This window comes from Podarcis bocagei (genome assembly GCF_964188305.1).
Source record: "Podarcis bocagei genome assembly, chromosome: 13".
Classification (NCBI taxonomy): domain Eukaryota; kingdom Metazoa; phylum Chordata; class Lepidosauria; order Squamata; family Lacertidae; genus Podarcis; species Podarcis bocagei.
The window spans coordinates 6,027,991-6,093,500 of NC_138138.1; the positions used below are offsets into that span (position 1 = coordinate 6,027,991).

A 65,510-nucleotide genomic window follows, 5' to 3' on the forward strand; every position below is an offset into this window, starting at 1 on the left:
CACAGCCGATGATTAAACTCTAGACTTCAAATTTCCTTTTTATCTTCTCTACATCTTGTCGAAAAGTTTCAGCAGTGACGTAATTGCTAGAAGCAATCTGTGAGTACGGATGTCTGTTTCATTTTCCAGTATCAATTATCTGCCCATAGCATACTTGTTATGATACAATATGCTCACAAAAAATGAGATAAAGTAAAATTTTGTTTTCCATTTGCCAATTCATTGTCATGTTGAAAAATACTATTAATAAATCTTATGCACTGTTTAACGATTACTAAGATAGTTGCGGTGAAACTAACTTCCAGGCAAGGTTGAGTGATGCTTCCATCCTCACATTTTCAGACTTCCTAAAGTGGGGACAGTTGCTATTTTCAAGGGAATTGACACACAGTTTGAGTCTGCTGGCTATGATGTTCAGTTTTCCATTACAACGTGGAAAGATGTTGGGCTTTATTAGTCACTAAACTGAGGCATCAGGCATAAGCCTGCATTTTATTAATGTTTGATCAGGACTTGTATATTAAAGAGGGCTTAGATTTTCAAAAGTAGATTTTCAAATGTTTCATGCCAGGCAAGAAGGCTAGCTGCTTAAGAAAACACTGGTAATGTTTTCCTAGACAAAGGGGCCCCTTTTGATTGATAGCAGAAAGCAATTCTCAAAGTCGTAAAAGCTGAAATTACAGACTGAGTAAGAACACTGACCCTACATGTTATAGAAGATAAAAAAGGCAGAGATAAACATAATTAGGAATGGGCAAATAGTAAAATGATACCATGGGCCTCTCTTAAACCTTGAGCTGTATTTTCTAAGGCCAGAGGCAAATGGGGAGAAGCATCTAGCTGACAGAGAAAGAAAGCATTTTTTTGGGAAGTCTTTTTAAAGCTGTATCTTTCTTAAACTGAGAGAGTTTGAGGAAGAGCTAATGGGAAAAGCAGCTGGCTGGAGAAGGGGGGGATGTAAACTGAAGAGGTTTCTTCTGAAACTGTTTTAAACTGAGTTCTTTAAACTGAGTTCTTTTTTTTCTTTCTCTCTCTACTTTAAAAAGGCCTTATTCTTTTAAAAGGTTACCTATGATAATGTATGAAATATATTAGCTTAAATATATTGGCTTAAATGTAATTATGCAAAGGATTTAACAAATGCTAGAAGAGTTGTATTTATCCTGGAATTAAGTCAGCCAGCAGTTTAGCCCCCCTGCCAGACAGGAAGACGCCATCAAATGCTGTCCGGATATATTAGCTGTCAGACATTTGTTTAGAAACCTTCAAATGAAGGATATCTTTCAATGTTGATGTGAAACTCAAGATCCTTGACATATGTTTAAGATAAAAATTTAAGATTAACCATTTGTTTTAGAAGGCAATAGGGCAGGGAGGGCAAGAGGTGAGCTGGTAATTAAGATTCCTTGTTGAGACACATGTAAGATATATTACTACTTATTTGTCATTTATAGATGTAACAATATATAGCTCTTTGTCCTCCATATAAGGACAGGAGGATGTGGGTGTATCTTTTAGGATTGGTTCTAGCAATCAGCCAATAGGAAATCCAACTAGGCTGATTGGACAGAGGCAGCCACAGGAGGAGCAAAGGGGGCTGGATTAAGGGAATATAAGGGCTGGCCATAATGGCAGGAGCCAGGCCAGAGCTTGGTAACCATATACCACTGTGCCTCTCATTTATTTGTCTGACAAATAAATAATTATTTTAATTTCTCTATTGCTGCGTTGAATATTTCATTCCAGCTAAGCGTTAACCACAAGCAGGGTGCTACAAAACAACTTACACAGGATTGGGCTGTTAGGTAGAAACATGGTACAAAACCCCCAGACAAGTAAACAAGACTTGCTTCTGAGTAAATGAGTTTATAAGTGGGCTGTGAAATATCTCTTCAGTAAGTGCACCCCCCCCCCCAGCATTCCCAACCTACTGACTTCAGAGAATTCCCCTTAGTCACGGAGGCAACTCTAACACAAGTAGTTCCAAAGGGAAAAAATATATAGCCAGGCTAGGAAAATACTGTTCTGGGTACCTTCCAAGATCTGCTGAAGGAAAAAAGAAAGAAAGAATGTTTTTGCTGCCCACTTACAGAGCTGACTGGGACTGTTGTCGCAAACAGGAGCAAGGTTTATTTTCCTTTCAGTCTTCAGCATGAAATATCGTCTAGTCTTGTTTCCTCAGTCAGATGCAGCATCCAAATCTCTCAGAATAGATCTGATGCCTTTTAGCAAAGCATCATCTCCACCCTGGAACTAGAACATTTCCAGTTAAAAGGTCAGGATATGTGGATGACAGCATGGCCTTGTCGGTATCTAAAAATGAACACTGACATTTTTTGTTAAAACCCTAAGCCCGTCCTAGAATGTATGTAGTGCAGTTTATCTGGGTGTTATTCTGAAAGTTAGTGCAGCAGAGCACCCAAGAGTGCCCAAACTATGAACCAGGAAGCCCCGGATTCAAATATTGCCTCTGTCACATCCTCCCTTTCTCTGTCCCAACATATGGACATTGTGGCAATTTGCAGACAAATCTAAAAATCCATATTCTAGTGAGTTAACATGTGGCTACAAAGCCACACAGGGACGCAGGTGGCGCTGTGGGTTAAACCACAGAGCCTAGGACTTGCCAATCAGAAGGTCGGCGGTTCGAATCCCCCTGACGGGGTGAGCTCCTATTGCTCGGTCCCTGCTCCTGCCCACCTAGCAGTTCGAAAGCACGTCAAAGTGCAAGTAGATAAATAGGTACCACTCTGGCAGGAAGGTAAACGGCATTTCCGTGCGCTGCTCTGGTTTTGCCAGAAGTAGCTCAGTCATGCTGGCCACATGACCCAGAAGCTGTACGCCGGCTCCCTCGGCCAGTAAAGCGAGATGAGCGCCGCAACCCCAGAGTCAGACATGACTGGACCATATGGTCAGTGGTCCCTTTACCTTTCCCTTTTACATAGCCACACTGCTGTTAAGTAGACTCAGACTATAGAAATGCAATTGGTAAAGAAAGCTCTGTGTGGTGTCATTTCCCCTCCTCTCGGTTGGGGAGAAGCAGCGAAGCTTTTCCTGTTCCTCCCTCCCCCTTTCTCTTCATCCAGTGATAGGAGCAGACATCTACTGTGGTACCTTGGGTTAAGTACTTAATTCGTTCCGGAGGTCCGTACTTAACCTGAAACTGTTCTTAACCTGAAGCACCACTTTATCTAATGGGGCCTCCCGCTGCCGCCGCGCTGCTGCCACACGATTTCTGTTCTCATCCTGAAGCAAAGTTCTTAACCCAAGGTACTGCTTCTGGGTTAGCAGAGTCTGTAACCTGAAGCGTCTGTAACCTGAAGCATCTGTAACCCGAGGTACCACTGTATACAATTTCTTCAGCTTCAGGCTGAAAAAAACCATTGAGAAAGGGAAAATGGTGCCTGGGAGAAAACAAGCAAGACTTTCAGCCAACATGTTAATAATTGGCCAAATGTAGTCAAATTTAAGTCTGCATAGATGAATTAAAGGCTCAGTGCTCATGCTTTGTGCTTCTTACTTCACAATCTGTTCATGGAATCATAGAGGTGGAAGGGACCCAAGAGAAGAAGAAGAAGAGTTTGGATTTGATATCCTACTTTATCACTACCTAAGGAGTCTCAAAGGGGCTCACAATCTCCTTTCCCTTCCTCCCCCACAACAAACACTCTGGGAGGTGAGTGGGGCTGAGAAGAAGTGTGAGTAGCCCAAGGTCACCCAGCAGCTGCATGTGGAGGAGCGGGGAATCAAACCCGGTTCACCAGATTATGAGTCCACCACTCTTAACCACTACACCACACTGGCTCTCTAGAGTCATCTATTCCAACCCCTTGCAATGCAGGAATCACAGCTAAAGCTTCCATGACAGATGGCCATCCAACTTCTGCTAAAAAACTTCCAAGGAAGGAGAGTGCACCACCTCTTGTGGGAGTCTGTTCCACTGCCGAACAGCTCTTGCTGTCAGAAAGTTTTTCCGCATGTTTAGTTAGAAGGTAACTTGAAGCCATTGGTTCGAGTCCTGCTCCCCAGTTGCTACATAAACATTGACTTTTGCATTCAATAGCTCTCTCCTATCAAGCCTTAATTTTGAGGTGCAATTGTTTTTGTAAAAGCCCCCAAACAGCATGCCACCACCAATCCCTGAATGGTGTGAAATTCCAGGGGTTCCAGAAGCTCATCCAGAAGCTTTTGGAAATGAGACACATCGGAGACTGTGGTGTCTTTATGATATATGGTTTATTTACACATATATGCAACCTGAGCCTGCGAAGGAGGGGCCTCAGCACCCCAAAAGGCTCTTGCTTCTTCCATAGCCACAGCCTTGGATTCAAACAGACACAAAACATCATGTTCTGCCTCTCTGGCATTTCAGCTTCCTCCACAATGACATCATTCCTAAACTCTAAACTCTGGCTTTATCTATTTAGGGAGGGAGACCTACCCATTTGCCGCCCCACAGCAAGCCTCTTTGACAGTGGCGTAGCGTGGGTTGTCAGCACCCGGGGCAAGGCAAGTAATTTGCACCCCCTAACCCATGGATTTGCACCCCCTAACCCTAACCCCCAGATGTTGCGCCCGGTGCGGCCGGCCCCCCCTGCACCCCCCATCACCCAGTGCTTGTCACCTCAAGAGGAAGCTAGCCTGGCTTAATTAGCTGTTGGAATTTGTTAAATCCAGGGATTAGAGTAGTCTAGCACTCAGTTTAACACCCTGAGCCTTTATTAAATTCTAACACGTACTGGTTCCAGTAATTTAGAAGTGCCTAGCACCCACAAACTCCTAACAATATCCACTTAAAATCTTATTTAGCGGGGGTCGTTTATTTATTTTAAAGAGCTAAATCATTTCTGCAGCATTGCTGCCAAATTTCACAGCTGTTAATATGGCTGGAATCAATTAAAAAAATGCATGCTGATTTTGCACCTTTGACATTTAATTCCGAAGTTCAGCAAATAGAGTAATCTTAAAAGTGTGAGTCGGGGGGCAGGAGATGAGGTAGTAGAGAAAATAAGTTTATAGTAAACAGCATAAAAGAGACACTGAATAGTAAATAATTGAGCTGCAGTTTTGGCAGGCCTTTAGGGACACTGATCAAGGTGTTTGCAATGCTGTTAGTACTTCTTTTGTGCTTTTTAAAACAAGTCGTTAGAAATAGAAAGCTTATTGGGAAATATAATTGCACCGGTTCAGCTTATGTAAGGTGAAATGCTATTAAACATTTGTTAATTTTCCATATGTTTTTTATATGCACTGATACAAATGTCTTTTTTGGGGGGGGGATGCTGCTCCTGTCCCCCCTCCTGTAACTTTGTGTTTGGATGTAACGCTGAACTACAGCTTAATTTTATGTGAACAAATCTTAATGAATGCATTCCATATCCACCTCTTCTTCACCTCCCCCAGCACAGATGCAAGGTTGGATGCTTTTGTTTTTAATAATTTTTATGAAATATTTTCTTGGGCGCTTTTGTTTTCACTTAGATTTTGAAGTAACCAGACAAGCAATGTTTAGAATTACAGTCATACCTCGGGTTACAGATGCTTCAGGTTGCGTCTTTTTGGGTTATGGACCTCCGAAACCCGGAAGTACCGGAATGGGTTACTTCTGGGTTTTGGCGCTCGCACATGCGCAGAAGCGCTAAATCACGCTTTGCACATGCGCAGAAGTGCTGATAGATAGATAGTTTATTACGGCCATAGGCCCATATTCAATACATCATACAGCAACACAGGTATAACAAGATAAAATTAATCAATTAAATTACGTTTAAATCAAGTACATCTCAGACCGTAAGTTTCTAAATTCCATTAAAATAAGAACAATATGACACTTAAAATATCAAATTATCAGTATAAATCAATATTATTTAGGCAAAATCAATAATCATAGAGTAATCCATTTTTCCTTTTATAGGCTAATACTGTTATCAGAAATCTGGCAACAGAAAGGGACCTACTCGGATCAGAATCTTGCAATAAATGAATTAGCTGTGTTTCCAAGGAGTCACCTGAGATTTCCAATAATAAAGGGGACAAAAATCTGATCCGAGAAACTGAATGTAGTGAACAACAGAATAGTATATGTTGTAAAGATTCTATAGATCTATTATCGCATACACACACCGCTGAGATTCAACCATTGGAAAATCTATTATTCAAGACATTGGAAGGAAAGGCATTAAATCTTGCCTTAATAAAGGCATATCTGTGGGCCGCTACAGACAAAGAGGTCAAATAAGATGGTATCTGCTGTTCGCAGAAGTGCTGAATCGCAACCCGAGCGTGCGCAGACGTGCCGCTGCAGGTTGCGAATTCTACGGGTTGCAAATGTGCATCCCGCACGGATCACGTTCGCAACCCGAGCATCCACTGTAGCTATAGTTTATTGAAATGAGATTACTTCAAACCATGGTTTATGAAGTTTGCATGATTGAATGAATCACAGTTCATGTTAACCACAGTTTGGGGTTCAGGTGCAATGTTAAACTGCAGTTAATTGAAAACAGAAGTAAAAGACTTTGCTTTCCTCTCCACAGCTGTGCTGGAGTGGGGTGGGTCTCAGGCCCAGGCACATAATGCTATGCCATAGTTTAGTGTCACATCCAAGCACTAGTGCCTGTTAAACTATAATATTTCATCAAGACAGTATTATAGTAGCATCATGCTGCAGGGAATACTCTGCCATCCTACTGATAATTTTATTTATTTTTCTTTTGTCCAGCAGGATATAAAGGGAATCTTCCTCCCCAACAGCTTCTGGTAAATATTGTTCAAAATTCTCACAACTTTATCAAGAGATGAAAGCCACAATTAATTAAGTCTTGATGCTATTCCAAAGTCTTTTGGCAATGGGAACATCAATGGTTCTTTGTCTGTGTTTCACAGACAAACACTTTGCAGATAAACACAGACAAAAACACTTTCATTTAATCCCAATAATATTCCTCCGAAATAAGCATCCTGAGGTTGTGACTCATAACCTACGGCTGCTTACTTCAGAGAAATACTACTGGAATCAAATAAGAGTGCTTTTGGAATCATGAGTTTGAGGAATGTAGCCATAACCTACATACTACCGTCTTACAAAATTCTCCCAATAATAGAGTCTGAAGTGGTTCCCATCACAGATGACTTCAAGGGGCTAGTAGCAGGGGCCCTACTTTGGTCTTTCAAATTTCAGTGGTGCCCTGTGCAAGGCCAAAATTTGTTGTGCCCCTGCCTCTGTGGGTGCTGCCCCTAACATTGCTCACGACCCCATTTCCTTCCACAGCTTTCAGTCACAGTATATTAAGACCTGCCACCCCTTGGTTCTCCCATAATAGGGTTTTTTTTTTTAATGGAGTTTCTCCTAATACCCATTCATAATTTTCTTTCCAGCATACCCAGGAAATGTATTATGGGCTGAGGTAACCCATGCTTTCTGGCAAATACAGTGCTCATTTCAGTTCCGAATATGCTTTTCTATTTATTTTTTTTAAAGTATTTCTGTAGGCAGGTAAGAATATGTGCTTTTGTAAAAATCCAAAACAGTGAAATGTTTTTCAGAAATATAATGCCTTTTGTTGCTTTCTTCCTTGTCATCTCCATGCTGAAAATTTAATTTTTCTGTGCAAACGTTTTGATGCAATTTTTACATTTTAATCCTTTGCCCTTGAGGCCCCGAGAAGAAAGTCAGTAACTGCTTGCCAGTCCTGTGAGAAAGGTAGATTGGGCACCTGCTTCACTCTCTTTCTTGTTTAGGCCACAGAGAGTGAGGGAAATAAGATAAGGTTCTGATAAGTCATTTCTTGATTTAAACCAAATATAGAAATCTCACTTTGTGGCTCAAGGTAACAGAACTGGCTTTTCATTTAAGATTTGCTTTCCTTTGTGGAAATAAATTGCATAGTTGCCAGATTCAGAGATGGTGCCTATGCTTTTAAATGTACTAAGCCTCTTGTTTTTCAAGGAGTAGGCGGGGATTCATATCAGGAGAGCTGACTTGGCTAGAAAAGCATTTGTGGAGCTGCCTTTGAGATGTCCAGAATACATCTGAGAGGGTGCTCATTGTAGGATCAGTTCTCTTCCCGCATGCACATTTTTCGCAGCATCTTTGGCATCAAGATGACAGCCCATATTTTCCCTCCATTTTATTTGAATTTTCCCTTTACAGGGAAAACCTGTTGCCAATGACCCATTAGCAATACCTCAATATCTTTTGCAATATTAAGCCATCCTTTTTGGAAGCTCCCACTGTCTGCTATATGGGACTGAAGCATTTTATACTGTGCTTTGCCATCTCCATGGGCTTCTGTCTCCGTTCAAAGTGTTGGTTTTGTTTTTTAGGGTTGCGGACAGGGCCTTCTCTTTCTTTTTAACCTCCTCCTCTTCCCCTTCCTTCCTTCCTTCCTTCCTTCCTTCCTTCCTTCCTTTCTGGGATACTATAGCAGCAGATTTCCTGCTATATTACCTTTGAGGTACCCTCCACGCTTCTATCTTTGTTTTCCCATCCTAAAGTCTTAAGAATCTGTGGACTCATGGATCTCATGTGGTAGGGATGTGAGTTACCTCAGGGTGACACCTTGGATAGTTGATGTCAAGCAGAGTTGACCATGTGTGACAAGATGTCCCCCATATGTTTTGGACTAAATCTCCCATCAGCCCCTGCAAGCTTGGCTAATGGCGAGCAATGACTGAAGTTGTAATCCACAACATCCAAATGGCACCGCTTTGGCTATTCCCTGGAATATTCAGTACTGGCCAAACAGAACAACAGTTTGATAAGGCAACACCATAGGTTCAATCAATTGGGGGTTGTCCCGCCCAATCCCCCATTAAAATGAATGCAAGAGACCTCAGTAATGACTGGGGGAAGAGAGAAAATGAAAGCTGAACTTTGCTTGGCTTCAGTCAACACAATAGATTCTGAAGGTAACAATGGGTTTGTTTCAGTAGGGGAAATTGTTCTCCACTGCCAGTTCACATCCTCCATGTGATCCTCAGTGTTACCGGAAAAATCCGAGGGCTCCCTTGGACAAAAACAAAGACACCAACCAGGATAACTTGGAGGAAAACAGCAGCCTGTAGGCTTGGCCTTTATTGAACTGTTGCAACAGGGTGTTCCCCTCACTTGCAAGAGAGAGGAAAAGACCCAGAAAGATGGTGTGCAGGACCTTATAAAAACTTTTGAAATTCCCATCCTCTAGGTCAAGCCCACCCCCAGAAACATCATGCATACATTACAGAAAGGAGGGGTTGAGGGAGGAGTTGTAGTGGTAACCTGAGTGTCCTGTCACCTGGCTGGTTCCTCCTTTCCCCCTCCCCATGAGTCACTTCCAGGTGACAAAGGGGAGTTTGCAGTTTCCTGCCCCCAGAGGGAAGATCTGATCATTGTCCTTTGTTTCAGTCCATGCTGAATCCACTCCCATATGCAAGTTCTTTGTGATCTTGATTGTCTTCTGTCTAGGACCATCAGGGTTGGCATAGCAACTGGGCAGGGCTCCTGTGGATGTGCTGGGATGGTGAAGGGATTATGGCTGACCAGAACCAAGCCACCCCCCTTTGATAGTCCCTGTCATATGGAGTAAAACAAAAATGGAACAGTGCAAATCTGATGTATGGTTGATTTTTCTATGGATTTATAACAGAAGTGTGGCATATGTAGTGTGTGAGTGTGTGAAGTTTGTACAAACTGAATGATAGGGGGGTGGGGGGTTCCTGCTACATCAGTCTCAGAGAGCTTCCAAGACACTCCTAGGCTGTTAAAATGTTCTACTTTGACCCATATAGGATACAGAAAAGGATGGCCTGGCTTTGTGGGTAAAAGATGGCTTAGCCAGCAGAGATTCAATCGCAGCCTGTTAGCACATTTAAAGCTCAGGAAGGAAGAAGGCTAGGCCCAGGACTCAACACAATAGCTGTCATTTGGAAACACGGGTCTTTCCAAACAAGCTGCTTCCAAGAGACAAAGGCCACATACCTAAGGGGAGAGACAGTATCTGATACCACTATCCAGGTGTTAAAAAATAAAAGTCCTGACCCAATGAGAGGCCAGCTGCAGCGCAAACCCGAGAAGGAAATGCGATTCAGGATATTATATCTGCCAGCAGTTAAAAACTACAGAGAGAACTCAAAGAGCTTTAATCGTAATGGTAATAAAAGCCCAGTTGGTCTAGTGTAGCTGGGGGACCTGAGCAGACAGGATGTTGGGGTGAGAGGGGAGAGAGATGAGAAGTGGAGACAGATTGGTGGAAAGACGCGCTCCTCTTCCTGTTTGATGAGACACCTCTGACATGGAAAAGCACAGGCAATGCGTCACCGCAGCATCCCTTTATTTGTTTCGTATGGCATTTATAACCAAAGATTCTCAAGGTGGCTTATGGCGTAAAATCAAACAGGTTAAAAATGTCAGTTACTGTTGTTGTTGTTGTTTAGTCGTGTCCAACTCTTCATGACCCCCTGGACCAGAGCACGCCAGGCCCTCCTGTCTTCCACTGCCTCCCGCAGTTTGGCCAAACTCATGCTGGTAGCTTCGAGAACACTGTCCAACCATCTCGTCCTCTGTCGTCCTGTTCTCCTTGTGCCCTCTATCTTTCCCAGCATCAGGGTCTTTCCCAGGGAGTCTTCTCTTCTCATGAGGTGGCCAAAGTCTTGGAGCCTCAGCTTCACGATCTGTCCTTCCAGTGAGCACTCAGGGCTGATTTCCTTCAGAATGGATAGGTTTGATCTTCTTGCAGTCCATGGGACTCTCAAGAGTCTCCTCCAGCACCAGAATTCAGTTACTATAACAAGGAAATAAAATATGATTTTTGAGAAGCACAGAATGAAAAGCGGAACAAACCACTGCCTAGGACTGTGGAGGCCATGACAACTTGGGGGAGATGTCTGAGCGATGGGCAGTAGTTGGCATTTAATGTTTACAAGGTGGCTGAAGGTTATTTCTTTATTAAAACATTTCATTGAAAGGCTTCAGCCTGCTTGTAACGGTGCAGGTCTCATCCTATAGATGCCAGGCATGGCCTCACTTCCACTTCCAGGGGATGTGAAGCTGTAAAATAATAATAATAATAATAATAATAATAATAATAATAATAATAATAAAATAAAGAAGGAAAAAGCACTTGCCTGCCTTTTAAATGTTGGTAAAGCCAGCCCCAAACCCCCTCCCCAGAAAATTTCCTAGGAGTTCTGCATCACCCCACTCCAAAGCAACAGAAATTTACCCCCACCCACCCATGCCAAAACACACACAAATCCTGGCTACTCCCAAGATTATGTTTAGCATGGAAAAGAGGAGAGTGGGAGGAGGCACAAAAACTATCTCCACCCTCATCATTCAGCGCGGACACTGGGGTCCAGCTCCAAGGGCCTTCTGGCGGTTCCTTCATTGCAAGAAGGTTACAGGTGTGGTAAGAATTTTAAAGTCTTAAATATGTAATAAATGTTCATAAATGTACCAAGCAAACACGTACATGAATATATAAACCACATGTCTGAAAACCCCACAGAAAAAAGTCCTGAACAAATTGACCCCAATTATTTCTCTGCAAGGTCAAGGTGGGAAACCTCCTCATTGTCTCTTTCCTTCACAAATCCTGTCTTAAGGGCGCAGTTAAGATATGAATAGGGTGTGGTCCTGTGACCTGGCTCAGGAACTAAGTATTTATCATTACAAAAGACTGGCCAGGCTCCCCAGGCAATCCAATCAAGTGACCATTAAATAGACAGGAGGTAAAGCACTCAGATTTCATCCCTTTCTGTGATGTAGGTATGATGTTTCTGGGGGTGGTCTTGAACTACAGGGTGGCAATTTCAAAAGTCTATATAAAGGCTCCAATACTTTAGCCACCTCATGAGAAGAGAAGACTCCCTGGGAAAGACCCTGATGTTGGGAAAGATTGAGGGTGCAAGGAGAAGGGGACGACAGAGGACGAGATGGTTGGACAGTGTTCTTGAAGCTACCAACATGAGTTTGACCAAACTGCGGGAGGCAGTGGAAGACAGGAGTGCCTGGCGTGCTCTGGTCCAGGGGGTCACAAAGAGTCGGACACGACTAAACGACTAAACAACAACATATAAGGGCTAGCACACCATTGTTCTGGGTTCCTCCTCCCTCCTGCGTGCAGTGAGTGAGGACCCTGTTGCAACAGATCAATAAAGATCAGGCTTACTAGCTGCTTTGCTTCTCAATATTCTCTGGTTGGCCTCTGTTATTTTCTCCTACCAAAAGGGAACCTATGTAAAGACTCTATATGGGCTCTTGGATACCCCATAAGGGAAAAAAGGGCACATTTTTGTTTACAACAGAGGGAACCAGGCAGAGGGCCTTCTCTTTTTTAAAAAAAATAAATCAGTTTTTATCATGGCGCTGTGGGTTAAACCACAGAGCCTAGGACTTGCCGATCGGAAGGTCGGCAGTTCGAATCCCCAGAACAGGGTGAGCTCCCGTTCCTCGGTCCCTGCTCCTGCCAACCTAGCAGGCCAGCAGGACTAAGCTACTTCTGGCGAACCAGAGTAGCACACGGAAACGCCGTTTACCTTCCCACCGGAGCGGTCCCTATTTATCTACTTGCACTTTGATGTGCTTTTGAACTGCTAGGTTGGCAGGAGTTGGGACGGAGCAACGGGAGCTCAGCCCGCCATGGGGATTCAAACTGCTGACCTTCTGATCGGCAAGCCCTAGGCTCTATGGTTTAGACCACAGCACCACCAGTGTCCCTATGACACTAGATAAGTGATTCTATATATTAAGAATGAGAGATGGTGAAACATGAAGTCCCATCACCAACACACATACTACAAGAAATATACTTCCTCAGCTGCCTCGGGGCCTGGTGGGAAGGAAGTGAGCAAAAACAACGATGTGTTGACAAAGTGTGCTAAAAATGCGAAGCTGCAGATGCTCAGAATATTTCCTTTTTATTTATCAACGCTGGCAAAGAAATACTGGTGGGTTTTTTTTGCTGAGAGATGTAAAGTACCACAGGCTGAGTATTTTTTGTAGTGCACAAAATCTTATTCCATGATAAACTTGTTAGTATTCAAGGGCTCATTTTGCAGTATCTTATTTTATGCATTCCTTTTGGCAAGAAGGAAGGGGACACTTTTGGGAACTGCACCGGGGGGCCCAACCACCTTAATCTGGTCAGCCTTGACAACACTAAGAAATAATTCCAGCTAATTTAAATAGGGCATGCTCCATACATAATGTATTTTTAATCTTTGTTGGAAGCCTCCTAGAGTGGCTGGGGAAACCCAGCCAGATGGGCAGGGTACAAATAATTTATTATTATTATTATTATTATTATTATTATTATTATTAGACATAGGATTGTTGCTGAATGGTCTGATCTTCTGCAAATTTACTTGTCAGTAAAGCCCACTTTGTTCAATGGGGTTTAATCCCAGGCAATTGTGCACAGAACTGCAACCTTGATAGCAAAATTATTCACATTTATTTATGCCTCAGCCCATTTAAATAAACAGGCTTAGCGATGCCTAGCTGTACATAGGATTAGGCCGCAATTCTACGCAGCCATGCATGTGAGGAAACCGTTAGGAATTTAGTAGGAATTTCTTTCAAGCAAACATATATATGACTCTGCTGTACATCTTTTTTTTTTAAGCCGAAACACCACACAGTTCCTTACTTACTCACCCAGTTCTCAGTCCAGACGTCCCCTTAAATCAGTCCGAAATCTATATACCATTCCCATTTCCGCAGACATCAGTTCACAAGATTCATTGTTTCTGTACATTCCACCTCCCTTTCGATGCAGTCGCCTGCTCAGCTGGACATTTGAGCTCTGCGCTTGATTTATATCGTTCATTTCATAAGCAGTTAAGGCCCCTGGCAGGAAGAAAGATTTGGTAGCACTGCTATAAAGCAACTGACATGCTGTCAACAAGCAATGACTGTTCAAATGAGAGAAACTTGGAGGATGCAAACTTTGCAACAAATACTTGGACTAGAGTTAAGCTAATGGTTAAGTTGGAGGGCTGGCAGTGGCTTACAGTAGTTCAATATTATTAATTTTTTAAATAAAATGTTAAAGAATAAGCACTTTTCAAATACAGTGGTACCTCGGGTTAAGAACTTAATTCGTTCTGGAGGTCCGTTCTTAACCTGAAACTGTTCTTAACCTGAAGCACCACTTTAGCTAATGGGGCCTCCCGCTGCCGCCACGCTGCTGCTGTGCGATTTCTGTTCTCACCCTGAAGCAAAGTTCTTAACCTGAGGTACTATTTCTGGGTTAGCGGAGTCTGTAACCTGAAGCATCTGTAACCTGAAGCGTCTGTATGGCAAAGACATGTCATAGTTGTTAAGAGGGGGGCAAGCTGGCAGTATCAGTTCAGAGCATGGCTTTCAGAATAAATCCACACAGAAGTCTAAATCAGATGTACAGGCTCAAATGGATGTCTACATTGTACTTCCTAAAATGCTCAGCAAAAGCAAAGTAGAAGCAGGGAATTTTAAAGTGGCAAAGTAGAGGAGGAGGAAAAGGACAAGTAACCTTTTCTTACATACATTTGAAGCAGGGGCGTCTTACCCATAGAGGCAAGTGGTGCGGGGCGCCAGGACACCAAGTTCTGGAGGGCACCAGGGAAAGAGGCAGAGGCTGGATGCAGTGCCTCCTGGCATCAGCTCACTGCTCTCACCTGCCTCCGCCATGCCACACTGAAGCAGCGCCGTGCCCGGAGCCTCCGTCTGCCATGGCCACCGTGGCACGAAGCGGCCAGCTGAGCCAGGAGGTGCCGCGTCCAGCCTCTGCTTCTTCCCCGCCAGAGAAGCTGCCCTCCAGCCGCTGCCCTCTTCCTCCAACCCCACTGGCAGCGCCGTCCTCCCTAAATAAAGGTGGACAACTCTGGGAAACCGGGGTGTGTGTGTGTGTGTGTGTGTGTGTGTGTGTGTGCCGGAGGGAGCTTTGTTTTTTTTAAAAAGATATTTATTAAGGTTTTCAAAGTATTACAAAATAGAAGGAGAAAAAAGAAAAATACAAAATAAGAATAGTTAAAAACAATTCAATCTTTCAATAACTTATCTTTCATTTGCTTATTTCCCGGACTTCCTCACGCCTCCCTTTTCTGTATTCCAGTTCAGTTTGTTGGTTCAGCAAATCCCTCCCCTCTTTGTTTATCCTGGTCTTCAATCTTAAAATATTTTAGCATTGGATTTTTACCTATTAATAGTTCATTTTCTCATACAGTGGTGCCCCGCAAGACGAATGCCTCGCAAGACGGAAAACCCGCTAGACGAAAGGGTTTTCAGTTTTTGAGCTGCTTCGCAAGACGATTTTCCCTATGGGCTTGCTTTGCAAGACGAAAACGTCTTGCAAGTGTTCCGATTTTTTTTCGCTCCCCCCCTTTTTTCTGCTGTTGTGGCATACATAAAGAAAGTTCTATCCTTCTTTGGCACCAACTGGCCGACAATGCCCAAGAGAAAGGCCTCTGGTTTCTTCCGGAAGGTATATTTAAATACCTTTTTCATTTCATTATAGATCATCTCCCAGAAAGCCTTAATCCTTGGGCATGTCCACCAAAGGTGAAAGAATGTACCTTCAGTTTCTTTACATTTCCAACATTTATTATCGGGCAAGTAATAGATTTTTGCAAGCTTGACTGGGGTCATGTACCACCTGTAAATCATTTTCATAATATTCTCTCCGGAGGGAGCTTTGCACCATGGCGCCGGATATGCTTAAGACGGCCCTGATTTGAAGCCCTCTCTAAGGGGGGAAGCCACTGAGACAATTTGGACCAGACAAAATGAGTCCTGCCCTCAGTTCCTGCTGCTTCTTTCTTCCGATTTCCTTCCCTGGCCTTTCGGAGAAGACTGTGCCCCTTTCAAAACCCAGTAACAACTTTTGCTACCGAAACACAAACTTCACAAAATGATATTGCTGCAGTAGGCATGCCAACCCAGAATCTAACCAAACCAACGTTGATGTTAAGTCCAACAGGCAAAGCATTAGAAGTGACTGAGTAATCCCAGCTGCCATTGGAGTCCAAAGTGATTACTCAGGCACTTACATTAGGCGACCCTGAGGTCACTATGAAAAGGGGACAGCCGAAAGGGATGAACGCTATCCAAAGTTACAAGCACTTAAGCTTCATTTCAACTAAAGAGGAGGACCAAGGGGTTAAGCCAAAGGCTCCACAAGAAACAGCTTTTGAAAGAGACGGAGGGAGATGGGGCTACTTGGCTGTTCTGGGACGTAACATATTTAGCCAATTTACAGTTAAATGTGCAACAGATTGAGTCATCACTTGTAAATATGACCTCAGTACCGGCTCTGTCAGTCCATCTCTGCTTCATTAGTTTTGGACAGAGCCGGTGCTAATCACTGTCTGTGGCCCAGTTTTGCCTTCCATTCCTAGTGCAATATAATTTTCTGCTAGTCCATTACGAATCTGCTCCCCTTTCTGTCCTTCCATCTCATTTCAAAGTCAAAATTTAATTGAAACGAGACAAGGCCGGCATTAGGAGATTCTATTAATAGTTTACAAAATGTCATTTTTATGGCAGAAGCGTGGCCCACTTCAAATACTCAAAGGGAGTGAAATGACTGTTTAAGGCATTTTTTCTTCTTCTTTCATGGTTATTTGTTTAAGACGGTGCCAGCAGATGACATTTTCTGGCTTGCTGCCTTACAGATTCATTTTACAATTAGTCTGATGCATTTACTGTGCCCAGAGAAATCATTTTATGGGGCGACTAATAAATATAAATAAATAAATGCCAATTTGAGTAATGCTTGAATCTGTTAATGCTTTTACTTCCTTTTCTTCAGCCATATGTTTGTAGAGTATTATTCAATATTTTCTGCAATCTTATTGCCAGTATTTCCTTTCCGTTGTATAAGAATGTCCTACACACACCCTTCTGAATGCTAAATTCTGTATTCAGGGTTATTTGAAGGGCTCATATTTTCTCAACAGGTTGTTATTTACCAGAAGTGTCCGCTGTTCTGAAGTATGCAGCTCATTTTACTGCCTCAGAACGTTACCATCTCATTTTGATGCACATGTAGACCAGACCTTAAAGACATTGATATGAAAGGACAGAGATTTGGCCAATACAATCCCAAATGGGCTCTAAGGAGACGAGGTTGCAATTGGTGTCAAAGGAAGATCAAGAAGACAATTGCATCCACTGGGCTTGCCGATAGGAAGGTCAGCGGTTTGAATCCCTGCAACAGGGTGAGCTCCCGTTGTTCGGTCCCTGCTGCTGCCGACCTAGCAGTTCAAAAGCATGTCAAAGTGTAAGTAGATAAATAGGTACCGCTCCGGTGGGAAGGTAAGCGGTGTTTCCGTGCGCTGCTCTGGTTCGCCAGAAGCAACTTAGTCATGCTGGCCACATGACCCGGAAGAACTGTCTGCGGACAAACATTGGCTCCCTCGGCCAGTAAAGTGAGATGAACGCCACAACCCCAGAGTCGTTCGCAACTGGACTTAACTGTCAGGGGTCCTTTACCTTTACGTTTTTACTGCTGAATTGGGATCTTTGTTTTTATCTTTCTCTCTTGCTATTTATAATTAGCATTTTGTATTGGTCATTTAGCACCATAAATGTGCATACTAATCTTTTTTTTTTTTTAAGTAACAACAAAAAGATAGATTCCTGCTTCACAGAAGCTTACAATCTAAAATTTGTTGCAGGGGACGCAATGGTAAAAAGAAGGGTAAACTGTGAAAGAACAGTAACGTGAGATGAGTGCCACAACCCCAGAGTTGTCCGCGACTGGACCTAACGGTCAGGGGTCCCTTTACCTTTACCTATTTCTGGCAATGGTGAATGCTACCAGGATAAATGTTGTTCAGCTTTAAGAGGCAAAGAAAAGGAAACCAGCAAACAGTTTTCTAAAGGGACCCTGAGGGATTTACGGATGCCAAGGCAACAGTTATGGGTAAGCAAGTATAAGATCTACTAATGAGGATGTCTTTAAATTAAACTTGAATAAGGAAAAGGTGGTTGTGAGTATAACTCTGTGTACAATGAATCATTGCTCATTGACCCCAGTACAGTATACAAACTAAAACCGTGAAGGAAAGGTATAGATCTTCTTGCTCCTTGAATACCATTAAGCCATTCTATGCTAACTGGCATTTCATTACAAATTGACAAAGCTGGTATTAATTCAGATTACAGTGCATTTTGCTTGTGTGACCATAGCAGCTGTTGGGACTCAGTTTCTGGCTGAGCGGGGCTGAGGGCGGGAGTTAAATCTTGGAGACATTTCAACAGCGCCCCTCCCAGGGACTGGTCCTTGAAGCTCAGGGGTGCTTTTTATCAGCTTTGGTGGATAAATGAGTGGCATGCCTTGCTCAAGGACTGGAGCTTTTCCATAGTGATGGATGCACCGGTGATTCTGGACGACTGCAATGCTCTCTGGATAGGACGCCTGGAGACAAACTCTGTGGTCTGGCTATTAAACAGAGCTGCAGAGATCACTTCGCTTTAGTGTGGGTTTAGCTGCCCTGCCTGCCAATTAACACCTGGCTGCACATTATGTGAAAAATAGCCGCTTGTAAGCCAAGCTCTGAATACTGAGAATTCTGAATCTCCCCTGGAAACAGGCAGAGAAAGCTGAATGAGATCTTGGACCCACTGCCTACATTTCTTTCTGCACTGTCTTTCCTTTGCCTCTCCTTAGCAGCTAAATAGTCCTTCTCCTCCCACATTGAAAACTGGTTAATGTTAGATAGCCTGACTCTGCTGATTGAAAGATGAAGGTGATAATAAATAAAGGTAAAGGTAAAGGGACCCCTGACCATTAGGTGCAGTCGTGACAGACTCTGGGATTGTGGCGCTCATCTCGCTTTATTGGCCGAGGGAGCCGGCGTACAGCTTCCGGGTCATGCGGCCAGCATGACAAAGCTGCTTCTGGCGAACCAGAGCAGTGCACGGAAACACCGTTTATCTTCCTGCCAGAGCGGTACCTATTTATCTACTTGCACTTTGACGTGCTTTTGAACTGCTAGGTTGGCAGGAGCTGGGACCGAGCAATGGGAGCTCACCCCATCACGGGGATTCGAACCGCCTACCTTCTGATCAGCCAGCCCAAGAGGCTCAGTGGTTTAGACCACAGCATCACCCATGTGGGCAATTAGTTATGCACAATGACCTGTGACCTCAGATGTTGATTTGCATCTCTAGTCACATTGAAAGATGCATCCAATAGGGTCAATAGGACAGGGGATTCGAACCACCGACCTTCTGATCGGCAAGTCCTAGGCTCTGTGGTTTAACCCACAGCGCCATAGTGGATGGCAAAAGGCTGCCAACAAATCCAGTTCTCTCCATCCTTTGCTGCATATCTATAAAGATCACTACTTTTCACACAATACTTTAACAGGATGAGCATAATGTGAAGCCAAAATCTCGGCTTCTGAGCCCAACTAGGAGTGCTGATCATTACTTTAAAGCTGTATTCAAATTAGGCCCTGAATATCAACACATCCCTCCATATATTTCCTCCCCAGGCTCTTAAATCCAGGGTTCGTACCCTGCTCCATTTGGAGATGATTTGGAGACACGCAGCCACGCTACACTATCTCAGTGGTGGCCCCTATGTTGCGCAGCGGTCTCCCAAAAGAGGCATACCCCTTTTCAGTCGAGTCATCTCTAAGCCCAACCTACCTTAAAAGATTAAAATGGCATCATGTCACCAAAATGCGCATTCCACTCCACCCCCGGCTTGAAGATACAAAATTTGTCAGCTTTACAGAGTTCATCTTTAATACAGTGGTACCTCGGGTTAAGTACTTAATTCGTTCCGGAGGTCTGTTCTTAACCTGAAACTGTTCTTAACCTGAAGCACCACTTTAGCTAATGGGGCCTCCTGCTGCCGCCGGAGCACGATTTCTGTTCTTATCCTGAAGCAAAGTTCTTAACCCGAGGTACTATTTCTGGGTTAGTGGAGTCTGTAACCTGAAGCGTATGTAACCCAAGGTACCACTGTATGAGGTGATCTTCAGGACCCCATATGTTCTTCTTCATCCTAGGTATTAATCCAAGCTGGAGAACAAGTGCCTGCCCCCCATATCCACCCACATGCCCATATCTGTGCTCCTTCGCCCACCCCCCTTTTTTGCTGTTTCAGCAGTGATAACCGGAGGGAAGCAGGAAGGTCTCCAACTCCCATCTGATGCCTGATCCACTGCTATGGCTGGATGCCAGGAGCCCTGGGAGATGTAACTTCCCAGCAGCAAGCATTTCTGCAGCACCTGGAAAACTACACTTCCTAGTAGTCCTGGTACCTGGCCTGCAGGCACCTGGAGAGAGGAGAGGACCTTCCTTCCTCCACTCTATCAGAATTACTTGGGAGATTATAATGCAGGCATAGGCAAACTCGGCCCTCCAGATGTTTTGGGACTACAACTCCCATCATCCCTAGCTAACAGGACCAGTGGTCAGGGGTGATGGGAGTTGTAGTCCCAAAACATCTAGAGGGCCAAGTTTGCCTATGCCTGGCCTAGATAGCTGTGAGTGCTGAACTGGTCTGCTCCCAGTAGGCTACACCACCATCAGGCCACATGGATAACACCTGCTTCAGATTGTGTAGGTTTACCAAGGTGTGGGTTTTCAGAAAAGCACCATTTGTTCTGGTTGATCAAAACGTCTCGAAGGCTGCTGAACACCAGTAGTGGCCTTGCTGCTACTCTTTCCTCTGTGTCCAGGAGAGCTGTTCAAAACAAAGAGCTGCTTGTTGTAGACTCTAGACTAACTCCCAATAGGTGGAGCCACCTGTTTCTGACTAATTCCAAGCCAAACAACCTACTTCCTGGAGCACTCCGTTTGGGGAAAGAGGAAGAATGTGACTCAGAACTTGGAGGGGAAACCACATGGTGAGAAGGAAGAGGCATGGCAAGCCTGCCTGCGTAACTAGCCCTGTGCTGGTTTTCTGAGTGGCTTTCCTGTCACAGGCGCTGCATGAGTTTTCCCCTTAGCTATCTGTCCACATATAGCCAAACATCTGAGAGACAGTTGAGAATGCGCCCCTGCCCATTCTCCCATAGAGTGTGCCAGCTGCCCAAAGCTGGCACATTTAAAGGATAATGTTGACAGAATAATTAAAAGTGCTTACTATTATTATTATTATTATTAGCTATATTATAGAAAAATGTGTGTAAATAAAAGATGAATCATTACTAAACAGGTGCACATCGTGAATGTCAGATTTGCTTGATCCGAGTGCTCATTCTGAATCCATCCTCCCTTATGCATTGCATTAGTTGCTCTTGGAAAATACCGAATTCTGTTTCTGCTCTTCTGCCAACTCTTTGCTGAGGAAGGTATCATCATCTGTATTATGCCCTAGTGTTTCACAGGTGCAATTCAAGGTGTTGTTTTTTAACCAATAAAGCCCACACCAGCCTAAGCCCAGCATAACTCAAGAGTTTGTTTTCTTTGTACTACACAATCATTGAGAACAACTGAAAAGACGTTCCTGAATGTACTGCTGAGGCACCAGATTCAAATAGCAAGGGCCCAAAGAGATGCGTTTGTGGTTAACTACCTGGAAGCTGTCTGCGGACAAACGTCGGCTCCCTTGGCCTATAGACTGAGATGAGCACCGCAACCCCAGAGTCGTTCACAACTGGACCTAATGGTCAGGGGGTACTGTATTTTTCGCTCTATAGGACGCACTCCCCCCCCCACCAAAAATGAAGGGGAAATGTGTGTGTGTCCTATGGAGCGAATGCAGGCTTCAGGCAGCTATCCACAAGCCTTCTGAGCGCGGCGGGAGTTCCCGCTGGGCTCCGAAGGCTTGCAGATAGCTGCCTGCAGCCTGAAGCCTGGGGAGCGCAGCGCCAACTCCCGCTGCGCTCCCTGGGTTTCAGGCAGCTATCCGCAAGCTTTCGGGCTCCGAAGGCTTGCGGATAGCAGCCTGTTCTGGGGTCGGGGGAAGCTCGGGCTTCCCCTGTCCCCAGGCCTTGCAAGCTCTGGGAGCGGCGGCGAGGTTGGGCACAATCTTGCCGCCGCTCCTGGACCTGTTCTGGGGGCTGGGGTGGGGAAAATAAAATTGTTTTTCTTTATTTCCCCCCTAAAAACTAGGTGCGCCCTATAGTCTGGTGCGCCCTATGGAGCGAAAAATATGGTACCGTTACCTTTTTACCCAAAGTTATGGAATTCTCTTCCTCTAGAAATCTGTCGCACTGCACAAGCTTGCATATTTTCTGAAAGAGCTGTTGAACTTCTATCGTTTGCTGGTATTCAGTGTCCAGGAAAAATGTAAGTTTATGGCAGTTTTATTTAACCAGATCTTCTCTGGGTGTGTTTTTGTCTGTGTGATTCTTAAATGTCACTATCGTCTCATAACTCTTGTAAAGCCTCTGACTCAAAAGTGAAGTTTCTATTTTCATAGACACGTCATAATTTGCATTATATCAAAAGCCTGGAATGGAATACGCATGTCTCTGCCCCCCTCTTTGTCTCTGCTTTGATATTTCATACCTCCTTTCTGTGATGATTTTGTTCTGTGGTTGATTTTGCGCTTTTATAAAAGCAAATAAAAGTAAAAGAAAGTGGAAGTTAACTCCCTAATAAGGGTCTGCTCCTTTAAATCAGATTTATGCAAGGTTGTTGCTAACTCTCCAAGAGATTTGGAGTGTTAAAAAGGGTTGGTCCAAAAGCAAAGAAAGGAAGTAACTTTTCGTTTGAGTACTGCAGTACTCTTTCTGATGCAGGGGGGGAAAGTGAAAGAAATTGCTAACGTACCCTCTTCGTATGGAACCGTATAATTTTCCAACCACAAGCCAGGCTGGCAGAACATAATTATACATCTGCTTTCGTTTACCAGCTTACTAGCAGAAAGACTTCGCAATTCTATACACATCTACTGAGAAGTAAGCCCCATTAAGTTCAATGCAGCTTACTCCTAAGTAACTGCATGTAAGATTGCTGCCTTAACATCCCCCAACCAATTGTATGTACACAGTACTTCTTTAGGTAGTTTTCCTATTTGCCAGTGCCTTCAGAGATATAAGACAGCAGCATATCTCATGAAAAATATAGGTCACGTCAAGACGCTTCAAGAGAAAAATGTAAGAAGCCAAAACTAACACCCAGAAATAAAAAAACCTTGGAAGAAAAGTACTGAATGTATAAAATGTGGAATATTGTAAGTGTGGCTCCAATACAATGATACATTGCTCAAATTGTTTACAAAGGAAATATAAGCATCAAGGTTAAATCAATAATTATAATTCATATTTTATTTTGAAGAACTTTGACCTATTATATACACACAGTGATTCCCAAGGCTTTGGCTTTTGTTTCCTCTTCTCAGGGAACCACAGTTGATGCTTTCCTTAGAGTGAGGTAACCCATAACAACATCAGAAGGAAGCATCCGAATGTAGGCAAACTCCTCAATGGTACTAAATCTCAGTTTGCTCTGTGGGTCAGTGTAGTTTGCCTAAAAGAAGAACACACACAAACATCTGAGCTGAAAATTGTGAAAACACACACACTTTTAAAACAGGTGAAAATATGCTGGTCACACCATAATGAATTAAAGCAAAGGTCCAACTAAACTAGCAGGCTAGCCCCAGCCACTTCTCCCTCTGAAATATACAATCAGGGCATTATGGAAATGGTTCTCCCCCGTTGTTTGCCCTAAAAAGGCGTATTGTCTCCTTAATAAAATGATGGTGATATTCTTGAATATATTTTTGCAACTTTAGCACAGCTTTTGAAATCATAATTATTTCAAGATCACAAAACACGATGTAAAGAGCAAAAGGAAATGACTGGTCACCATGGTGTTGCTCATCCAGATTCCTAGCAGTTAAATAGTTCTTTATGTGGTTTACTTGTGAAATGTTAATTTCCACCAACAGCTAAAGAAACAAACACTGTTAACAGTGAATCCAAATAACTGCATTTCTGTGATCTCCTCCCTTTAGAGAACCATGTCAATAAATAACATATAAACAGGCAAGATATTTAATTGTATTATGTAAGGCAGGTTACAACAACAAATGGATGGGAAGTGTCAGGGAGCTGACATCGGAGGGAGAGGTGAAGGGGAGGCTCCCAGATGATGCTGGCAAAGGACCCAGCACCAGGGGGAGAAACAGCTCAGTAGAGGGGGAAGCCAATCAGCGCAACACAGGGGATAAAGGGAGGCAGACGGGGGAAGTGGAGAGAGGGCTCCAGGACTCTTCACTGGACATCAGTGAGGAGAGCCCAGGTACTCCACTACCCACGCCTTCCCTGCGCAGAAGACTCCCGCGCAGTGAGAGGAGGAGGAGACTGGGTGTCAAACAACTTTTATGTTGGAAGAGGTTCAAGAAACGCCCACTGACGGATTCTGCCAGTGACTGAGGCAGCTGCGATGAGAAGGGGCTGTGAAGTCAGAAAGGTTTAACAAGGCAAATTAACCAAGAAAGGCACCAGCTTACGCACAAGTAACTCATACCTATTACAGGAAGTTAGAAGAACTAGGTCTGACAATGTACACCTACAAGCTTACTTTCTGAATGCTCATCAGCATTCCTTTCTCACAGCTAACCTGCAGAGCTAGATTTCTGAATAAACAGACTTCATGGGATTGTCTAACACAGGGGTAGGCAACCTAAGGCCCGGGGGCCTGATGAGGCCCAATCGCCTTCTCAATCCAGCCCGCAGAGGGTCCGGGAATCAGCATGTTTTTACATGAGTAGAATGTGTCCTTTTCTTTAAAATGCATCTCTGGGTTATTTGTGGGGCATAGGAATTTGTTCATTTTTTTTTTTTCAATATATAGTCCGGTCCACCACATGGTCTGAGGGACCCACGGCTGAAAAAGGTTGCTGACCCCTGGTCTAACAGCAACATTCAGCGAGTGCCAGCAAACTATCCTGGGTGGGTAAGCACTGGAGAACCACATGCAGGCTGCCTTGGGTTCCATGACGGAAGAAAGGTAGGGTTATAAATGTAAGAAAATAAAATAAAGATCGTTTGCCCAACAAGAACTGGCATTCAGAAGGTATAGTTCTTCTGAGTATGGAGGTTCCATTTAGCAGCCTGAAAACCTGACACAAGACTTTAAGCTTAGTTGTGGTCTATAAAATTCAATGAAATTGATTGGCTGTCGGATCCAGATAGACAAAATAAGTACTTCCTCAGATAGCATATAATTAACAATGGGATTTAGGCAGTTTTAAAAGGGGACTGGACAAATTCATGGAAGAAGATGGGTCTCTCAATGCCTATTATAGTCTTGTGTCGAGTTTTCCATCAGTGGTGTGAGAGGAGGCAAATGAACCCACAATATAACTTTGTGATTTGAGTGTTATGCCTGGTGGAGTTCCTGATTCTTCCTGGAGAAACATTTAGACACTGATGGATGCCTAGAGAGATATTCCAGCAGCAATATTTTCTATTTAAAACTATCTAGATAAATTTACAACAGCAATGCAAAAACTGTGTGGCCTTAACTTATCTTCAATTCATATTCTTCATCTTAGGAAATAAGACACTGAGACATTGCTGCATACCAGCAAAACTGCAATGGGGTTATATAAATTACATTGGAATATATAAATTTCACTCCCAAATTATACAATAAGTTAGATAAAAGTAACACTGTACTTTGATGAGAAAAAGTCTTACACTTCTGTAAGCTTAGGGTGAAGACCACAGACAGAGCTGAGCTATATATAATTATCTTTGTTGCTATAGCAACAGGGCTGTTTGTCTTTAAAAGGAGGCAGATGTTTGAGCACTTAATTCTCCCCACCTCCAGCGTTGAATGAAATTTCTGTTGCATTAATATGACCAGGGGCTCATCTTTTAAATTTCAAGAGAAATCTAAAAAGTGCAAATGCAGCCCCTAAATGAAACTCTTGTTTTAATATGATGGCTGCAGAATGACAATATTAAAAAATGATGACATGCTGAGGCAAAAGCTAATACTTTGCATGATCCACCCCTTTCGATTTAGGAAGCGCACTGAGCCTGCCCCAACCTCAGGGGTGGGCCCATTGCAATGGACGTTGCTTTTCTAGTGTAGCCCTGGAACACTATACATGGGGGCTCCCATCAGCTCCTCTACACGCCTCTGGCAGATGGGCTACTCCACATCCTTGTTGAGAACTGCCTGTGCCGTGAAGTTCTGGAAAGTAGCAGAGCTGATGGACACCTTTATGCAAGGAGCAAAAGTAACAGCTGGACATGCTGCAAACGAAGCTGCCTTAAACTGTGTCAGATGCAGGGCCGTCTTACCCATAGATGCTAGTGGTGCGGGGCGCCAAGTTTTGGAGGGCGCCGGCTGAGAGTCCGTGGAACACTGAACGAGTGCGCTGAGTGCACGTGTGCCGCTCCTGCCGAGCGTTGGCTCGGTTTCCCCCCTTTTAGCCTGTAGGCACTGAATTCTAAAGGCTAAAAACCGAGGCAACACTCGGCGGGAGCAGCGCACTAACCCTCGCTCACTTGGTGCAGACCCGCTTGGTCGGTGTGCTTGCTCACCCAGCAGGTTGAGGCGCAGGCACGCGCAGCACCCCTCCTGCTGGCCATTTTCGAGCCAGGCATCAGGCGCTACGGATCTCCACGGGGCCGGCTCCCCTGGCCCGCTTGCCGCCCTTGCCAACCTCCGCCATGCCACGCCAAAGCAGCGCCGCACCCGGAGCCTCTGCCTGCCGTGGCCATTGTGGCACAAAGCGGCCAGCTAAGCTGCATCCAGCCCCTGCCTCTTCCCCACTGGAGGAGCCGCCCTCCAGCTGCTGCCCACCTCCTCCAGCCTGCAAAGCTGGGCGCGTCAACAGCAGCACTGTCCCATCCCAAAAGGCTTCCTCCACTGCTGCTGGTGTTCCCTCCCTAAAAAAAGGTCGACATATGCTTAAGACGGTCCTGGTCAGATAGGCCACTGATCCCTCTAGCCCAGCCCTGTCTTCTCTGCCAGCTCGCCAACTTCTCAGGCTAGAGTCTTTCCCAGTTCTGCTCCTGGAGGGAGCAAACCAGAGATCCCCACATGCAGATCATGTGGCGGTGCAGGATCCCCTCCTCTGCAGGCCCCAACCGTTTCCAAATGCCGGTTTAAAAATTACAAACAGCATCTGGATGAAAATGTTCACTGCCTTCTCCATTTTAATGATCAAGACTCTTTACAGAATTATGCAACCACAGCTTTTCCGTGCACTGCTCTGGTTTCACCAGAAGCGGCTTAGTCATGCTGCCACATGACCCGGCAAAACTGTCTGTGGACAAACGTCGGTTCCCTCAGCCAATAAAGTGAGATGAGCGTCCCAGAGTCGTTCGCAACTGGACTTAACTGTCAAGGGTCCTTTACCTTTTTAACCCTTAGAAAGCACTCCATGAAAGTAACTCATATTGGTTCGTTTCTGGCAACTGTCCTTTTGAATTTCCCAGTTTCCAAACAGCCATAAAAAGGCATAAGGTGTGTTTACACCTGCGACAGTTTCCTTAGTGAAACAGGACTCATCCAATTCAAGGGAGGGGCTGAGCTGTTCTCCTAGGTAGGAATTTTGGCCTGAACCTACAAAGGCAGGTCTCAAAAGGCTACCAGAGGCCCCTTCCCGCTGTGTGACGTCAAAGGTGGGCAGAACCTGGTTCCTGTGGTCACCAGCTTTGCTCCTGGATATGAATGGGGGGGTGTTTAAGGGAGGGATTGATCTTTATCAAGGACAAGACTGCCAGAATCGCCACTGACATTGGCTGCAACTCTAAGAAATCTTGCTTGAGCTTCCTTTTTTCTCCACCTATGCAGTCCTTTCAGGGCTGTCTTAAGTATATCCAGCGCTGTGGTGCAAAGGTCCCTCCGGTGCCCCCCCCCAATTTCCCAGAGTTGCCGACCCTTTTACGGCGCTGCTGGCAGCAGCTGGAGGGCGGCTCCTCTGGGGGGGGGAAGAGGCGGAGGCTCCGGCCGCGGCGCTGCTGTGCCCAGCCTCTGCCTCTTCCCTGGCGCCCTCCAGAACTTGGCGCCCTGGTGCCCCACACCAGTTGCCTCTATGGGTAAGACGCCCCTGAGTCCTTTCTCTTCATCATATCTTTCAAAATTGTGAGTCTAAGGGCAGGAACTGTCTTAGAACTGATTTTTGTAAGCCATCATGAAAGCATAAAGGGCAGGATTTAAATGCTGAAAATAAATAAATATGAAACTAAATTATCCTGTATTTACATGAAACTAATTATCTTCTGTAAGCCACCTGGGGGAAGGGTTTTACTCTGAAAGGAACTACCGTATTTTTTGCTCTATAAGATGCACCAGACCATAAGACGCACCTAGTTTTTGGAGGAGGAAAACAAGGAAAAAAATATTCTGAATCTCAGAAGCCAGAACAACAAGAGGGATCGCTGCACAGCGAAAGCAGCAATCCCTCTTGCTGTTCTGGCTTCTGGGATAGCTACGCAGCCTGCATTAGCTCCATAAGACGCACACACATTTCCCCTTACTTTTTAGGAGGGAAAAAGTGAGTCTTATAGAGCAAAAAATACAGTAAATAGGAGTTAAATAACAGATCATAGGCCCTACTGTCTTGAGGCAAATTGTTAAATGTGTGTTTTATTGTACAGCCAGAGTAGTTTTTTTCTTTAAACTTTCCACCTGCAGAGAATGCAAGTGTGTTGTAGAGAGCACTGGGGCATGTTTTAGGGTAAATAATCAGTTCCTAAAAATACTAGGCAGACTGGCTGGACCTCACCATTGTTCTGGGTGAACTGACAGTGTGTGCCATACAGCCCAGCCAATGCTGTCCTTTGGTTATACTTTGAAGAAGATTTGCAGCGACAGGTTGGTTTTTCCAAGAGGCTTGTCTGCCTTTACAATTCTCCCAATTGAGGATAAGTGTCCAAAAGTACTACAGGGTTCCCCAGAACAGGGAGAACTTGTTACTGCTATTTACAACCATCCCTCTGTGCAGGAGTTTGAATAAGGACAGAGTAAGACCAAAGCCAATCAAAGAAATATGAAAAGAAAAATACTTACAGGAAGTCCTGAAATATCAGAGTATTTCTTGGCTGGTTTAAAGGAAGGAGGAGCATCTATGCTGAAATCTGGAGGTGTGCCAGAAAGAGAGAAAGAAGCATTCAATTCTTCGTTTAACCTCTTTTTGGAAAGCAGTTCTTAATTTACAAATTCTTGGGCCTGAGGCCTGACTAGAATCATTCCATCAATTTGACTTGAGTCCTGTTTCCAGTCCCTGAGAATCCACACCCTTAATCGAGAGAGAGGCTAGTGGCAGTGATGGCAGGACATTGTTCACATGCAGAGCACACTAGCTTTGTCAGCTTGAATGCATTTGCAGAAAGCATTAATCCCCACTAAGCCTTGGGCTTGCCGATCGGAAGGTTGGCGGTTCGAATCCCTGCGACGGGGTGAGCTCCCGGTGCTTGGTCCCAACTCCTGCCAACCTAGCAGTTTGAAAGCACACCAAAAAGTGTAAGTAGATAAATAGGTACTGCTCCAGCGGGAAGGTAAACGGTGTTTCCGTGCCCTGCTCTGGTTTGCCAGAACTGACCACATGACCCGGAAAAACTGTCTGCGGAAAACGCCGGCTCCCTCGGCCAGTAAAGCGAGATGAGCACTGCAACCCCAGAGTCGTTCGCAACTGGACTTAACTGTCAGGGGTCCTTTACCTTTTTTTAAGCATGGAAGTCAGGTTGCATTGCCTAGTGAAACAATGTGAAGCACACCACTAGCAAGTACTAAACCAAATTAAATGCTGACATTACTCAAATTATTGTCTTAAATAGTGGTTTCACCAATTTTGCTCCAGATGTGGCATCACAGACTACATGGTGCCTCTTTTAAAATCCCCACACAAACTTTCTCTTTCACTCCCACATCTAGCACATACTTATTTGCAGCTTCAAATACTTCATGGTGTTGCCTCTCAGCCTTATCTCTCCACCCACACAAACTGATTTATCGTTGCCCAGGACCCTTGCTCTCCAGCTCCATCCCCAGTCATCCAAAGTTCTTAGGATGCAATCTTATACCCGTTAACTTATAAATAAGCCTCACTCCATTCTATGAGACTTCTGAGTAGAAACATATAGGACTGATCACGCAATCTCTCAAATTACCACCTTTTCTCCCTTGCGCCTGGAACTCCCAATTACATTAAGTTACCTGTTTTTCTTCCTTCAAACCTCCATAAACCTCCTTTTCCATTAAGACTTTGGCTTATTCCCTTACTTCTCATCTACCTAAGTGTGTGTCACTGAACCGAACATATTCTTTCACTGTTTACCCTTCTTTTTAACATTGCATCCCCTGCATCAAATTTTAGATTGTAAGCTCCTGTGAAGCAGGAATCTGTTTTTTTGTTGTTACTTTAAAAATAAATAAATTAGTATGCACATTTATGGTGCTAAATGACTAATACAAAATGCTAATTATAAATAGCAAGAGAGAAAGATAAAAACAAAGATCCCAATTCAGCAGTAAAAAGGTAAAGGTAAAGGACCCCTGACAGTTAGGTTCAGTTGTGAACAACTCTGGGGTTGCGGCGCTCATCTCGCTTTACTGGTCGAGGGAGCCAACGTTTGTCCGCAGACAGTTTTTCCGGGTCATGTGGCCAGCATGACTAAGCCGCTTCTGCCGAAACCAGAGCAGCGCACGGAAACACTGTTTACCTTCCTGCCGGAGCGGTCCCTATTTATCTCCTTGCACTGCCATGCTTTTGAACTGCTAGGTTGGCAGGAGCTGGGACCGAGCAACGGGAGCTCAATCCATCGCGGGGATTTGAACCGCCTACCTTCTGATCAGCAAGCCCAAGAGTCTCAGTGGTTTAGACCACAGCGCCACCCATGTGGGCAATTAGTTATGCACAATGACCTGTGACCTCGGATGTTGATATGCATCTCTAGTCACATTGAAAGATGCATCCAATAGGACATTTGACACAGAAGGGAAATGTATGTGCCTTTGTACCAACTATTGGTGCAGATCTCTGGTGATAGATCAGAGGAACAGTTTAGTCTCCAGATCTGAAAGTGGAACCTAAATGTAGGCAACTGGCTGGGAGAAATTGCTGTTATATATTGCAAATACAGGGTGTTCAAAAAGTAACCATACACCTACTATATTACATTGTCCAAGGTGTATAGTTATTTTTTGAACACCCTGTAGCTTGCAGGTTCACCAGCATTATATATGCAAAACACAGCCTTTGGCATATGCCTCTCATATTATAAGACCACAAACATTGCTCAAGACTAATATAATCCAGGGTGCGTGGAGAGAGCATACACTAATCTTTTAAATCAGATAAATCTTTAAGCGTGTACCACTTTAAGCCTGGTCAATGACCTAGAAAATTGTGTGAATGCTTAAATGAGGAGTTGGAAATTCCTAGTCACTGGAGCTGCTTGGGGAGTAATAGCAAACACTGCCACAAGCAAACATTTCTACAGGCAAAGTGCTTTAAAATATCCTTAATTTCAGCATATATTCACCACAAAGCTATTTTCTGTCTTTGTAGCTCGCTTCCTCTCAGATGATTTCAGTACAGATTTTATGGCTGAAGCATTTCCAAGTTAGCAGATCAGCTTCTTTTAATCATTATGTATGGCATGAATATCTTCTGAAAAATACTCTCGAGCAGATGTTTTTACACCCTTCAACTGTTTGCTTTCTAACCACCTTTCTAATATATGCAAATTTATTTCTGAAACCAGAGAATGAAGTAGAAATAGCATCATCAGCAGGTTGCCAGCTACAAGGCACTAGGAACACACCAGGCTAAGGCCAGCATGCTGAAAAACACTTAGCGGCACATTTATTTCTGCGCAAAGAATTAAAGTCTAACAAAGTGTCAGCCTTCTACTGCCACTTTCCTTTAATCCTAATTAAGTGGCTGCAAAAAATATTAAAGGGGCTACGTTTTACACTGGGAGTTAATGGAGATGTTACTGTCCCTATGGGGAAGTGGCCACTCCCACAGGACTAATCCTCTCCGCTGCCACATCATTAGAGTAACTCACCGCATGAGTTGGGAGCATCATCATGTTGTGAGTTACTCTGCAGCCATAACATCCAGTCCAGCTATAAGTCTGAGTGTATCTGACAAAGAATAGGGTGTTATACATTTGTAAATAAAATAAATATAGTATTGCAGAGGTGTAGCATTACATCCAAAGTAAGACACTAGCTCAAATAACCTCCTGACCAAAGTTGTATCAGCACTGCTTGGTTTCCAGCTACAGTCCTTTTTGCTTTCTTAGCACATTTCTTAGCCCATGTTCTGAACATAGATCAAGGGAAGGTGCTTTATACCAAATCCAGTTAGTTCAAAACTGTCCACACTTACTTACAGCACTTCTCCGGGGTTTCAGCCAGGAAATATTTCCTATCTCTACTGGAAGGTGCCAAAGACTGAACCCAGAACCCTCTACATCTAAGTCAGATGGTCTACAATAGAGCAATGGCTCTACTATGAGAAACACACATTTTCTTTCTTTTCTTTTCTTATGTCTATACGTTTTAGGTTACACCAAGTTAATTGGGAAGTCTTGCAAGAAATCTTAGGATTGGGTTGGCTGTTACCACTCTAGTCCGGTGGTGTTTCTAGGAAGTCTGGGGGTCACTGACTGCTTATCAGGGATTTCTTGACCAGAGAAGATTGTCTGCCATCATCGGTCTTGTAAAATGTAGTTTTCTGAGAATACCAGCCACACCATGAAATGCACAGCCTCTAGGGAATATGAGAATGTGCTTCTGAGATTCCATAGGCTCAATAATCCCTAGGCAGGTCTCCTATGAATTGAGTGTGCACCCTAGAACACAAACCAGAATATTCTGTGATTCTTCAGAGTTCCTTGGTGGAAAATTAATTGTGGAAAGAGTTCCATGATGGCAAGAAGCCTGAAAGTCAGTGCCCTACATTGATTTTTTAAATGTTTGCACTATCAAGGTACTGCTGACAAGTATGGGCACCAGAACACTAGAGGCTTGCCAAAATGCTGCAACTGAAATGTGCACACCACCTCATTGTTAATTCAAAGAATCTCTTCACACAAAGTTGTTAGGCTGAAAACTCAAGGTGTATGGTTTGCAAAACTTAATTTCTTGAGAATATGCATTCTTAAATTAGATCAAGGTTACACAATTCCCATATTCTGTTTCCTACAGCAGCCAGCCAGTTGCCTGTGGAAGTTAACTACCGTATTTTTCGTCCCATAGGACGCTCCGCCCCATAGGACGCACCTAATTTTTTTGGGGGGGGATAAAGGAAAATTTTTCCCCTTTATTTCCCCCCAAAAAACAGGTCGGGGAAACCGAACCAGGTCGAGGAACAGCGGGATGGCGGCGCTGCGCCTCCCTGCTGTCCCCCGAGCTTGTGGGGCTGGCCCATGTCTGCCCGGCGCGAGGGGCGCTCTGCATCAGGGTGCCCTGCCCGCCGGGCGGCAGGCTGCTATCCGCAGCGTGGGGAGCTTTGCGGGGAACTCCTGCAAGGCTCCCCACACTGCGGATGTCTGCCGGGCACGGGGGCGCTCTGCTTCAGGGTGTCCCGCCCGCCGGGCGGCAGGCTGCTATCCGCAGCGTGGGGAGCTTTGCGGGGAACTCCTGCAAGGCTCCCCACGCTGCGGATGTCTGCCCGGCGCGGGGGGCGCTCTGCTTCAGGGCGCCCCTCGCGCTGGGCAGCAGGCTGCTATCCGCAGCGTGGGGAGCTTTGCGGGGAACTCCTGCAAGGCTCCCCACGCTGCGGATGTCTGCCAGGCGCGGGGGGCGCTCTGCTTCAGGGCGTCCCGCCCGCCGGGCGGCAGGCTGCTATCTGCAGTGTGGGGAGCCCTGCGGGGAACTCCTGCAAGGCTCCCCACGCTGCGGATGTCTGCCCGGCGCCGCTCTGCTTCAGGGCGCCCCTCGCGCCAGGCGGCAGGCTGCTATCCACAGCCTAGACATCCCTGCCGGACCTCCCACAGGGCTGCCTAGGCTGTGGATGTGTTCCTGAAGCCTGGAGGGCGAGAGGGGTCGGTGCTCTTGCTCTCCAAGCTTCAGCAAAAGCCTGCATTCGCCCCATAGGACGCACCCAGATTTCCCCTTCATTTTTGGAGGGGGAAAAGTGCGTTCTATAGGGCGAAAAATACGGTAGATAGCCATGACAATGATGTTATCTTGTTATCTGTCCTTAGTATTTTGCTATTACAGCTAGTAGAGAATGGATCTACTGACAACTATGAAAGACTGACTTTTTTTTTAAAGGTGCCAATTGTGTTATATGCAGACTGAATTCACACAGGAACTCAGTAGGACTTACTTCTGAGCAGACATGCACAGGATGGCACTGTAACACACACAGAGAAAGCAGTGGACAGTCCCAAGTGAAGCTGTGCTATTTGCATTCACATTTCTCACCCGTTGCAGGTAATTTATACCCCAGTTCCATGTCATTTCATTCATGTGCCTTTCCTTTTTATGGTGAAAAATGCCCACCTGATCTTTAATTGCATAGGGAAACTTGGTCACAATCTATCTCATGCAGAGAAAACAATTTAGGTGTATTTTCAAGAAAGCTGTTATTTATAAATACATGGAAAGCATCTAAGCAGCTTACAGCTTGGATCATTGAGTTGCCATGGCAATGCCCTTTCTGATGCAAGGATTTGTTTCAGATTCTTCCAGGTTCTGTTCTTCTTGCCAGCTGCAGCTCCACCAATGCCAGAGTGCTGGAATGGTTAAAAGTGGGTTTACAAACAAATGCACTATTAATACATTCAACGTAGCATTTCGTTGCTGGACTGAATTGCTACTAAAATTGTTCCATCCATTTATCTGAAGTTAGGCAGAAAATGAACAACATTTGTTAAGCAGCAACCAACAGGAGGACATTTTGACCTGTACCGAAACTAGTGTGCTTGGATAAAATGAATAAAATGGAGAAATAGACTTTTAATGAGAAAAGTTACCGTATTTTTCTCTCTATAACACGCAGATTTTTTCTCCTAAAAAGGAAGGGGAAATGTCTGTGCGTGTTATTGAGCGAATGTGTGGTCCCTGGAGCCGAAAAATCAGGCAAAAATCAAATCGCGCTTCACGGAGAAGGGAAACCTGAAAAGAGGAAGTTGCTGCTTTCCTGCATTCTGCCTCAGGGTCTTACTGCCCACCCTTTTCTGTTTCGTTGCTGTGTTTGCTCAAACAGAACAAAGAGCAGGAAAAGCCCCTCCCCTCCAGGCAAGCAGAGGGGAAAGCAGAGTGTCGTTCCTTCCTCTCTGTGCTCCGGTGCTGCTGAAAACATGCAGGTGGGAGAGAGAGAGAGATAGAGAGAGAGAGAGAGAGAGCGCTAGCTGGCTGGCTTGGGTGGCTGGGGGGGGACTTTTGCCTTCCTTTCCTCCCTCCCATTATACCCCACTCCTGCATTCTTAGCCAGCTGCTTCTCTGCACACCCCTCTCGTGCTCCTTGTCCCTCTGTGTTTTTCCTTCCCTCCCCACTTAAAATATGGTTAAAAAGCATGGATCCACATGGATCCTCAGGATTTTTGCACTGGGTCACCCCAAATTCACCACCAGAGAACATAGCATGTCCATGGCTACAGCCTGCCCCCCCCCCCAAATCACGCACCCACTGTTGTCTGGGGCTGCAATGGTGCAAAAATGTGGTTAAAAAGCATGGATCCACATGGATCCTCAGGATCTTTGCATTGGGTCACCCCCAAATTCACCACCAGAGAACATAGCATGTCCATGGCTACAGCCTGCCCCCCCCAACATCACGCACCCACTGTTGTCTGGGGCTGCAATGGTGCAAAAAGGTGGTTACAAAGCATGGATCCACATGGATCCTCAGGATCTTTGCATTGGGTCAGCCCAAATTCACCATCAGATCACATGTCTGTGGCCACAGCATGAAGCACAAAAATGATACATCCACTGTTTCATTCAGAATGTTTTTTCCCTTGTTTTCCTCCTCTAAAAACGATGTGCGTGTTATGGTCAGGTGCGTGTTATAGAGCGAAAAATACGGTATATGGAAACGTTATTTTTCTTCAAATAAAGGAAGCCTGAGTACAATCCCGTGGGTGGTATTCAATGCTAGTCCTACTAGATCCATTGAAGTTAACAGCCATGATGACTAACTGAGGTTCAGTAATTTTAATGGATCTGAGAAGGACTTAGTTGAATACTAACCAGTGTTGTTAATGCAGCAGTGTACTATTAGTAATAACAGTCTTGCATTTTCAGTTTTTAGACCTGGGACCTATTCCTAGGCACAACCTACAACATTGCCACCCCTTTTAATTTTTTTTACCATACATGTGCATCTAAAATTAATTAATGTAACTAGCAAAAACTGCAGAGTGTAGACATTGGGCTGCCTATTTCCACCACTCGCCAGGGAAGCCAGTGACTCAAGGTCAGGAATGGACATGGCCTAGGAAGCTAACTTTATTTCAGAGCAGTCCCAAGGAAATCAATGGACTTAAATTGGCCATGACCATTGATTTCAGTGGGTCTACTCTGAGTAAAGGTTAGTTGAATAAAACCCCATATGTTAATAAAAACAAGAAACCAGTGGTTTATATAGGCTCTTTTGGGCAGTGTTGCATTCTCCTTGAAGAATCAGGTTCACAGTTTGGAGTGCTCCTGGATCTGGGTATGAAAGTGTACCCACTTTTCCATAACTTGGGTTGGTGTACCCAACTCTGTCTATTCCTGGTGAAAGTGGTTCAAGCAGAGCTCACAGATGCCTTAGTTATATCAAGTCTGGATTACTGTAACAAACTCTTTGTGAACTCACCTTTGCAAAGTGTTTGGAATTTTCTCACCTGATGCAAAAGCCTGTTTTTCACGAGTCCATAATTGGACAGGTTTTGCTGGGTTCTGCTCTTTGAGAAGTCAATTCAAACTGCTAGTTATAACTTTTGAAGCCCCAAATGGATGGAACTTGGATACAGTCTACTCCCACATGACTCTGCCAACTCATTCAGGCTAGGTTGGTGCAGGGGTCAGCAAACTTTTTTTGGAGGGGGCCGGTTCACCGTCCCCCAGACCTTGCGGCAGGCTGGACTGTACACACACGGTGGAGGGAGCTTCTCCCATGGGCCAGATCCTGAGGGCAACTGGGCCTGATCCGGCCCACAGACCGTAGTCTGCCGACCCCTAGGTTGGTGGGTATGGTAGAAAAGGCCTTCTTTGTTGTGGCACCCAGCCTATTCAACTCCCTGCCTTGGAGATCCAGATAGCCCTGGTGGCATTCAGGTATCATCAGGTAAAAGCAGCTTGTTTCAGCATTTATTTGCTATGACCAGCTCTTGAATTTTAAAAACAAACAAACAAATAAATAAATGGAGGAAAGAAGAAAAACAGCAACCAAAAAAGGAGGAGAGAACAAGAAAAAGTAGTGTGGAAAGGGGAGGACGGGGGGGAGTACGTTGGGCGTATACATTTAAGTGGGCCCTACATTGCAGGTTTGGGCAAAATATACAGTATGCCTCATATTTGGAAAGTTTCAAGACTAGCATCATGGTGGATAAAATAGTAAGCGTGTATAACTATATACTTACGACGAAGCTTGGAGACTTAAAAGGCAATGGTTTTATAGATGTTTCTACTGGCCCTGTACTGGGATCTGTGGTCACAGTTTTGTTTTCAGTCACTGTCTCTGCACTGGTATTCTGGGGGGGGAAGAGATTTGTCAGGTTTGAGAAGGAAACACACAAGTGAGCAAAAATGTGACTTCACAGCTCCCCAGCCCACCACGCCCATTTACCTGCTGTAGGTTCTGCTCACAAGCCACTTACACTGGTCTGCTTGTTGTGACTAATATTGACCCAATTTATGTGCAGAAATACATAATTTGTGGACCATCAAATTTACAGAGACAATGCAAGTCAAGTGTTGGGGGGAAAGTGAGCACGGCTAGAGCGTTTCAAAATATGGAGTGAAATTCAGTGCTTTCATTCTAGAGCAATGGAGATGTCTACCAATGCAAGAGGAAGAGAGGCAATTTTCTCTTACTCCCTCTTGTCTCTGCAGCCCACACTATTCCCGAAGGTCCCCCAACCCTCTGGGACAGATTTGGGGAGGGTGGCTGCAATGGGAAAGGGGAATTGACATATCCATTTCCATTTCTCCTAGTGGATGCCTCTGCTGGAGCAAAAATAAATCCACAGACAGATTGGCCGCACTGAATTCTACCAATTGTGCTTCAGAGTTCTTGAGGCTAAGGCAGAAACAATCATGGTTAATTTTTAAAAAAATTAAAAGCCTTAAGAAATTCAGGAGATTCTACTGGAAAGAAAGCAGGTGGGGAGGGCAAACAACCTGCTGCTTCAGTAGAGGTTCTCAAAGGGTGTGACAGGAGACAATAGCAAGTGTGGCAGGAAGATTAAAGGACAACCACAGAAGGGTAGAGCTGGAAGCGACCCATAGGGTCATCTTTTTTTAAAAAAATAATATTTATTAATTTTCAACAATTTAAACACAACACTACAAAAAACCAAAAAAACCACACAATACAACAATACAATACCGTACAAAAAACACTACACAACACTAACACAAACAATTAACAAAACAAAACAAAAACCATTCAAAACACAATCCAATTTCAATATCTTATCTTTCATTCACTTATTTCCACGACCTCCTCACACCTCCCTTTTTGTCTTCCACTTCTATTAATTGTTTCAGCAATTCCTCTCCATCTTCCTCTATTTTCTATCCTATAATTATCTTAACACATTCTAACCTTATTTTTCCCTTTAATACCCTATTAATCTATCTATACCTAATTCCTTATAACGTTTCTACTAAAGCCATATAACTTCATTCCAACATTTTTCTAACATTCATTAATTTTACAGTATTTCTGTAAGTAGTCTTTAAACTTTTTCCAGTCTTCTTCCACCGATTCTTCTCCCTTGTCTCGGATTCTGTCAGTCATTTCCGCCAATTCCATGTAGTCCATCAACTTCATCTGCCATTCTTCCTGTGTGGGTAAATCTTGTGTCTTCCAATACTTCGCGATAAGTATTCTTGCTGCTGTTGTTGCATACATAAAAAAAGTTCTATCTTTCTTTAACACCAATTGGCCGACCATGCCCGGGAGAAAGGCCTCTGATTTCTTCAAAAAAGTATATTTAAATATCTTTTTCATTTCGTTATAAATCATCTCCCAGAATGTCTTAATCCTTGGGCATGTCCACCAAAGGTGGAAAAATGTACCTTCAGTCTCATTACATTTCCAACATTTATTGTCGGGCAAATGGTATATTTTTGCAAGCTTGACTGGTGTCATGTACCACCTATAAATCATTTTCATTAAGTTTTCTCTTAAGGCATTACATGCCGTAAATTTCATACCCGTGGTCCATAACTGTTCCCAGTCAGCCATCATTATGTTATGCCCAACATCTTGTGCCCATTTAATCATAGCTGATTTCACCATTTCATCCTGAGTGTTCCATTTCAGCAGCAAGTTATAAATTCTTGACAAATTCTTGATTTTTGGATCTAACAATTCTGTTTCCAATTTTGATTTTTCCACCTGGAAACCAACTTTTTTCTCCAAATTGTAAGCCTCCATTATTTGGTAATAATGGAGCCAATCTCTCACTTTGTTTTTCAATTTTTCAAAGCTCTGCAATTTTATTCTATCACCGTCATACTTCAAAATTTCCCAATATTTCGGCCATTTGGCCTCCATATTGAGTTTTTTCTGTGCCTTCGCTTCCATTGGTGGCAACCATCTTGGAGTTCTCTTTTCTAACAGATCCTTATATCTTATCCAAACGTTAAACAATGCTTTTCTAACAATATGATTTTTAAACGCTTTATGTACTTTTACCTTATCGTACCACAAATATGCATGCTAGCCAAATGCGTTATTAAAACCTTCTAAATCCAACACGTCTGTGTTTTCAAGAAGCAGCGGGACCCATAGGGTCATCTAGTCCAACCCCCACCAAGGCAGGAATCTCAGCTCAAGCATCCACGACAGATGACCATCCAACCTCTCCTTAAAAACCTCCACGGAAGGAGAGCCCAGAACCTCCTGAGGGAGACTGTTCCAGTGTTGAATAGCTCTTAATGTCAGAAAGTTTCGTTGGAATCTCCTTTCTTGTAACTTGAAGCCACTGGTTCGAGTCGCACCCGACAGAGCAGGAGAAAGCAAGCTTGCTCCGTCTTCTATGTGACAGCCAGACATGCCGGCCTTGCTCCCTCGTCCTCGGCTTCTCACAGATTGGCTGGAGAAGTCAGGCGCAAACAAGGCAACAATAAATCTTTGCTTGATCACAACTGGATGGTTTTGAGGCGCGGAATGCACTTGGCACCAGGTTAGTTTGAGAGGCTGGTTTACGTAGAAAAGTGGTGTCCAAACGTTTTTCAAAGAGGGCCAGATTTGATGAAGTGAAGGGCCACGAGAGCCGACCAAAGGGCCAACCCAAGTTGTTAACCTTTTTTAGGATTGAAGTTTTTATGGGTTTTTATGATTTTACCCCAAAGTTGTTGAGCTAGTTGAGCTTTTTTTAGGGTTGGAGTTGTTGATTTTTTTTTAGGATTGATGTTGTTGAGGTATTTTTAGGATTTTACCCCAGGAAATAAACTGCCACAGGGGTTGGATTAAACCGACCAGTGGACAGGATTAGGCCCCCAAAGCAGACTTTCGACATGCCTGACATAGAAGGATGCCTGAGAAGGGCTAGGATGTACAGGAAGATGGGGCTTCTCACAGACCTTTAATAACTGTACAGAATAAAAAATAATTGTCTGCCTTTCTGAGCCTTACATGACCAATAGCATGTCTTGTGTCTTTAATGCACCCAATATACAGAATTAAGCAGGCGAAGCTTTTCCTGGCACAGAGATAGTGCAAAACAACTAAAACCTAGATGAAAGTTCTATAATTTATTCAAAATATATGAATTTGTAAATCATTTTAAATGATGTGCCAAGTGCTTGCCAGCTATCCTTTGCCAGAACACTGGAAAGTGGAACAGGCTTACGCCTTATTAATCAGCTGGACAGAATACTACCTGCATGTTGCTTCCTTATAATTTACTTCTCTGGAAGTAAAATGGCTACTCATCCTTTTCATAATGAAACCTGAAAAGTGACAGAAGGGCTTGAAATCTTTCTATGGGGGCTAAGTCCCCACCCTTCTGTCTTCGGGTGACAACCCTAGTGAAGTCCAAGTACAGTTAGTTACTGAGAAAGACGTTTTATTAAAATCAGTTTAACATTGTTTTTTGAAGAAGCTTTCCAAAGAACAACAATCTAAGTCTCTGTTGCTGAAAGGGCTCTGCCATCTCAGGACCCATTTATACAATCCATAACTGAGCCAAGAACAGTCTAGCTTCACTTTGAATTTGGAATTCTGGAAAGCGACAAAGCACATTGTGTATATTCTTGTGTTAGTGGAACCAAAATTAAGAATTCCGGACTTCACAAAGCTTCTTTGAGTCTTGGTTTTAATTAGGGCTGTATTATATAACATGGAAATGAGGAAGTGCCCATTTATCAGCTCTAGGCTCCAGAGTACACACTGGCAACCTAAATTCTCTCTCTCTCTCTGAGTCTGCCACAGCACATGTGAAATTGCTGGTCTTCAAACAAAGATATGTCCCTCAGATCAGCCTTCATGTCTGAGGACTGGAAATGGCCAGTGTAACACTAATTTTTTAACAGGGATCCAGAGGAGGATCCTGAAAATTACAGGCCGGTTTGCTTAACATCTGTTCTAGGAAAACTGGTGGCAAGTATAAAGATAAAATAACGAAGCATGAAGAACAAGCCTTGGTGAAGCAGAGCCAGTATGGCTTCTGTAAAGGCAAGTCCTGTCACACAAACCTATTTGAATTCTGGTTACCCTAACAGACACTAGGATCTCTACAGCCATGTTACATTATGAAGCAGAATCCTGCTCAGTCTTTATTATGTTTCAGGCCTCAATAACCAAAACCTTGGCATATGTTGTTGTTGTTGTTTAGTCATTTAGTCGTGTCTGACTCTTCGTGACCCCCTGGACCAGAGCACACCAGGCACTCCTGTCTTCCACTGCCTCCCGCAGTTTGGTCAAACTCATGCTGGTAGCTTCGAGAACACTGTCCAACCATCTCGTCCTCTGTCGTCCCCTTCTCCTTGTGCCCTCCATCTTTCCCAACATCAGGGTCTTTTCCAGGGAGCCTTCTCTTCTCATGCAGTGGCCAAAGTATTGGAGCCTCAGCTTCACGATCTGTCCTTCCAGTGAGCACTCAGGGCTGATTTCCTTAAGAATGGATAGGTTTGATCTTCTTGCAGTCCATGGGACTCTCAAGAGTCTCCTCCAGCAACATAATTCAAAAGCATAAATTCTTCGGCGATCAGCCTTCTTTATGGTACAGCTCTCACTTCCACTACTGGGAAAACCATGGCTTTAACTATACAGACCTTTGTCGGCAAGGTGATGTCTCTGCTTTTTAAGATGCTGTCTAGGTTTGTCATTGCTTTTCTCTCAAGAAGCAGGTGTCTTTTAATTTCGTGACTGCTGTCACCATCTGCAGTGATCATGGAGCCCAAGAAAGTAAAATCTCTCACTGCCTCCATTTCTTTCCCTAAAACCTTGGCATAAACTCAGAAATAATGCCAGAATCCAAAGGGACCTACTCTCAACTTATTAAATGTGTATAAAACTGTTCACAAGGAACACAGCCTAAGTAATCAAATTATACCCTTTAGATCACATTTTCTGAATCACAAGCTTCATTTGAGAACTTCAGCTACAAAAAATGTTTTAGCAAGTACCCTTATCCTGAATTAATTTACTTGGAAATAAATCCATTGATCTCAATAGTATTTTGAAGAAAGCATGTTTAGGATCAAAGCTAAAATCATCTGTAAAAGTTTTTGTTTTTTCCTCTGTTGTATTACTTACTCGGAGCACGCTTGCAAGAGAATGGAGAAGTATCCTTGCCCAGCAATCACCATTTCCCTTTTTAATGGCAGGCAATCTAGCAAATCACAAAGCATGAGTGCTGTATGGTTTCACTCAAAATGTTTACAGGCCATTTAATGTACTGAAAGGTTTTATACGTAAGAGGCCTGTAATCCAGCCATTGTGATTATTTAGTTTGGCCCCCGGCAGCCCTACTAAATTTTAATCAAAGTATTAGAAGATTGTCCACTTTCACTCATAAAAAAGAAAAAAAATCAAGTTGTAAAAACTCCAGTATCACACACAAAATCAGACAGAGAAGTAAACATGTTAAAAGATGCTGCTGAGAGCAACATCCAAGATTTGGACACGAACCAGGACTTTTGGGGGTCCGTATTCTACATTTTTTACACATATATTATTTTTATAAAATTTACAAATTTTACATTTCAAATTAAACATTTTTTATTATACCATGCTGTCGGGGAACTGCCATTGGCTCAGGGGTGAGAGGGGAAAAGGCGGATGGATTACAGAGAGCCCCCAAAGATCGTGGGAAGCAGCACTTCCTCAGCGGAGGAAGGCAGCAACGCCTCTAGTGGAGAGGAGCTTCAGGGCTCGGAGGATGCAAGGCAGTGCCAGGACACCTTGCCTGGGCAAAGCGGGGAGGAGAGAGGTCCCCCGTTACCCACACCTTCCTTGCGCAGTGGGCTTCTGCGCAGAGAGGGGAGGCGCAGACTGGGCATCAAGAAACTACTCTGCTGGGGAAGGTTTAAGGACCGCCCACTCTCAGATTCTGCCAGTGAATGAGCAAGACATGGAATAGAGGCGCTCCGCATTCTAAAGGTTTTTATCAACAATAAGAAACCTTTAAAACAGACTATTGCAGCATATTGCCTGATTGCTCTTGAGCAACCAACCGCTACCTCTAACACATACATTCATTGACTTCCCTCCCTCCCCTTTCAGGGTTCATTTAATTATCCACCATTCCTGCATATTTTGATATATCCCTCTAATTCTATTTTCCTATCTTACATTACTTCAGTGTTTATTATACTGTTGAATTTAACTTTAATACTGCCAGCGTTTTCAACTGTGTAGAATTGTTTTCAATATACTTGACAAAAAATTTCCACTCCTCTTTAAATACCTGCTCTTCTGGCTCTCTTACTCTGCTTGTTAGGCCTGCTAACTACATATTCTATCATCTTGAGTTGCCAGTTTTCCTTGCTTGGGACCTCCCTCATTTTCAATTTTTGAGCTAGCAAAATCTGAGCCACTGTTGTTGAATACATAATTTTTTCTGACTCCTGGGAACCTCTGTCTGAACAATTCCTAACAGAAATGCTTCTGGTTATTTGGGGAAAGTTGTTCTGAACATTTTTTTCAATCTCATTAGATATCATTTCCCAATATTTTGAAACTTTTTTGCATGCCCACCACATATGAAAAGTTTCCTTCTTTACATTTCGAACACAAATCCGATTCCGAATTATACATCTTAGCCAATCTACTCGGAATTAAATACCATCTATGGATCATTTTCATATAGTTCTCTTTCAATATGTAGCATGCAGTAAATCTCAAATCATTCTTCCAAAGTTCCTCCCAGAAGTTTTGTTCTATATTGTACCCTATATCCATTGCCCAGTGGGTCATTGATGCTTTAACCAGCTCGTCTTTTGTTTCCCATTCCAATAATAATTTATACATTTTAGACAACAGTTTTCCCTTATTCAGCAATAGCTCTCTTTCAGATTGTGAGCTTTGGTCCCAGTCTTCCACATTTTTAAAAAGTGAGCGAGCGAGAACAACTCTGGTCTTCAGAGGTGGAAGCATGAGAAAGAAATCTCTGGATTATAGCTTTTGGATTTCTGAATTTATTTGCATCCAGCTTCCAGACTCCAATTCACATCTGACCCAGTCAGCATAGCTGGGAAGATGTACTTGCAGTGAAACATCTGGAGGGCCACAGGATTCCCTTTCCTCTCAAAACACTTCTTTTTCTTCAGTGTGACATCTTAGTGCACTTATAATCTTAACTGAATAACACAAAGGGGGGGGGCATTTTTCACTTGTTAAGAGTTACAGGCTTTTCTTCCAGACTCTGGGCTGTTTCAGAGCCCCCTCTTAGTGCTGCGAAGTCGTGCCTGAGCATATGTGCTCCATAATCAGAAAAACCTCACCTAAAACTGACCCCTTGCGAGGGGGACTGTTTGACAAAATATATTTCCAATCCCTTGACTGCTGTCTGGAGAAGAGCGCCCCCCGCAAGAACCGAGACAATGACCAGTTCTGGTATGTAGATGTTGATTTGCACATTCAAAATAACGCTTTAAAATACAGTCATACCTCGGGTTGAATGTGCTTCAGGTTGAGCGCTTTCGGGTTGCGCTCCACAGCAGCCTGGAAGTAACGCAGCGCGTTACTTCCGGGTTTCGCCGCTCGCGCATACGCTCAAAATGATGTCATACGCATGCGCATAAGCGGCAAAATGTGACCCGTGCACGCGCAGACATGTCTTACATTCTATTCAGGATGCGAATGGGGCTCCGGAACGGATCTCGTTCGCCTCCCGAGGTACCACTGTAATAGCAGTTCAAAATACAGTGGTACCTCGGGTTACATACGCTTCAGGTTACAGACTCCGCTAACCGAGAAATAGTACCTCAGGTTAAGAACTTTGCTTCAGGATGAGAACAGAAATCGCAAGGCGGCGGCACAGCGGCAGCAGGAGGCCCCATTAGCCAAAGTGGTGCTTCAGGTTAAGAACAGTTTCAGGTTAAGAACAGACCTCCAGAACAAATTAAGTTCTTAACCTGAGGTACCACTGTAGTTTGAAACTAGCTGGTTCAAGGACTGTTTACTATTTTATGCATCCAACTGGACCACTTCTGACAAAGTGATGGGTAGCTTTTCCATGTTCTCTGTAGTGCTTTCTGACAGCAAAGAATAACTTCATGGAGTCTTGATTAAAAAGCAATGCCCTCTAAGTAGTGATGTGAGATGAGAATATTCTTGGCTAGAAAATTCTCCAGAGAATATTCTCCACAAACTGTAAATTCTGTATTGTCTACACAGCTGCTTTAAATGCAGACACCTCATTACCAGTAATCAAGAATATTCTTGAGAATATTCTCCAAAAGATTATTCTCGAGATTTTAACATCACTGCCTCTTAGGTTGCATCACTAAATTACCTTCAAATGGTTATCTTTTTAAAGTTTGTGCTTTGAGAGCCAAAATACTGAAATATATGAAATATTAGTAGATTTAGTCACATCAGTGGTGAAATAAAGTTGTCTCAAGCAAGCTCTATAAACAGTGTGTGTGTGGGGTGTGTGTGTACTTGAGCGCAACATTTTGAATGGCTCAAGTGTACTAACAAAGATGGTAACCTTTCCATTAAACTCCTGGAGGAAACAGATGTGTCAATTTGTGACACAGGAAGCTTCACTGCACTGGCAGGGCTCTTCTTGGCCTCATCTTAAGTATATAGCTGGACTTTGGAAAACTTTTGTTTCATAGCACAACATTTGGCTGAACTTTATTTATTTATTTATTTATTTAAGTGATGTTCAGGGTCTTAGAAGGCTGCATCATTTTGAGCGTATGCGCGAGTGGTGAAACCCGGAAGTAACACGCTGCGTTACTTCCAGGCTGCTGTGGAGCGCAACCCGAAAGCGCTCAACCTGAAGCACATTCAACCCGAGGTATGACTGTATTTTAAAGCGTTATTTTGAATGTGCAAATCAACATCTACATACCAGAACTGGTCATTGTCTCGGTTCTTGCGGGGGGCGCTCTTCTCCAGACAGCAGTCAAGGGATTGGAAATATATTTTGTCAAACAGTCCCCCTCGCAAGGGGTCAGTTTTAGGTGAGGTTTTTCTGATTATGGAGCACATATGCTCAGGCACGACTTCGCAGCACTAAGAGGGGGCTCTGAAACAGCCCAGTCTGGAAGAAAAGCCTGTAACTCTTAACAAGTGAAAAATGCCCCCCCCCCTTTGTGTTATTCAGTTAAGATTATAAGTGCACTAAGATGTCACACTGAAGAAAAAGAAGTGTTTTGAGAGGAAAGGGAATCCTTTGGCCCTCCAGATGTTTCACTGCAAGTACCATCTTCCCAGCTATGCTGACTGGGTCAGATGTGAATTGGAGTCTGGAAGCTGGATGCAAATAAATTCAGAAATCCAAAAGCTATAATCCAGAGATTTCTTTCTCATGCTTCCACCTCTGAAGACCAGAGTTGTTCTCGCTCACTCACTTTTTTAAAATGTGGAAGACTGGGACCAAAGCTCACAACCTGAAAGAGAGCTATTGCTGAATAAGGGAAAACTGTTGTCTAAAATGTATAAATTATTATTGGAATGGGAAACAAAAGACGAGCTGGTTAAAGCATCAATGACCCACTGGGCAATGGATATAGGGTACAATATAGAACAAAACTTCTGGGAGGAACTTTGGAAGAATGATTTGAGATTTACTGCATGCTACATATTGAAAGAGAACTATATGAAAATGATCCATAGATGGTCAACTATCGCCCAGTCTCAAATCTTCCATTCTTGGGCAAGGTGATTGAGCGTGTGGTTGCTGAACAACTCCAGGCACGCCTGGAGGATGCGGACCATTTGGATCCCTTCCAGTCAGGGTTCAGGCCTCATCATGGGACTGAAACTGCCTTGGTCGCACTGGTTGATGATCTCCGGCGAGCTAGGGACAAAGGTGAGAGTTGTTTCCTAGTTCTGCTGGATCTCTCAGCGGCCTTTGATACAATCGACCATAACATCCTTCTGGACCGTCTAGAGGGGTTGGGAGCTGGGGGCACTGTTATACAGTGGTTTCGCTCCTTTCTCCTGGGCCGTGTTCAGAAAGTGGTGGTGGGGGATGAGTGTTCAGACCCTTGGGCCCTCACTTGTGGGGTGCCTCAGGGTTCCGTCCTCTCCCCCATGCTTTTTAACATCTATATGAAGCCGCTGGGAGAGATCATCAGGGGGTTTGGGCTGGGTGTCCATCAATATGCAGATGATACCCAGCTCTACCTTTCTTTCAAATCAGAACCAGTGAAGGCGGTGAAGGTCCTGTGTGAGTGCCTGGAGGCGGTTGGAGGATGGATGGCGGCTAATGGATTGAAGTTGAATCCTGACAAGACAGAAGTACTGTTTTTGGGGGACAGGGGGCGGGCTGGTGTGGAGAACTCCCTGGTCCTGAATGGGGTAACTGTGCCCCTGAAGGACCAGGTGCGTAGCCTGGGAGTCATTTTGGACTCACAGCTGTCCATGGAGGCGCAGGTCAATTCTGTATCCAAGGCAGCTGTCTACCAACTCCACCTGGTACGCAGGCTGAGACCCTACCTGCCCGCTGACTGTCTGGCCAGAGTGGTGCATGCTCTAGTTATCTCCCGCTTGGACTACTGCAATGCGCTCTACGTGGGGCTACCTTTGAAGGTGACTCGGAAACTACAACTAATCCAGAATGCGGCAGCTAGACTGGTGACTGGGGGCGGCCGCCGAGACCACATAACACCGGTCTTGAAAGACCTACATTGGCTCCCAGTACGTTTCCGAGCACAATTCAAAGTGTTGGTGTTGACCTTTAAAGCCCTAAACGGCTTCGGCCCAGTATACCTGAAGGAGCGTCTCCACCCCCATCGTTCTGCCCGGACACTGAGGTCCAGCGCCGAGGGCCTTCTGGCGGTTCCCTCATTGCGAGAAGCGAAGCTACAGGGAACCAGGCAGAGGGCCTTTTCGGTGGTGGCGCCCGCCCTGTGGAATGCCCTCCCATCGGATGTCAAGGTGATGGACAACTACCTGACATTCAGAAAACATCTTAAGGCGGCCCTATTCAGGGAAGCTTTTAATGTATGATATTTTAGTGTTTTTTGGTTTCTGTGGAAGCCGCCCAGAGTGGCTGGGGAAACCCAGCCAGATGGGCGGGGTACAAATAATAAATTATTATTATTATTATTATTATCTTAGGTCATGTTAAAGGCATACTGAAGAATATGTTTATTACAGCAAATTTTTTAACATCCACAACCTGGAAATTCCCAAACCTCCAGCACAGAAACAGTGGTTGCATAATTATGGAGTTTTAGCTATGCACTCAACCCTGACACTACCATTGTTCTAGTTCAGGCTTCCTCAAACTCAGCCCTCGATGTTTTGAGACTACAGTTCCCATCATCCCTGACCACTGGTCCTGCTAGCTAGGGATCATGGGAGTTGTAGGCCAAAAACATCTGGAGGGCCAAGTTTGAGGAAGCCTATTCTAGTTTGTCCGAAAGAAGCAAGTCTAGAATCTTGAGAATCTGAGGCTTTTTACACTTTGGGAAATAAAAATAAAGCCGTCCTCCCCCCCCTTTAAATCCCTAAAGCAACATAATGGGGAAAGTTCTATAATCTGTTCTTGATTGGTTCCAAGGCAGGGGTAATCCAAATGCAAAGTAAATAGGAACCAGTTATTTGCAATTTGCCAGGACAGCCTTTTTCAAACTGAATATGCAACAAATCCTCTTTGGGGTAGCACAAATCCTCTTGGGGGTAGAAGACTGTTCATTTTTAGATTGCATTCCTATTTATAAAGTTGTTGCTGCCTTCGTTGTTCAGAAATCTGTAACGTGCAACAACTCAATCCAGGAGCTGATAGGGAGACTACACACACATCTTTAACAGTTTCTACAAACAAGAATTGAAGCAGGTGGAGTTTATCCGATGAAATCTGGAAACAGGTGTCTGGAGGCAGTTTGGGGCTAGATGTTGGCAAACAAGCTGAAGCTTAATCCAGATAAACTGGATGTGTACTGGGTTGGGAAAACTGCTGGTATGAATGGATATTTGTCTCTATTCTCGGTGGGATTGTATTCTCCCTGAGGAGATGGGTACACAATCTGGGAAGCTTCCTGTCCATAGATGTGCAGGCCATATAGGTGGCCAGGAGCACTTTTTACCCATTCAGTTGCAGCTGGCAAGTTAGCCTATCTGCGGAAAACTTGTGAAATATGTTTGATTAAACCCAGACTAAATTATTTAAACTTCCTTCTTAGGCAAATACACATGGACCCATCATTGCCAGTCTTCAAGTGGTCCATGGACAATTTTATTTCAGTCTTCCTTTAGCTAATTGTAATACACTGTTGTTTTAAAAAATTATTGCTCCTGTTTTCAATTAGTTGGGTTGATGGGTTATTTTATTGTTTGCAACATTTTGTAAACTACCTGTGAGGACAGTGTCTTAAATCTTTTAAATAAAATATCATGCAAGTTCATTCTTTTGAAGAATTATTAAATGTACTGAAACCTTTCCACCTGGTAATCTTAAGAACAAAATATACCCTGTATAGAAGATCAGAGAGCCTATTTTGTGACACTTGAACACACACACAAACACACAATTTCATGAAGAAATATTTGTTTCTTGATAGGCTACTAAAAACAAAAGCCAAGGAACAACAATACAGCAGTTGTTTTGTCATGGGTAAACTAATTTGACTGAAGAGTTCTTGGTTCAGATTCTCACATCAGCCATGAAACTCACTTTGGGTCAGTCACTATCTCTTAGCTGAACATATCTAACATGAAGCTGCTAACTTTATTACCAGCCTTGGCTCCTATGCTTTCAACAAAGTAGCTTATTTTGTAGAAATTAGTAGGCTATAATACTTCGCTCCATGCTTCATCTGCTGATTTCTACAGATTCAGAATCTCTTGCATGGAATGGGCCAAGACTTTTTTCCCTGTTCAATAAGCAATGCTATCCATGGTATTGTGATTATAACATGGCATTATTCTTGAGATCCTTAGTGGAAGAGCTGGATATGGAAGACCGGTGGTACGGAATCTGAGGCTTGCCACACATTGATAATACTCTTAATGGTGAGGGATGATGGGAGTTACGAGTCCAGCAAAATCTGGAGGATAGCAGTCATTTTAAAATTGGTATTCCCTAATTGGGTGCCTGGTTTATTTGTTCAATCCCAAGGTACAGTCAAAAACCATTTTGCGTGGGGGTTCTGTTCCTGGCCCTCGCACGAGCCCCACGTTTTCGGGTCACTTCCAGGTTCAGTGCCATACGCACATGCACAACTGTGCATCATGCAGACACGGGTTAATTGGTTGTTGCCTGTACTTGCATGCAACACAGATATGCTTGCTTTTCCTCAGGGGTTGGTAGATACATATTCAATGCTTACACCCAAAGCCAACAAAACTGAGTAAATCTTACACATATTCACACACACAATACAACCCAAATCTCGCAAAAAACCACTTGCTGCTGTTGCCCTAATTTTTGAACTACAAACATTCCCATTTGCTGTTCAATGTCACAAGTTGGAAATATATCTGCATAAATATACACATAACTGTACAATAATAATAGTGATTATGCCATTTAAGAAGGATTAAAACAGTCAGATACGTATCTTCATAAATAAACTCAGAACTGTGTTGTAATAATAGTGAAAGATAATGCCACGCACAAGAAATAAAACAATTTGTTTCAGCCCAGCTATGGCAGCAATGTGTTGAATACAACACAAGGAGGATTTCGTGTACATTCCATCAAACTCTCCTTGAAACTTTCAGGAGCCTTTATCTCCACTTCCACACACACAGAAAACTTGCTACTATTTTTTCTTGAAATTATTGTTTTGCCTTTTTTAAAACTGCTTTGATTTTTTTTAAAAAAAATCAAGCAGTGTATAAATTTTACGAAATAGTAATAAAAAACTTCCGCTCCCAAATTTTATGCATACAGTATTTGTCCGGAAGAAAGATCCATTTCAATTCAACGGTGTTTTACCACCAAATAGGACTGCAGAACACATGAAAAGCTTGGAAATAATCGGAGAGGAAGCGCACTGTATCATTTGTGAAATATACGTATATATATATATATATATATATATATATATATATATATATATATATATGCTTTCGTAGATTTTCACGGGTACAGGAATGCAGGTTTTGGTGTTTTCGGGTATCTTCCCGTGTAAGAGTTGGGGTGTCTAGGCGACGTTTCGACGAGGTCTCACTCGTCATCTTCAGGCTGGTGCTTTCGGCTTCTTGTTACTAGAACAGAGCAGGATCTCAGTGTTTGAGTTCCTATAAATACTGTTGAGGGGGTGTGGTGTATAGCCTCCAACGTTCTGGGCAGAGAGGAAGTTCCCAGGTTATTGTGCCTTTTCTTCTTTTGTTCATTAATTACTTGAGGGATATCTTGAGTGATTTCTTGAGTGATATTCTGAGTACCACTTAGGAGGGTCATTAGGTGTGGATTAGTTGCTAAAGCTTTCGTGTCTTGACCTCTTGAGCTTGTGAAGAGTTTTTTTGAGTTTTTCTGAGAAGAGTTTTTCTGAGAAGATGGCTGTACTGCACTTAGTTGTGCTTTGGCTTGGCTTCGTGTATAGGGGCGAGCTGTGGTTTTGTGCCCTGTGCCAGCCAGATCTGTGTAGGGATTGCAGGGGGGTGCAGCATCCGGAGGTGCCACTATGGTTTGGCTACTGGATGGTATCTGTAATTTATCTGTGGAGAGGGTCTGGGTTTGGGTCTGGTGTGGTTGATTGGAGATGGCGTTCTGTGTGCCTCTGGTTCTGGTGTCGGTTTTTGTGGGGAGGGCTAATTTCCAGATGTCTGGCAGGCGGGACGTGTCGTCACGCTTGTTCATGTTGTGAGGGTGTTTCTCTATCTCGATGGCTTCCATGATTATTCTCTTGTGGTGATGTTCCATGTTAAAGAGCAATTTGGAATCTGCAAAATTAATTTCGTGTCCTGTTTCTTTCATGTGTTGGTAAAGAGAGGAAGTTTTTTCTTCTTTTTTGACGGCATTCTTGTGTTCTGCGATACGTGCATTTATTCGTCTGTTTGTTTGTCCAATGTACGTGGCTGGGCAGACTTTGCAGGGTATTTCATAGACCCCTTGGTTTTCTAACTGGATTTTATCTTTTGGGTTTCTGAGGATATTGGCTATTTTTTGGTTGGTGCAAAAGGCTGTTTTGATATTGTGTTTATGGAGGATTTTGCTAATTTTATCTGTGGTGCCCTTGATATAAGGAAGGAGGGCCATGCCATTGTTTTCTTCTGTGTCTTGGTTTTTGGGGGGTGTTTCTTTTTGGATTAGCTTCGTAACCCTGTTTTGCTGGTATCCGTTGGCGATTAACACATTTGAGAGATTCTGTAACTCAGTTGTCAAGTGGTCTTCGTCAGCCAGGCGTTTGGTTCTGGAGATGAGAGTCTTGGCTACGGAGTTTATTTGTGCAGGGTGGTGGTGTGATTGTGCATGTAAGTAGCGGTTGGTGTGTGTTTTTTTCCGGTAGATAGTGTGTCCTAGGGAGCCATCAGGTTTTTTGTAGATTAGGACGTCAAGGAAGGGAAGTTGGTTGTTGGCTTCTATTTCCATAGTGAATTGTATTTTGGGGTGTAGGCTGTTGAGATGTGTGAGGAAGCTATCTAGTTTTTCCTTCCCGTGTGGCCAAATTACAAAGGTGTCGTCAACATATCTGAGCCAAAGTTTGGGTTTGTGTTCTGACTTGTCTAAAGCATTGGTTTCAAAGTGTTCCATGTACAGATTTGCGATGACTGGTGAGAGGGGTGATCCCATAGGTGCTCCTTCTATTTGTTTGTATCTTTGTCCATTGTGGATGAAGTACGTGTTGGTTAGGCACAGGGCACAAAACCACAGCTCGCCCCTATACACGAAGCCAAGCCAAAGCACAACTAAGTGCAGTACAGCCATCTTCTCAGAAAAACTCTTCTCAGAAAAACTCAAAAAAACTCTTCACAAGCTCAAGAGGTCAAGACACGAAAGCTTTAGCAACTAATCCACACCTAATGACCCTCCTAAGTGGTACTCAGAATATCACTCAAGAAATCACTCAAGATATCCCTCAAGTAATTAATGAACAAAAGAAGAAAAGGCACAATAACCTGGGAACTTCCTCTCTGCCCAGAACGTTGGAGGCTATACACCACACCCCCTCAACAGTATTTATAGGAACTCAAACACTGAGATCCTGCTCTGTTCTAGTAACAAGAAGCCGAAAGCACCAGCCTGAAGATGACGAGTGAGACCTCGTCGAAACGTCGCCTAGACACCCCAACTCTTATACGGGAAGATACCCGAAAACACCAAAACCTGCATATATATATATATATATATATATATATATATATATATATATATATATATATATATATATATATACACCAATACACACACAAACATATACACACACACGCATGCATGCATACATATACATATACACACACACACACACACACACACACATATGCATGCAAACACACACACACACACACACACACAGACACACACACACACACATATACACACACACACACACACACACACACACACACACACATATTCATATACCGTATATATAGCTCTAATGCTATCGTTCCAAGAGGGGGGCGGGGAAAGAGGCGTGTCTTCTCCTCCTCCGCCCCTCCCTTTCGGGCGCAAACCCGCGCAGGCGCACTTCCGCGCCCGTCAGTACCTGAGGACAGCTCCCGCCTCCTCCGACGCCAACGGTCGCCAGTCGCTTTTTCTTCCCGGAGCTGCCGTTCCCCGGGCTGGAGGGGCGCTTCTTGCCGCGCGGGGCGGCGGCTCCTGCCCCTGGCCCAGGAGGGGCGGCCGGAGAGGGCGCAGGGGGCGTCGGGGCAGCCGGCGGGGAGGAAGCGGCAGCGGGCGCCGGAGCCGCCATTGCGGCGAGCGCCTCCTCAGGATGAGCTTCCTCTCTCTCCCCTCCCCCCTCCCGCGGTTCGCCGTTGGCGCATGCGCGCCGCGGCCGAGGGCGCCGCCTGGTTGGTTCGCCGTTGGGCGCGTGAAAGCGCGGCGGGATCAACGGAGAAAAGCGCCTTTCCTCACGGGAAGCGGCATTCAGAGAGGCTGCTCTGCCTCCGAAAGTAGTGGTCTTATTTTATTTATTTATTTGCTACATTTCTTCATCCGAGGATCGCAGGGTGGTTTGCAGCATAAACACACACACAGAAATATATATAAATATATATATATATACATATATATACACACACACATAAATATACACACACACACACACACACACACACACACACACACACACACACGTACGTGTATATACAGGGCCGGATTTAGGTTTGATGAGGCCCTCAGCTCCTGAAGGTAATGGGGCCCTTTATATGTCCAGCTGTCCTTTGTCCACAACAAATTGTCACTGTTTTTTTGTGTTGAATATGTGCTATATAGTAATTTGTGGACCTAATAGAGATCTCAAGCCATTTGCACGTAATAAAATATGTATTTTATCAAAGTAATTGTTCAACTGAAATACAATTAAGAAGAAGTATATTAATAGTCGAAACAAAAGAAAAAAATTCCTTCCAGTAGCATCTTAGAGATCGACTAAATTTGTTACTGGTATGAGTTTTTGTGTGCATGCACACTTCTTTGGATACCAAGGTGCTACTGGAAGGAGTTTATTATTTTGTTTTGACTACAGCAGACCAACACTGCTACCTACCTGCATCTATATTCATACAGTGGTAGCTCGGGTGAAGAGCTTAATTCGTTCCAGAGGTCCATTCTTAACCTGAAACTGTTCTTAACCTGAAGCACCACTTTAGCTAATGGGGCCTCCTCCTCCTGCTGCACTGCCAGAGCACTATTTCTGTTCTCATCCTGAAGCAAAGTTCTTAACCCGAGGTACTATTTCTGGGTTAGCGGAGTCTGTAACCTGAAGCGTATGTAACCTGAAGCATCTGTAACCCGAGGTACCAATGTAGTGAAATACAATTAAGAAGAAGTATATTAATAGTGAAATAATTATTAAGTTCTAACTTAAAGTGATTTTTTTATTCATAACTTAATAATGCGAACACATTGGCGTTTGCCAATAACAAAAGTTCCTTTAGAAACACAATTTACAAAGACTCATAATCTACTCTCTAGAAACTTGCTATAACATGAAATATATATACAGTGGTATCTCAGGTTACATACTGAATAATAAATAATAAAATGCTTACTATATTTTACAAGCGGACTTCAAAAATAGAAACACTAAGTTATCAGCTTTATGGGTCATCAAGCCAACTCCCTAGAGTCCTGCCATTTCGTGGCTTAATCCTCCCTCCACACGCATTGTACCAGTGCAATCCTGTGTCTACTCAGGAGCAAGCCCTATGCAGTAGAGTGCAGATGGTCTTACTACCAGGAAAGTGCGTGTAGGATTGCAGCCATAGACACTTCAGTTAGTTAGCAAAGCGCATAGACTCCTGTGATTTGCATTTATTCTCTGTATTGCTGCAAGCACTGAAGTACTTTGGTTCAAATAGGACAGTATCTTTAAAAACAAGTATTTGAAGTGGTTTTACAGAGTAAGTTACAGAAGACTAATAAAAATGCTTTTTAGTCTTACTAGAAAATTGACATCCGATCTCTCATTAAATGCAGTCTTTCAGCTGTTAGCTTTCAAAGTACCACCCTCTGGGCTGTTGGTATCAAAAAATAAAAAAGGATTACCTAGTAGAAACTGTGCTGTATTTTGACTGTATTTTTAACATTGCCAACACTATTAAAATTGTAAAATAAAGAGAATGGAGAGAAACCCCTAAACAGGCAGATACACCAGGCCTATACGCGGGTGGCGCTGTGGTCTAAACCACTGAGCTTTGGGCTTGCCAATCGGAAGGTCAGCGGTTCGAATCCCCACGACAGGGTGAGCTCCCGTTTCTTGGTCCCTGCTCCTGCCAACCTAGCAGTTTGAAAGCATGTCAAAGTGCAAGTAGATAAATAGGTACCGCTCCGGCGGGAAGGTATACGGCGTTTCCGCGCGCTGCTCTGATTTCGGTGTTCTGTTGCGACAGAAGTGGCTTAGTCATGCTGGCCACATGACCCGGGAAAACTGTCTGCGGACAAACGCCGGCTCCCTCTGCCAGTAAAGCAAGATGAGCGCCGCAACCCCAGAGTCGTTCGTGACTGGACTTAACTGTCAGGGGTCCTTTACCTTTTTACGCCAGGCCTATGGCCTATCTCCTGTGTAGTTTAAGTAGCATCCTAACTGTTCCTGCAGGATTGTGTGAGGCAGTGTAAGCTTTCATTTTCTTGACTTCTGTGGAATTAATTTAGTTATATTTGCATTTATGATGGTGTTAGTTGCACTAATCTCTGTAGGTGGGATAAGTGAATGATAGGAGTTAGGATTGGTTCACCTCATTCCCCACCTCAATATGCCCTTGGCATGCTTCTTTTTGTCGTTCACACTGGCTTTACTTCCACTGGCACAACCCCGTTGTTCCCAAATCCCACCCCACCCCCAGGACTACGCAAAAATTGCTGAGGGCCTTATTTGATCATTTAATGATTTTTCTGCCTACTGTAGCAATTGTAATGTGCTGTGCTATATGCTGTATGTTTTTAAATTGTGTTTTTATTGCTTTCCTTATTTATTGTATTTTACAGTAAGACAGTACAATAAAATACAATATGACATAAAAGTGATGGGGTTAGGATTGCACCTTTGGTTTTTTAGGCTGTACAGTGGTACCTCAGGTTAAGTACTTAATTCGTTCCGGAGGTCCGTTCTTAACCTGAAACTGTTCTTAACCTGAAGCACCACTTTAGCTAATGGGGCCTCCTGCTGCTGCTGCGCTGCCGGAGCACGATTTCTGTTCTCATCCTGAAGCAAAGTTCTTAACCTGAGGTACTATTTCTGGGTTAGCGAGGTCTGTAACCTGAAGCATATGTAACCTGAGGTACCACTGTATAAATATTTGACAATGGTTTTATTTTTTTACTGTCCAAGAACATTTGGATGGCTTTTTTTGCTGTTAGAAGTATCTGAAAAGTGACCATCTGATTTTAAAAGCTCCAAGAACAATAAGCCCCAGTAAATGTCAGGCTGGAGTACAAATAAAGCCCATATGGAACCTGAAGTGCTTCTCGTATATAATAAAATACATCATTTGTCTTTTTATAGCACTTTTAAGTTCGCAGTCTTTATATTTGTACTTGTCATGTATGCAAGAAATAAGCCTAGCAATGATTTTGAGCCAACTATGATAAAAGTTATTATACATCTGTAATTAGCAACCTCTGCTATTAAACACCGCTTACTAGAATTCTGCTTTGAATAAGTTGTCCTCTGGTTGCCTTCATGTGGAAGTAAAGAATTATGATAGAAATTTTCGCAAAATGTGATTTTCTAATGTTTATTTTCTCATATTAAAATTGTTGATATTTGTGAAAGAGAAAATAGGATGAATTTAACTTTTATTGTGCTTTATTTTTCAGGAAATTTCAAAGCAGTTTGTCTCAACAAAAATCAATATATGTTTTATACAGATACAAATTACACATTCAGTACAACTACTACTGCATTCAACATCCAGTTATGTACAAATCCCACAGGTTGATGGCCAAAACCCCCAAAACTGTTTCATTTCATTTCCTCTCCATCTCCACCCTCTCCCAATCTTTCAACTAGGGAGATAAAACCCATTCCCCTCAACAGACTCAGCATGTAGGGATTTGAGCTGAGAATCCAACGAACTTGGCACAACTCCGTCGACGATTACTGTATAATCAATAAATAATAATAATAATAAATCCCTTAAAAGAACAATAATGTCCTTCAAACAACAATTTGAAACAAGGACAAATTCTAGCAGGACTACATACCATTTGACTATACACTTTATTAGGTATCAAATTACAGTAAACATATTCTTTTGGTGACTTTCACCAGTGTTGTGGGTTCAGCTGGCTATATAAAAGTAAGTTCTGAGTGATAATGATCTTTTTGTTTGCTATCAGCAACTGCAGGTGTTCTGAAGTAGTTTGCAAGCTTTAGAAGATGCTCTGAGCACAATGGAACTAGCATGTTCATATTAAAATATGTAATAATTTCACAACTGTCAGACTGAATTTTAGTCAGCTCCATGTAGTTTAATTTAGGTGCTCTATGCAATAGAAATGCTGTTAATCTGTGGTGACATCCTGTCTCTCCCAATTAATGGGGTTCCAAACAGGGTTCCTGACTGGGTGCAAGATCCTGGAAGGTCTTTCTTGTGACCTCGCCTGATTCCAGAAAGTACTGAGGACCACTAGCGACAAAAAGGATTGAGCCTCAGCAATCATGTCAGATTGTTGGAAAGTAATTTAACATTCCTACCAGTAATTTAAGGAACAATTATGACTCCAAAAGGACATTTGAGGAAGGTATTTTAATATTAAATCTTGCAGTGCTCACATTACAGAGTCATCAATGTATATTCCAAAGGACACTTCAGTAGGCATTTGGTGTGAATGTAGTGTAGATCCCTTTCCAAGGCTTTTCTGATGCTGCGGTTAGAGCAGCGGTGTAGCACGGGAGAACGGGTGGTGGGGGCCCTGGGTGCAAAATTCTGAGGGGGCGCAACCAGGTACAGTGGTACCTTGGGTTAAGTACTTAATTCGTTCCGGAGGTCCGTACTTAACCTGAAACTGTTCTTAACCTGAAGCACCACTTTAGCTAATGGGGCCTCCTGCTGCCACCGCACTGCTGGAGCACGATTTCTGTTCTCATCCTGAAGCAAAGTTCTTAACCTGAAGCACTATTTCTGGGTTAGCGGAGTCTGTAACCTGAAGCATATGTAACCTGAAGCGTACCACTGTACTGGCTTCTGCAGGGATCCCTGTACTGACCTGGCGAAGACTGCAGAGCAGCCCAGATCCACAGTGAGCGGGCACAGGTGGCGGGAGGTGGGCAAGGGGTGACCCCAGCACATCCTGGCCCAGCATGTTCACGAATGTCGGGGGGATTCACCCACCAAGGGCCATGTCAGCTGGCTGAGCTCCCCCCTGCGTTGGCAGGCAGGCAGCACAGTGTGACCCCACCTGGCTCGGGGAGGCAGGGTGCTTTGATAGTGTCAGTGATTTGCTCTCCCAGGGCTGTTTTAAGATTATCCGGCGCTGTGGTGCAAAGATCCCTCTGGCGCACCGCTTTCCCAGAGTTGGCGACCTTTTTCTAGGGCTGGAGGGGGCAGGCAGTGCTGGAGGGCGGCTCCTCTGGCGGGGAAGAGGCGGAGGCTAGACACAGCACCTCCCAGCTCAGCTAGCTGTTTTGTGCCACAGAGGCCATGGCAGGCAGCACACTGAGTGAGCAGGCCTGCGCCGAGCGAGCGAGGGTGCATGTGCCGCTCCCACCGAGCGTCGGCTCGGTTTTAGCCTTCTGGCACCCCGCAGAATTTGGCGCCTGCAGGCGAAAAGGGAAAAAACTGAGCTGACTCAGCAGGAGCAGTGCATGCACCTTCACTCAGTGCGCTTGTTCGGTGTTCCCTGGACTCCTGCCTGGCGCCCTCCAGAACTTGGCGCCCTCGTGTCCCGCGCCACTAGCCTCTATGGGTAAGACAGGCCTGTGCTCTCTCCCATGCTACACACTGAGTTAGGGTGGGTGATTTGTATGTGATTTTATGCAATTTGGAAATTCATTCTAGTAATTCAAGGGCAGAGGCATGGAAGGTGCCTCTTGAGGTACAGGCACTGAAGAGCTTGAAGAAGAAGAAGACGAAAAGACGGATTTCAAGCCTTTCTTCCTGCTTGACTTTTGAGTGCAACACCAGTACTGTTTGTCCTAAATCCTCAGCTGGAATACCCCTTTCTCTGAAGTGAATGTGGACTTATGATTCATCAGGAGCTTGGGGCCCATAATGGATAATACATGTGATTCTGGATAGATCGTATGTAGATTTCCCTCAAATTCTTCTGCAATCTCCCGTTCCTATTGATACCTTCCTCTTGGGTTGTGGACAATGCTATAAATTGCACACATAGCCTGAACATTGGAAATGCAGGGAATTGTGAAAATTCTGTTTCCTACTGGCATGAATTCAAGTCACTAAATACTGATGCAGACAGTTCTTTAAACTGCTTTCAGAGAATGCTCAAGACGGCTACAGTTCTCGAGTGGGATGTGTGCTCATGTGTGTAAAAGACTACGGTTGTAGGAAGCTAGGGCACAGACTGGATTGCTGATGAAAGTGTTCAAGGCAGCCTGCTCTGCACTAACTGCAGTTTCCAAGCAATCCTCCAGAGCTGACAAGAGACAAAATAGGTAATGTCCCCTGCCCCCACAAAGCTCAAAATCTATTTACTGCTTAATTGCTTTTGCTGCTGAAGTACTCGTCTAATCTAGGGAACTAGCAATTGAATTCATGCTGTAGATAAACAATTGCCAATTTATAGTATGATAAAATCATATTGAATTGTAACAGATTTTACAAATGTGAATATCCCACAGTAGCATTTTTAAGCATTACTGTTGAGAGACTCCGTGATAAAGAAGCTATGTAAGGATTTTTGCCAGGCAGACTCACAGCAAATACTATGCACAGCTTAATCAAAAAAGAAAATAAATGAAGTGGTTTGCAGCTTTCTTTGGAAATAGAGTCAAGGGGGTGATTTCTTTTTTAAAAATATATATTATTTAGACTTGTTTCATCTTTGATGAATTGTAGAGTAATTTTTTTTCTTCATTTATTGAAATTGCGAAAACTTGTTCTAGAAGACTGATTGGGGGGAGGAAATTATTTTTCACAACAGACCTATGAACTGAAGAAAAAAGTTTCACGACTGAAATTCCACTGAGGTTGCAAGTTCTCTGCACAATTACTTATGAGCATATTCCATTGAAATCAGAGAAAACATGCATAGGGCCAGACTGCATGTTAACAACCTAACAAGTGGACAGAAAAACAATTGCACAATAACCTGACTTCCAACTATATAATGGTGAACAGAATGAGATAAAGGTTCAATGCATGAGTGAGTAAATTTAAAAACAATATTACAGGTCACGTCTAAATGAGGGTCCTAGCTAGGGTTGCTAACTGATCAGGGGGGGAAATCCTGACCTGACTTGTTCCTTTAACAACAGCTTGATACGCAGAAATAAGCAGACAAACATTTCCATACACATACACCTTGCCACCTACCAATGTCTGCTAATAAGAGCCCAGCTTCTAATAGGACCAGATCAAAAGGTGGCAACAGACTGAAGGGAAGAGTGGAATTGCAGACCATTTTTATGGCCTTGTTTTCTTTTAATAAACTCACGATTTGGTGGACGTTTCTGGTTGCAATATTTCAAGTAAGCAAGTGGGGAGGGATACTCGGCTCCAGAATCTGTTTTTAGCACCTGGGCTGAGTCCTAGAATATGTAAATTTATAATAACCACCTCTGAACATATGTAAAACAATAAATTATTATTATTATTAGTAGTAGTAGTTTCCCCCTGTATCAGGACCTCTATGGTAGATGCAATGGATTCCCCAAAAGCCTTGAGACCACTTTAGGAACAACCCTGACTGCAATTACATGCATATCTACTCAGAAGTAAGTCCCACTGCGTTCAGTAGGACTTGCTCCCAGGTAAATGGGGACAAGTTTGCAGCCTGAGAGTATTTCCCCCCCTATTATATCAACAGCATCCTTATAGATTGTAAACTCAAGCACAATAGTGAAACAAGGGTTGTTTAGATGCTATTAGAATGGGTATCAGCATTATTCAGTCTTTACAAAGATGGTGTTCAACTCTGCATGATATTTTCTTAACATTGGCAAATCAAAGTTCAGCAATAACACCTTCCTGTTTGTGGAAACTTTTTGCACGTGGCTCAAAATGCTTGTTCTCATGGAATGGCTTCATGCCCAGCTCTGTCTGGCAGATACTGAATTGGTAAATGTTAAAATCCTGTTAGACAACTTGCAGTATTAGTGTTGACTGTCAGGTCAACAGCAGATCTTGAGAAATTTCTCTCTGTTTGACATTTGGACAGAGCCCCTTGTCAGTCAGTTTTATTGCACATAGCCAAAGGCTGCCACAATGTACACAGAATCATTCAACAATTAAAAGAAAATATGCTGGATTAATGCAAAAAACTTTTAAAAAATCATATTATCAAGACATTACCTACTCTAAACAGAGCTGTAAAAGTACCTTAATATACAGGTTAAGACATTAAACAATAAAATTTATAGGCTGAAATCATGACATGGCCACTAATATATTTTTTAAAAAATGTTAATACAATGTGCAATTATATTTGGAGTTTGGTGATAAAGATAAAATATAACTTGATGTAGATAGGGTCAAATAAATTCATCTCCTTTACAGTTGGTGGCTATCTCGGCTATATACCGTATTTTTCGCCCTATAGGACGCACTTTCCCCCCTCCAAAAATGAAGGGGAAATCTGTGTGCGTCCTATGGAGCGAATACAGGCTTTCGCTGAAGCTTGGAGGGCGAGAGGGGTCGGTGCGCACCGATCCCTCTCGCTCTCCAGGCTTCAGGAAGGGGAGCCTGCGGGAGTTCCCGCAGGGCTCCCTAGGCTGCGGATAGCAGCCTGCTGCCTGGTGCACGGGCGCCCTGAAGCAGAGTGCCCCATGCTGGGCAGATATCCGCAGCCTGGGGAGCTCTGCGGGAGTTCCCGCAGGGCTGCCTAGGCTGCGGATAGCAGCCTGCTGCACGGAGCACGGGGCGCGCTGAAGGAGAGCCCCCCTCGCTTCGGGCAGACATCAGGCAGCCCCACAAGCTCGGGGGACAGCGGGGAGGCGCAGCGCCGCCATCCCACTGTTTCCCGACATGGTTTGTATTCCCCGACATGGTTTGGGGGGGGGGAAATAAAGGGAATTTTTTCCCCTTTATTTCCCCCCCAAAAAGCTACGTGCGTCCTATGGGCCAGTGCGTCCTATGGGACGAAAAATACGGTAATTTGCTCTAATTTTCCTAGCGGCAGTTGCAAAGAGTTCTACACACCAGGTCACATACTTATCTATGTCTGCGAGGAGATATAAAATCATGTCAGAGGGGTTCTGGCCAGGGGACCTTGTCATTATAGGTGCTAAAAATCGTTCTCTTGCACATCCCCTAATGCAAACACGTTTGTTGGTATGCCTCTGTGTCTCCCATCTCTATAAGCAGAGTTTATTGTATTTAATCACAACTCTGTAAAAGCTTTCTGAAGTTGTACAAAAGTCAGTTCATTGAAATAAGGTGTATGTTCATGGGCCTCTCTAAGTTTAAAATATAATGGGGCGCATGTGGATGTGTACATAGAATTTAGGTCATTTTTACTTGCCGCTGCCCTTATGATTCATTTAAAAATATTTTTCTGGGAATATCAGGAAAGTTCTTTGATAGGAGCCCCTTGTATGAAATAGATTGTAATGCCAGGGTGAGTCTCCTCCATTTTTGAAACTGTGTTGTAGTCAGAAAAGCCATCAGTCATGATTCAGCTGACAAAAACACAAGCTTGACATCTGACTATCATCTATCTGTCTGCAAGTTGTGGTTGCCAAGGTGTATACAGCGAGAAAACTTTTAAGCAGGTAAATTAGCTGGATGTAGGTAAACCAACACTATTTCCCCAAGCTCACCTGATTCAGTTTTCTTTAAAAATTCCAGAAACGCATTGATACTATATAGGGGAACTCAGTGGTAAAGAAACTGCTTTGCATGCAAAATGTCCCAGATTCAATTGCTGGGATTTCCCAGGTAGGGAAAGAGCCCTGTTTGAAATCTTGGAAGGCTGCTGCCAGTCAAAATAGACTATACAGTGGTACCTCTGGTTACGTACTTGATTCGTTCTGGAGGTCCATTCTTAACCTGAAACTGTTCTTAACCTGAAGACCACTTTAGCTAATGGGGCCTCCTGCTGCCGCCGTGCTATTTCTGTTCTCATCCTGAAGCAAAGTTCTTAACCCGAGGTACTATTTCTGGGTTAGCGGAGTCTGTAACCTGAAGCGTATGTAACCCGAGGTACCACTGTAGTGAGCTAGATGAATCAATGGTATGATTCTGCATGGTTTGCCATGTTCCTATGTTCCTCATTTCCTCAGTCAAATCTTCATTTCTGGAGGTTGAATGCCTGAAGCTCCTTAACTATTTCAGAAGGGATGCCACAATTGCCGTAGAGTTTATTGAAATATATGTTTTCCATGGCTGCAGTTAGAAGATAGTGCAGCCTTTATTTATTTATTTATTTATTTATTTATTTAAATTGGTATACTGCCCTTCATCTGTAGATCTCAGGGCAGGGCGGTTCACAGTATAAAAATACAAGATAAAAAAATACACAATCAAAACAAAAAGAAAATAAACCAATAACCTCCTGCCCCTGCCTGGTATGCAATAACACTGACACTGACAAACTGGAACGTGTCCAGAGGAGGGCAACCAAAATGGTCAAAGGCCTGGAAACGATGCCTTATGAGGAACGGCTAAGGGAGCTGGGCATGTTTAGCCTGGAGAAGAGGAGGTTAAGGGGTGATATGATAGCCATGTTCAAATATATAAAAGGATGTCACATAGAGGAGGGAGAAAGGTTGTTTTCTGCTGCTCCAGAGAAGCGGACACGGAGCAATGGATTCAAACTACAAGAAATAAGATTCCACCTAAACATTAGGAAGAACTTCCTGACAGTAAGAGCTGTTTGACAGTGGAATTTGCTGCCAAGGAGTGTGGTGGAGTCTCCTTCCTTGGAGGTCTTTAAGCAGAGGCTTGACAACCATATGTCAGGAGTGCTCTGATGGTGTTTCCTGCTTGGCAGGGGGTTGGACTCGATGGCCCTTGTGGTCTCTTCCAACTCTATGATTCTATGAACCCGCCCAGCGGTAGCAAGGGCTGGAGAGTGTGGAGGACACCCTTCACCCTCAGTGTCCTGCCTGGTGCATGAGCATAAGC

At 43.8% G+C, this 65,510-nt stretch overlaps 1 protein-coding gene across 1 annotated transcript; it reads right to left on the bottom strand.

Moving 5' to 3' along the window:
- Positions 1 to 23,169: 23,169 nt before the first annotated feature.
- INO80C (INO80 complex subunit C) lies at positions 23,170 to 54,535 on the bottom strand. The gene is made up of 5 exons (XM_081166930.1): positions 54,305 to 54,535; positions 37,429 to 37,539; positions 34,482 to 34,593; positions 28,910 to 28,977; positions 23,170 to 23,398 (listed from the first exon to the last, which is right to left on the bottom strand). The coding sequence occupies exons 1-5, from the start codon at positions 54,509 to 54,511 to the stop codon at positions 23,267 to 23,269; spliced, it is 630 nt and encodes a 209-aa protein (XP_081023056.1). The 5' UTR covers positions 54,512 to 54,535; the 3' UTR covers positions 23,170 to 23,266.
- Positions 54,536 to 65,510: the final 10,975 nt, after the last annotated feature.

Bases quoted from the DNA above. Each gene is read 5' to 3' on its own strand.
- INO80C (XM_081166930.1), bottom strand. From the start codon at position 54,511: ATGGCGGCTCCGGCGCCCGCTGCCGCTTCCTCCCCGCCGGCTGCCCCG. The intron at 37,540-54,304 runs GTACTGACGGGC...TTCCCCCCCCAG, and splicing joins GAGGCGGGAGCTGTCCTCAG to AATACCAGTGCAGAGACAGT. The intron at 23,399-28,909 runs GTAAGTATTTTT...TTCTTCTTTTAG, and splicing joins CTGATATTTCAGGACTTCCT to GCAAACTACACTGACCCACA.